Genomic DNA, 72,089 nt, shown 5'->3' with positions numbered 1-72,089 from the left:
ATAATGTTTTCTTGACTTCTTAGACCTTTGCATATAAATCAAATGTTTTTCTATCATAGGCCTGATCCTATGCTAGTTTTAGAAATCAATCCAATTGTTGGATTTGTGGCCAATTACCTGTGTCTAGTTCTGGGTTACCTTGGTAAATTTCTCTACTACAAGGCTCTAACTTGTTGGCCCTGAGAAAATTTACTTTAAAAAAAAAAGTCATATTCAGGTCATTATGATATTACTAGATGGGATCCCCTCACTGGACCAATTAATAATGCCTTCTCTGACTCTGGCCATAAATTTGAGCTTTCTTCTATTACTCAAGCTAATTCAGAGCACAAGCAGTTTCAGCAAAAGAGGAAAAAATCTCCCACAATTATGGGAGGCATTTATATAGGTAACACCAGGCTATGGTAATTTAGGTTTAAAGTCTCCTCTGTGTGGGAAACAATTAAATCATACTAAGGATAACCAGTCTAGTAGCACTAGAAAATTGGGCTATGTGCCTTATAGATGGTGCAAATATATAATTTCCCTGGAAGATAAAGATTCTACAGAGTATACTAAGTCAGATGACCTGAGATATGCTGGGCTACATCTAATGGAAGTTCTTAAGTCTTACTCTTGACTTTACTAATACTGCTGGCTATGTTATTTGTATTTCACCTGTTTTACAAAATTGCTGTTTCTTACACTGCCAAATGTGTGACTGAGGCCTCTGATAGAATAATATATAGTTCCCTATGAGATCGATGATAGTAGCAGTGTAACTCTAGATATGGGAAGAAGCAACAAGAGGGAATATTTTCCTGGACCAAGAAGATAGTATGACAGGTGTTCCAGAGAATTTTGGATACTGTTTTATGGCCTAGTCCAGTAACAGCACATTGAGTGGCCTGTCAACAAAATCTTTGCCAAACCTCAGAATGGACATTCTCAACACCATGGGATAAAATGGTCATGAAATGCCCCCCTCAAAATCATGGTCAAGTTTATGAGCAAAAAGGGGCTCTGCCAACTAAAAACTGGTACTTGCCATCTATGTCTACAAAGATTAAATAATGGCCACTGCAACTGCTGACTTTCAACACCCCTGAAAGGAGTTCAAGGTGAAAATCAGGAATGAGGCACTCCGTACTCTGGGAAAAACTGGCAAAACAGACTTTCAGATAGTTAGATCTTTCCGGGAGAAGATTTTATGAGTTCCAATTCTTGCATCTTCTCATACCTAGAGAAACTCTGACGTCATTAATGGTGACATCTGCTTTGGCTGTTAAGGAAAATTTTACAATTAAAAGTCAAAATAGAGTAGCTATGGTCCAGACATCCTGAGAAATAACTAGGTGACACTATGGGTGTAATTTCAGATTAGACATATTGCTAAACATGAGTTTTCTGAGTCGTGTCAGACTTAGATGACACCATTCTCAAAACAATGTCTGCTGGAAGCTAGTAACTTCTACCTTACTTTTTATAAAACTAGGCAACTGGCTACCTGGCTACAAGCCTCCCCAAAGTGCCGGGTCCAGACTGGGTTTCAGACCTATTATTCTAAAAAGAAATTAGATTTATTTTGCCTATTAAAATTCCAGTTATCCCTCCTCCAGCTATTTCTAATTGGGTCTGTTACCAACACAATGGCAGACCAAGGGATTGAGATTTTAATCATACAGGGCTCAGATCTAGGACTTGGAACTCAGGAATACTTCCAATTCAGTGTCTATTCACCAAGCTGAGGCAGTCCTATGCCCCATTTTGACAGGAAGTTATCACAGTCATAGTTGCCCAGTTCCCTAAATTAAAACTGAGCAGGACTCTGTGGGGCTCTGGAATACAGATCTGCTGTGTGTTCTCCATTTCTTCTCTGTAGGATATAGGCTTCATTCAGCCTCCTTGACCTTCCCTGAGTTCCAAAGGGTGGATTCAAACGATTGCTAATCAGGGAAGGGAGAAAATACAGAAACAGAGGAGAAACAATCAAATGGTGGTACAGTCTTGAGACAAGGTCCTGGTTCCTATTCAAAGAAATATGCATAACAATGTCTGAGTTCTTCTACAGAACTGGAGCCCCCACCCAGGTGGAGGATGGTAACATCAGACTAAACACAAGATTCCTGGAGCACAGCTCTGTTGCTTCACCACCAACGAATCAAAAAAAAAAAAAAAAAAAAGCACAAACCCTGCAACCCTCACCCCAAATGTTGCCTCCTGTTTCTGGGGACCAGTGATGACCATCCTGTTAGGTCTCCTGTTGGCTCCTGTCTATTTCATCTCTGAGAGGAGCCAACAGTTTCAAACTAAAGTGCTATATTACAAGGGTGAATGCTAGTTTCAGTTAAGGCAAAAAATATCTTGACTTAGATCAGGTAGAGAGAGACTTCTGCTCTGCTAGGCAGGCCTACGCCCATGCACAGCAGAAAGAAGTTACAGAAGAAAGAGACCTCCACCCCAATTCCCAAGAAGTATCTTGAGTATGAAGTCTCTCAGAGGGGAGTTGTTAGGGGAAGCACACTGACTGAAACCACCCACCCTGGCCAGGCACCATAGTAACCATTTGCATGAGCTGTTTTATGTCAGGAGGTCCTGGTAAGGAACAGGGAACTAATAAGCCTCCACCAACCAAAAGAGTTCAGGAATGGTCAAAAGGAGACACCACCTGCCCGACCACCTCCCAGAATCCTCTCTGGCATCCATCTTGGCTGAACAAGGCGTGAACCGCCAGGAAGGACTCTTACTCAGACGGATTGGCTAAGGACAACCCAGAAACTAATCGCATCACCATAAAATCCGAGACTGCGAGCCATGTGACAGAGCAGTTCTCCTGGGTTCCCTTACTCTACCGCCCGCGCGCCCTTTCCCAATAAAATCTCTTGCTTTGTCAGCAAATGTGTCTCCTCGGGCAATTCATTTCCGAGTGTTAGACAGGAGCCCAATTTCGGGCCCTGGAAGGGTTCCCCCTTCCTGCAACAATGTGATGGGACCGATGCCTTGATCTTAGTTTTCTGAATGTTGAGCTTTAAGTCAACTTTTTCACTCTCCTCTTTCACTTTCATCAAGAGGTCCTTTAGTTCTTCTTCACTTTCTGCCATAAGGTTGGTGTCATCTGCATATCTGAGGTTATTGATATTTCTCCCGGCAATCTTGGTTCCAGCTTGTGCTCCCTCCAGTCCAGTGTTTCTCATGATGTAAGCTAAAAATAGAACTACCATATGACCTATCAATCCCACGCTTTTGCATACATCTAGGAAAAAACAATTTTAAAAGGTACATGCACCACAATGTTCATTACAGCACTATTTATAACAGTCAGGACATGGAAGCTATCTAAATGCCCATCGATAGAGGAATGGATAAAGAAGTTGTGGTACAAATATACAATGGAACGTTACTCAACCATGCTGTGCTTATTTGCTCATTCCTGTCTGACTCTTTTCAACCCCATTGACTGTAGCCCACCAGGCTCCACTGTTCAGGGGATTCTCCAGGCAAGAATACCGGGGTGAGTTGTCTCGCCTTCCTCCAGGGGATCTTCCCAACCTAGGGATTGAATCCAGGTCTTCTGCATTGCAGAGAGATTCTTTACTTTCTGAGCCACCAGGGAAGCCCTACTCAGTCATAAAAAGAACAAAATAATGCCATTTGAATCAACATGGATGGACCTAGAGATTGTCATACTGAGTAAAGAAAGTCAGACAAAGACAAATATCATATGATATCACTTATATGTGGGATTTTTAAAAAGATTTTGAAGGGAACAAAAAAAAAGTGTATAAATGAACTTATTTATAAACCAGAAGTAGAGTCATGGATGTAGAAAATAAATTTATGTTTACCAGGGAATAAGAAGGGGCAAGGATAAATTGGGAGATTGGGATTGACATGTATACACTACCATATATAAACTAGATAGCTAATAAGGACCTGTTGTATAGCACAGGGAACTACTCAACACTCTGTTATGGCCTATATGGTAAAATAATCTAAACAAAAAAAGTGGATATATGTATATGCATAACAGATTCACTTTTCCATATACCTGAAACCAACAGAACATTGTAAATTGACAATGTACCAATATATTTTAAAATGTCAAAACAACACACACACACAAAAGCAATGCTTGATGAATATCTTCAGTTTGATTTTCCTTCCATTATGACTGTAACTTGTATTCTCTGAATAAAATAAAATATTGCTGGCAAACATATGTGGTGGCCATTAATTAAAAACATAAATTTTAGCAAGTATTTTAAAATTCATTTATGATAACAATAACACATGCTAAATTTTGTTTTGTATGCAATCTTGAACCCTCATGACAAGCCAATAACATAAAGATTATTTTAATTTCCATTTTATAGACAAACATTGCGGCCTAGAAGTCCATCTCTCTTTCCTGAAGTTACAGGTCTGTGAGGTGATAGAACAAGGATTTGGATTCATCTAGACTGAATCCAAAGCTAATGCTCTTAATCATTATATTCTACTCCCCATTTCCAAGCTAGAATAAAACCAGTTCATGACCACTTCATCAATTCCTAATGTTTCCTGTGTTTTAGTTCACATTGCAGATGTTTAAATAAAGTGGATTAGAGGCATTTGTTATGGATTAGAGATAAGGAAGACATATGAAACTGTTTTGAAACCTTCCTTCTTATATTTCTTATATTTCTCAGCAGAACAATCTTGAGGATGGGTTTACTCTGGGAACTTCAGAGAATTGCTATTTGGTCTGAATTTGCTATTTGTTTGTTTTTGAAAGACATATTAAACTTTATAATATATTTGAGACATAACTGAGATAGAAAACAAGCACAGGAAACATATCAGGAATTCTACTTCTTCCTGAGAGAAATGAAAGTATATTTAGAATTGAGAGTTTCTCCTTTAGGTGGATCACTTTTGAGGGCAGATGACTATTCACAATTATACACTCTGTTTATAATAATGTCATCTTCCAAAAATCATTTAAAATTACACCATTTCCCCTATTTAATTTGGCTGCAAGTACTTTTGAACCACATAAAAACTTCCTAGTTTTCTTTCCCTGTATAACATCTTATTCTACTGTCTAAACTTTATTTTTTTATCTGCATGTGAGCTATTTTCTTCTCTTTTATATCTCTTACATTTGTTCATCCATTAAATCATCTGAAGTATAAATAACCACAAACCCCTGTATAGTAAGTGTATGTGTCTGTGCCTGTTTGTGTACTGGCATGAGGGATATTTAGACTAGATGAGCTTGTAACAAAATCATGACACTTCTATTCTCTTTTATACATATGGGCCTCCTGATGCATCACATGAATCTTTCGAGCCACCAGTTTAGACACTGAACTTTGCAATGTTCCAAAAAGTACAAATACATGATAATTTAAAAAAAAAAAAATTCATGTTATTTTTACTCTGTTGGTGATGTGCAGGGAACCCTGGTGTCCTGCAGTCCATGGGGTTGGAAAGAGTCGCACACAACTGAGCGACTTAACTGAACTGAACTGATTGAAAAATAAACTTTGACAGGGGATCATGATTAGAATTGGCAAGTTTGGTCCCTGTAAGAATGAGAAACCTTGGTATTCATCTTGCCTGTGAACTAATAAATAAATAAATAAATAAATAAATAAAGCAAAGCATACTTTGATTTTATTTATGCCATTCCCACAAGAGTCAAACATTGTCATATATGATGATTTGTACAGATTCACTAAAACCATGACTCAATAATCAATCCAGGTCCACAATTCATCTTTTGCTTTCTGAGGTAATTCTGACATGCCATAACTTTCTCATGGCATTTTTCACTTCTGTATTTCTCAGTGTGTAGATGAGTGGATTGAGCAAGGGTGTTCCAATCATGTAAAATACTTCCACCATTTTGTCCATGGGGAATGTGGTTGGGGGCTGGATATATATGTAAACATACACGGACCAAACGATAAGACAACTACAATGACATGGGAAGTGCAAGTGGAGAGGGCCTTTTTCCTCCCTTCTGCAGTGTGGTTCCACAGAGAATGCTAGATAACAATACAAGAGATCATCAGAATTATAAAACTGCTTGAACAAAGTGCCCCACTGTTAATCACCACCAGTAAGTTCATGACATAAATATCCATGCAGGCAAGTTTCAACAGTGGCTGCATATCACAGCAATAGTGATCAATCAAATTGGATTCACAGAAGGGCAATTTCAAGGCCAGAATAATCTGAGCCATAGAATGTGTAAAAGACCCTATCCATGCAAGAACAATCAGGATGATGCAGACTTGCCAGCTCATGATGGTTGCATAATTCAAGGGTTTACAGATGCCCATGTCTTTGCCACGAGGACAAAGACAAAGGTCTCCATGTATCCAAATAAATGCAGCGCAAAGGCTTGAGTCTGGCACTCATTGTAAGATATGCTTTTCTTTGCAGACAGGGCATCCACGGTTAATCTTGGGGCTACTGAAGTTGAAGAGCAGGTATCAACCAAAGACAAATAAAATAGGAAGAAGTACATGGGGCTCCCAAGTGTCCAGCTGAATTTTATGGTCATATGTTGGTCCTTTAATGGACCGGAACCTGGTGGTCCGGAGTCGACAATGAGAAAGTGAAAGAAGGAAAGAGGCTAATATTCCCTGGGAAAGAAAGAAAGAAAGGAAGGAAGGAAGGAAGGAAGGAAGGAAGGAAAGGAGGAAGGGAGGGAGGGAGGGAGGGAGGAAAGAAGAGAAAGGAAAGAAAGAAGGAAGGAAAGATAGGAAGAAAGAAAGGAAGGAAAGGAAGGAAAAAGGAATTAAATGGAATTCATAATACTCATTCAACCTGTTTATCAAATGCATTTGAAAATAATAATATAAGAAATTGAAAATAACAAAAAAGTAAATAATTCTTCAGATACCATGAATATTAATTTGAGTTATTTCACAAGAGTGAATAACTTTTTCAGCTGAAGATTTTCTTCAGTTTCTATCAAGGACATATCAGAATTAATGTTTCCTATTGCAGAAGTAGAGAAACAGTTTACCTCATTTACTCAATATACTGTCACATCTTCAACAAAATGTCCAGTGATAAAATACTCTTCTAGTCAATATTGTTTTGAGTAATGATTGTCTAAAAGTTTCAAAATGTCTTTCATAATAAAACCTGAAGATTCTTGAGAATCTCTTGGACAGCAAAGAGATCAGACCAGTCAATCCTAAAAGAAATCAGTCCTGAATATTCATTGGAAGGACTGATGCTGAAGCTGAAGGTCCAATACTTTGGCCACCTGATGAGAAGAACTGGCTCATTGAAAAGACCCTGATGCTGGGAAAGATTAAAAGGAGGAGAAGAGGATAACAGAGGATGAGACACTTGAATGGCATCACAGACTCAAAGAACATGAGTTTGCGTAAACTCTGGGAGATAGAGAAGGACAGGGAAGCTTGGTGTGCTGCAGTATCTGCAGTTGTAAAGAGTCAGATATAACTTAGTGACTGAACTACAAGAGAGCACACATAAAAATATATGCACAAACACACACTGCATTACACACATAGACACATATGACAGTAGACTGAGTGGAGAGGAAAAAAAAAGCATAAAATTTTAGCAATGAGTAACAGCCAGTTGATCCAGTCTATCATTAAATTTATTTTAATCTGTTGCCTTGACTAAGTTTAATTTTTACTTTACTTCTTAAACCTTTCAGTTGTCTACAATTTTAAAGTTTTTCAATTTTAAGTTGTTTTTTTTTTTCTTTTTTTTAGTATTTTAAAATCTTAATTGAATTGATCACAATATTGCTTCTGTTTTTTGTTTTGATTTTCCTGGATGCAAGGCTTGTGTAATCTTAGCTCCTGACCAGGAATTGAACCCACACTCCCTGCATTGGAAGGCAAAATCTTAACCACTGGACCACCAGGAAAGTCCCCAGATGTTGACAATCTTAAATTCAGCTCCTATTTTTTTTTTAATTTTAGTATTTAAATTATACTGTGTTGTTCAAAGTTAAATTTGAACTCAGGGATTCATTGTGTCTAAAATGAAGGAAAATTTTCAAAAATGAACATATGCCACATTCAGAACTTTTTAAATATATTTCAGGCTTATGGTTAAGTACTAGGAATTTATAAAGTGAACCCAGAAAGCTATAAGTAATGCCTGTAACTTTTCAGTAGAATTCTTGTAATGTATATTTTTAATGGCCTATACTGTCACCTCAAGTAAGGGGAGATAAAAATAAAGAGAGCGTTTTTCCATATCCAGCTGTACGTGAATCACTGAGCAATTTGTCTTGTATGCCTTCATAGTCTCCAAACAAGCAGCGTAACAAACTATATATGCCCAACTGGCACAGTATATTTAAAACTCACATGCCAGACAAAAGCATAACTTCAAGTATCAATAGATTTCATGTATTAATCTTAGAAAAACACAGTAAAATAATTAATGGGCAAAAGAATCCATTTCAACAAAGACTCTTCTTGCTAAATACAACTAAACATAGGTAAAGATGCTTCATTTCATTCACAGTTAAATACATTCAAATTAAATATCAAATTAGGTAACATTTTAGCCCATTTTTGAATAAAGCAATCTTTGTGATGTAGTCTGTTAATATATAGTGCTGACAAGTTGTGGGTTGTAGTCAGTCTACACATTTTTGGTAGGAGGTTAAGCAGGCTCTTGAGAAACCTATATGCAGGTCAGGAAGCAACAGTTAGAACTGGACATGGAACAAGAGACTGGTTCCAAATAGGAAAAGGAGTACATCAAGGCTGTATATTGTCACCCTGATTATTTAACTTAAATGCAGAGTACATCATGAAAAATGCCTGGCTGGATGAAGCACAAACTGGATTCAAGATTGCCAGGAGAAACACCAATAACCTCAGATATGCAGATGATACCACCCATATGGCATAAAGCAAAGAGGAACCAAAGAACGTCTTGATTAAATTAAAACAGGAGAATGAAAAAGCTGACTTAAAACTCAACATTCAAAAAACAAAGATTATGCCATCTGGTCCCATCACTTCATGGGAAATAGATGAGGAAATAATGGAAACAGTGAGAGACTTTATTTTTGGGGCTCCAAAATCACTGCAGATGGTGACTACAGCCATGAAATTAAAAGATGCTTGCTCCTTGGAAGAATAGCTATGACCAACCTAGACAGCATATTAAAAAGCAGAGACATTACTTTACCAATACGAAGATCCATATAGTCAAAGATCTGGTTTTTCAAGTAGTCATATATGGATGTGAGAATTGAACCATAAAGAAAGCTGTGTGCCGAAGAATTGATGCTTTTGAACTGTGGTGGTGGAGAAGACTCTTGAGAGTCCCTTGGACTGCAAGGAGATCCAACCAGTCCATCCTAAAGGATATCAGACCTGGGTGTTCATTGGAAGTACAGATGCTGAAGCTGAAACTCCAATAATCTGACCACCTTATGCGAAGAACTGACTCATTGGAAAAACCCTGATGCTCTGAAAGACTGAAGGCAGGAGGAGACGGGGACGACAGAGGATGAGACGGTTGGATGGCATCACTGACTGAATGGACATGAGTTTGAGTAAACTCCGGGAGTTGGTGATGGACAGGAAGGCCTGGCGTGCTGCGATTCATGCGGTCACAAAGAGTTGGACACGACTGAGCGACTGAACTGAACTAAACATAAGATACTATAAAACTTAGAAAATATTGGCAGAATACTGTCTAACATAAATTAGAGCAAAATAGTTTTCAATCCATCTCCCTAGAGTAAAGGAAATTTTAAAAAAAAGAATAAAGAACAGTACCTAATTAAATTCAAAACTTTTTCATGGTGAAAGAAACCATAAACAAAACAAAACAACAAAAAGCCCATAGAATGGGAGAAAATATTTGCAAATGACACAGCTAAAAAGGGATTAGATCCCCAGACTTACAAAAACCTCATGCAGCTCAATTAAAAAAAAGAAAAAAAAAAAAAACTCAAAAAATGAGCAGCTCTAAATAGACATTTCATCAATGTAAACACACAGATGCCAGGAGGCACATGACAAAATGCTCATATTGCTAAGTATTACAGAAATGCAAATTAAAACTACAGTGAAACATCAACTCACACCTGTCAGAATGACCATCATCATAAAAATCTACAACGTAAATACTGGGGAGGGTTTGGAGAAAAGAGAACACCCCAACACTGTTGAAGGGAATGTAAATTTATACAACCAGTATGGAAAACAATATGGATTTTTCTTAAAAAAAAAAAAAAAAACTAAAAATAAAGCTACCATATGATCTAGCAATCCTACTCCTGGCTATATATCTGGAGGAAACATGGTTCATAAGGATACATGCACTCCAGTGTTCATCGCAGTGCTGTTTACAATAGCCAATACAAAGAAGCGATTAAGCGTCCATCAATAGATGAATGGATAAGGAAGATACAGTACCTATATATAATGGAAGTTTTCTCTCTGACGTGAACTCACAGGGTAACTACATCACAAATATTACTGTGAGGGAATTACACCATCCTTGTTATTTAGACAATAGTCAGCCTACTTAGAAAGCCAGGTTCAGATAGAGAAGGGGCGCTCACATCTTTTGGCTGCAAGTGCAGGGAATACAATTCCCTACTCAAGAATGAGTGTTTCCCAACATGTCCCTAGAGAATACTTGCTTCTAAGACAAAGTCTTTCCATCAAAGCAGATAATTAGTTCCAGGGAGAGAAAATTGCAGCTATAGACCAGGTCCTAGAACCTATATGGCAAACTTGGTAAATAGACACATATGCAATTGAAAATGTCTTTCCTTGTTGCTTTGATTTCCAGAGAAAGTTTTGTCAAGAGTGGAGGGACCCATTTGAATATGTTTCCACCACACATTCTGCCTCCTAGCTCTTGGATCAGACCATTCATGGAAGATCATTTTGCCTTGGTATTCTAAGTGAATTTATTCTAAATTCAAGTCCCAGACTTTCTGTGAAATCTTTTTCAGTCTTTAGGCTATAAGAAAAGATTTAGACCTATACAAAGATTTACTTACCTTCTATTGACTTGATATTAAATTATCTGAATAGCCTCTTTCTGAGCATGTCACCTTTCCTATTGAAAGTTTCTCATCCAAAGAGGAGGTCAATTGTAAAATGGAATTAGTTCTGAACAACCTCAAATATCATTAATATCATCTAAGACCAGAAGGTAAGTTTTTCAATAGTCCTGTTGTTTAGTAAAGATTGCTTTTCATATATAGTAATTGTTATATTTTAATACTTTTCAAATACAATGATAAATCCACTTTCTTCAAAAGATATTTAATAAATGTCATAAACTCAATTTGACAGAAGAAAATACTAATCTCCCTGAGATTAAGAAATTTGTTAAGACCCTTTTCTCTAACATCAGATATACTTATTTTGTCACTGGACAATTATTTTAATAATTAAGACTACTCATGAGTATGAAAACAAAACTTAAATGAATTTCACACACAAAAAGATATCAATGTGAATATTAGATGATATGAACCATCACTTATTTAGTTCACACACAAATATGAAGAACTTCCTGGGAGCAAATGCTGAACATAATATGGATCTCTGTGACTTCTTTAAAAGTAAAATTGGAGATAATTCTTCCTCAGTCCATTGTAAGGTCAAATGTACTGAGCCACAGTGGGATACAATCTTTTGAGAAAATTATATATACATATATTTATACACACACATATATGATATCTATCATATAAATATAATGTGATTTTTAAACTGCACTATTCTTTTAAAATATCACCTTCAGTTTAAAAGAAATAAAAAGAAATAAAATTCTGTATATGTCTCACTTTCAGAGTGTTATAGGCTAAATAATGATCATCTAATGCTGTCCATGGGCTTCCCTAGTGGCTCATATGGTAAAGAATCTCCCTGCAATATGGGAGACCTGGGTTCTTTCTCTGGGTAGGGAAGATCCCCTAGAAGAGGGCATGACAACCCACTCCAGTACTCTTGCCTGGAAAATCCCCATGGACAGAGGAGCCTGGGGGACTACAGTCCAGGGGTCACAAAGAGTCAGACAGGACTGAGCGACTAAGCACAGAGCACAACAAAAGGCTGTCCACATCCTAAAATCCTCAGAACTTGCAAGTGAGTTCTGCTCCATATCTTCTTTCTTTCTTTTTCTCTTCCTTTTCTTTCTTCTTCTCTCTCTCTCGAATTATGAAATGTGATCGATAGGTAGACAAGCAATTCTGTATAATCATCCTGTATGTTACTTTCTCCAAGAAATTAAAGACATTATCAGCTCTTTGCAGCATTTCTGTAAGCATTTTTCTAGTCACTGTGCCCCTCTGATGCCTCTAGGAGCAAACTTCATTGCTGTGTTCAAAACTTTTTCTTCTAACCGAGACTAGGTTATGAGAGTATAAAACTTAACTTTACTGCTTTTGAAATTTGTTTTAATAAAATTTTAGAGTACATTCCCTTATGCCTGGCTAATTTGGCTCAGGGCTTTGTTTCAAAAGAATTTTTAAGTGATTGTAACAGTAGTTCTGTTTTTATTGCTGAAGAATAGTCCATAAAATATATTGATATGATAATATGTTTATTCATACTATGACTAATGGACTTTGCCTATTTCCTCTTCCCTATTGGAGTATTATTGATTTACAGTGCTATAATAATTTTAGATGCATAACATAGTGATTCATTATTTTTTTCAATTATACACTATTCAAACTCAGTGGGTAAAGAACCTGCCTGCAATGCAGGAGATGTCTGAGATATGGGTTTGACTCCTGGGTGGGGAAGATCCCCTGGAGGAGGGATGCCAACCCAATCCCATGGACAGAGGAGCCTGGTCGGCTACAGTCCATGGGTTTGCAAGGAGTTGGACACGACTGAAGTGACTGAGCACAGAGCAGCACACAAAGGATAATAGCTATAACTTATGGTGCTATACAACAGTATCCTTGTTGTTTATCTATTTTATACAGATTATTTTGTAGACTTTAAACTCCTAAATTGTCCCTCCTCCTTTCCTCTATATATAAAGTCTGCAAATAACAATTGTTGCAGAGAATTAGAGAAAAGGGAAATCTTGTGAATCGTGGGTGGGAATGTAAATTGGTATAGCCAATTACATACTTTAATTTTTTGTGCTTCAAAATCACTTCAGATGATGATTGCAGCCATGAAATTAAAAGATGCTTACTCCTTGGAACAAAAGTTATGACCAACCTAGACAGCATTTTAAAAAGCAGAGACATTACTTTGCCAACAAAGGTCTGTCTAGTCAAGGCTATGGTATTTCCAGTAGTCATGTATGAGAGTGATGTGAGATGTTGGACTATAAGAGAGATGTGAGAGTTGGACTATAAAGAAAGCTGAGTGCAGAAGAATTGATGCTTTTGAACTGTGATGTTGGAGAAGACTCTTTAGAATCCCTTAGACTGCAAGGAGATCCAACCAGTCCATCCTGACGGAGATCAGTCCTGGATGTTCATTGGAAGGACTGATGTTGAAGCTGAAACACCAATACTTTGGCCACCTGATGCGAAGAGCTGACTCATTGGAAAAGACCCTGATGCTGGGAAAGATTGAGGGCAGGAGAAGAAGGGGACAGCAGTGGAAGAGATGGTTGGATGGCATCACCAACTCAATGAACATGAGTTTGGGTAGACTCCAGGAGTTGGTGATGGACAGGGAGGCCTGGCCTGCTGGGATTCATGGGGTCGCAAAGAGTCGGACATGACTGAGCAACTGAACTGAACTGAACTGAACTGATTGAGTTACATACTGCATGGAGCTTTGTACACACACACACACACACACACACACACACACACACAAAAGCTAAATATAGAACCACCATATGATCCAGCAATTTCACTCTTGGTTATTTCATCTTTTTTATCTTTAATGGAAATGCTGCATGAACATTCTTAAACAAGAATGTGCTGCATTGCACATGAGCACTCATTGTGTGAGGTATGCCCTATCTCTGAATGTTCTGGATCAAAGGGCACTTGTTTCTTATCTTTTGCTAGGTGCCATCAAACAATTTTCCAAAATAGATGTATTAGTTTAAATTCCAACAATATTGCATGTGTGTTCTAATTATTGTCCATTCTTGCCAACATTTAATATTGTTATAATAGACATTTTAATATTTTCAGGTTGGTGGGTAAGTAGGGGTACTTCATTTTGGTGATGAATTCAATTCCACTTTACTAATGTGGTTGAATTCCTATAATTTAATTATTAATCATTTGACTTGTCTTACTTTTTTGTGAAGGGCCTATTCAGGTTTTTATTTTTTTTAACCTATATTTCTATTAGGTTGCTAATATTTTATTATGAAATATGTGTTTCATTATGTATTCTAAATAAAAGTCCTTTGATGTGTGCATCATGAATATTTTCTCCTAGACTGTGGCTGGTCTGTTCACTTGCTTGGTGATGTATTTAGGTGCACACATTTCCTTATGTTTAATGAATCAATGTTTATCAAACTGTTTCTTTACACAGTGAAGTGCCTCTAATGTCTTATTTAAGATCCACTTCTTACCTCCAAAATAATAAAGATATTCTCATATTTTATGTGCTACATTATCAAAAATATCATAATGTATTATATTTTATATTCTACTTCTATTTTCAATTTGGGGTTTTATTTTCTCTTTTTACATTGATTTTTAAATTTATTTCAAACTGAAAGTAAATTTTGATGGTGCATGATTACAAGCTAATTTTATATTTTTACTTACTGGTGCATATATACCCCAGGAATACTTATTGAAAAATTCACTCATTTTAACACTGCTCTGTGGTGCAAGAATATTCATAAAGTAAATATCAGTATATCTACAGTTCTGTTTCTAGACTTTCTGTATGCTTCTAGCTGTTTTATAATCAGAACTACCCTTAACTGATATCAAGTTGAGCAACTCCTAAAAAGTTACTCTTTATCTTGCAGAGTGTTTAAGATATTCTTTATCTTTACCTTTTAAAACAAACTTTAGAATTATTCTTGTATAGATTTAGTGTAGAAATACAATAGAATTGTAGATCTATTTGCAGAAAATGATAAATTTGCATCCTCAAGTCTTCCAAATCATAAACATGCTACATTATTATGTTTATTTAGATCTACTTCACTCTTTACAATATAAGATACATCATATTTTTATAAAGTTATTACATATATTTTTAAATTAATCTGGATGTGGGATTATTTTTCATGCTACTGTAAATGTCATTTGTAAAATGTGTATTGTTTTTCAATTATGATTCAATGCATTTTGGCAACTCTAAAAATATCTCTTAATAATTTTATAACTTATTTGTAGATTATTTTCAATTTTCAACATGCATATCATACAATTTCTAATTAAAAATTTTCTAGACATGTTGATCCAATGTTATTCCTTTTATTTTTTTCTTGTGTTTGGTTAACTAGCTGAAAACTTTAGTACAATTTTGAATAAACAGAAAAAGTGGGTATCCTTGACTTCCTCATCTAACAAGGAAAATATCAATACTTAACATTTCATGCTTAAAATGTTAAGCAAAGTTATTTCATGTATTTTTTTTTATTTTGTATGTGTCTGTTATATTTTGTTTTTTAGTGAGTGAATGTTGAATCTATCAAGCTAATTTTCCTCATTTTAACTCCTTTAATATTTCGATATGGTAAATTATATTTTTAAAAAATTTATAATCAAAATATGTGTTTTTTTCCTGAGAAAATTACTGGAAGCATTATATATTTACTTTTTATTAGTTGATCAGTTTAATGTGTCAATATTTTAAGTATATTTTAAAATAAAATTCTATGATTAAAATTCTAAGATTGTTCTGTAATTTTCTTTTGTTGTCCTTTACCTGTTAGTTTTTCCCATCAAGATTATATTTGTCTCTTAAAACAAAAAAGGTAACAGAGTCTTCTTATTCAATTCGGTGAATATTATGTAGAAAAGAAAAAGAGAGTGTGATAGGGAGATACACAAGGACAGTATATATATATATATATACTATAAGTTAATTGCTATTCAGTTCAGTTAAGTTGTCCAGTAGTGTTTGACTCTTTGAGACATGATGAGCTGCAGCACACCAGGCCTCCCTGTAAATCACCTCCCTGTAAATCGCCTTCTCAAACTCATGTCCATCTCATTAGTGATGCCATCCAACAATCTCATCCTCTGTTGTCCCCTTCTCCTCCCACCCTCAATCTTTCCCAGCATCAGGGTCTTTTCCAATGAGTCAGCTCTTCACATCACATGGCCAAAGTTTCTGAGTTTCAGCTTCAACATCAGTCCTTCCAATGAATATTCAGAACTGATTTCTTTAGGATGGACCGGTTGAATCTCCTTGCAGTCCAAGAGACTCTCAAGAGTCTTCTGCAACACCACAGTTCTAAAGCATCAATTATTCGGTGCTCTGCTTTCTTTATAGTCCAGGTCTCACATCCATACATGACTACTGGAAAAACCATAGCTTGTAGACGACATATATTGGGGGCTTGTTTTTGTATCCATTCAGCCAGTCTTTGTCTTTTGGTTGGGGTATTCAACCCACTTACATTTAAGGTAATTATTGATAAGTATGATCCCATTGCCATTTACTTTATTGTTTTGGGTTCGAGTTTATACACCCTTTCTGTGTTTCCTCTCTAGACAAGATCCTTTAGTATTTGTTGGAGAGCTGGTTTGGTGGTGCTGAATTCTCTCAGCTTTTCCTTGTCTGTAAAGCTTTTGATTTCTCTTTCATATTTGAATGAGATCCCTGCTGGGTACAGTAATCTGGGCTGTAGGCTATTTTCTTTCATCACTTTAAGTATGTCTTGCAGTTCTCTTCTGGTCTGAAGAGTTTCTATTGAAAGATCTGCTATTATCCTTATGGGAATCCCCTTATGTGTTATTTGTTGTTTTTCCCTTGCTGCTTTTAATATTTGTTCTTTGTGTTTGATCTTTGTTAATGTGATAAATATGTGTCTTGGGGTGTTTCGCCTTGGGTTTATCCTGTTTGGGACTCTGGGTTTCTTGGACTTGGGTGACTATTTTCCTCCCCGTTTTAGGAAAGTTTCAACTATTATCTCCTCAAGTATTTTCTCATGGTCTTTCTTTTTGTCTTCTTCTTCTGAGACTCCTATGATTCGAATGTTGGGGCATTTAACATTGTCCCAGAGGTCTCTGAGGTTGTCTTCATTTCTTTTAATTCTTTTTTTCTTTTTTCCTCTCTGTTTCATTATTTCTACCATTCTATATTCTACCTCACTAATCCTATCTTCTGCCTTATTATTCTACTGTTGGTTCCCTCCAGGGTGTTTTTTATCTCATTTATTGCATAATTCATTATATATTGACTCTTTTTTATTTCTTCTAGGTTCTTGTTAAACCTTTCTTGCATCTTCTCCATCTTTGTCTCCAGGCTATTTATCTGTAACTCCAATTTGTTTTAAAGATTTTGGATCATTTTCACTATCATTATTCAGAATTCTTTATCAGGTAGACTCTATTTCCTCCTCTTCTGTTTGGTTCGGTGAACATTTGTCCTGTTCCTTTACCTGCTGAGTATTTCTCTGCCTTTTCATCTTGTTTATGTTGCTGTGTTTAGGGGTGGCTTTTCCGTATTCTGGCACTTTGTGGTTCCTCTTTATTGTGGAGGTTCCTCACTGTGGGTGGGGTTGGATGTGTGGCTTGTCAAGGTTTCCTGGTTAGGGAAGCTTATGTCGCTGTTCTGGTGGGTGGAGCTGGATTTATTCTCTCTGGAGTGCAATGAAGTGTCTAGTAATGAGTTTTGAGATGTCAGTGGGTTTGGTGTAACTTTGGGCGGCCTGTATATTGAAGCTCAGGGCTATGTCCCTGTGTTGCTGGAGAATTTTTGTGGTATGTCTTGCTCTGGAACGTGTTGTCCCTTGGGTGGTGCTTGGTTTCAGTTTAGGTATGGAGGCGTTTGATGAGCTCCTATCGATTAATCTTCCCTGGAGTCAGGAGTTCTCTGGGGTTCTCAGGATTTGGACTTAAGCCTCCTGCCTCTGGTTTTCAGACTTGTTCTTACAGTAGCCTCAAGACTTCTCCATCTATACAGCACTGATGATAAAACACCTAGGTTAATGATGAAAAGTTTCTCCACATTGAGGGACACCCGGAGAGGTACACAGAGTTACATGGAGAAGAGAAGAGGGAGGAGGGAGATGGAGGTGACCAGGAGGAGAAGAGGGGGAATCAAAAGGGGAGAGAGCAAGCTAGGCAGTAATCACTTCCCTATGTGCTCTCCACAGTCTGGATCCCTCAGAGATGTTCACAGAGTTACAGAGAGAAGAGAAGAGGGAGGAAGGAGACAGAGGTGGCCAGGAGGATAAAAGGGGGAATCAAAAGGAGAGAGCCCGATCCAGCCAGTAATCAGTTCCCTAAGTGTTCTCCACAGCCCAGAACACACAAAGAGAGTCACAGAGTTGGGTAGAGAAGAGAAGGGGGAGGGAGGAGATAGAGGCAACCTGGTGGAGAAAAAGGAGAGTCCAAAGGGGGAGAGAACAATCCAGCCACTAATCTCATTCCCAAGTAAGAACGGATACTGAAGGTTGGGTTCTTAAAGGTACAAAATTGGTAACAAATACCAAAAAGCAAAGATTAAAAATCTAGAGTAGTGGTTAGATTCTAAAAAATACACTATTAAAGAAAAAAGCAAAGTCACAAAAATTACAAAATATATATTTTTGAAGTTTGCTTTAAAAATAGGGTCTTTTTTTTTTTGCAAAGTAATAGTAGGTTATAAAAATGAAAATTAAAGGAGTAATAGAGGACTTAAAATTTTTAAATTTTTTTTAAAATTAAAAAAACAATAATAGTAAAAATATATCTAGGACTTTCTCTGGTGTTGTTGTGGACCGCGTGGGGTGTCATTTTAATATAGTTCCTCGATCTGGCTTACACTTCTCAAGATCTATAGGCCCCTTCCTATGTAGTCTGTGCTAGCTGCAGTGTTTTAATCTATTGCACCTGTCACTTCTAAAGCGTTCCCCTACGATTATTTTAGCTTCTTCTATTTGCTGGTCTCTCCAGTGTCTAATTTCCGCCCTGACACAGGAGGCGGTGGTGGTCACCTTTTCAGGCTTACGTGTTCAGTCTCGCTGTGGGGAGGGGGGAGCACTGTAAATAAGTATCACTGGTGTGTGTGGGGAGCGCTCGCAGTGTGTTGGTCACACTGGCTCTGCCCCTGCTCACAGTGTGTGTGCTTTCATGGGCTACACTGCTCAGGCTCTAGGTTGCTCTGCTGGGAACTCTGAGGCGGGCCCTGGGTTGCCTGGACTTCCCAGGTCTAAGCTGCTCAGGTTCAGGTTCTCGGGCACTCCACAAAAGCTCAGACTTGGTTGGGCCTGCGTTTCGTGCCCTTCCCTGGTCCAAACAGCTCAGGTGACCTTGGCAGTCGCCCCTAGTTGGGGCTGCGACTTATCGCCTCCCCCATTCCTGCCGCCCTGGTTTCTGGGTGTATAACTGGCGCGCCTTCTCACGTGTGCTGTGTGTCTCTTCTGGGGAGTTGATCTCTGGCTGCGACCCTCCCGGCAGATGTCTACTGTCCAGAATCCCAAGAAGCCTTGGTTAGCAACAAACCCTGCTTGCAGTTTGGTACAGGGTGCCTCTCTGGGGCCATGATTGCCCCCTTCCAGCTCTGGCTGCCCTCGCCTGCGTGGCTCTGGCGGGGGGCAGGGGGAAGGGGGCGGTCTGGGGGCGGTCTGCAGCCGGCTAGCTCTGCTCAGTCCTTTGTTCTGTGAGCGGGCCTGGCGGTGTCTTAGGTTAGGGCTTTTACCAGGATAGTTGTCCCACAGTCTGGGTTGCTGTCTCAAGCTAGTTCCCTCAGATTGCCCTCGGGGCATTCAGGCCCGGTCCTTACCCTAAGCAATGCAGCCCGCTCCTCCCTGTCCAGCCCCTACTTGCTAGAGGGGGATGCGAGCATCTGGGCTGCTTCTCTGCTGTGAGTTGCCTTTAGGCACATAATCTGTGGGGTTTAATTATTTATTTATTTTTCCTCCCGGTTATGTTGCCCTCTGAGGTTCCAAGGCTTGCCACAGATTCACTGGTGAGAGTGTTTCCTGGTGTTTGAAAACTTCTCTCGTTTTTAAGACTCCCTTCCCAGGAGGGATCTCCGTCCCTAGCTCTTTTGTCTCTCTTTTTATCTTTTATATTTTTTCCTACCTCCTTTTGAAGACAATGGGCTGCCTTTCTGGGTGCCTGATGTCTTCTGCCAGCATTCAGAAGTTGTTGTGTGGAATTTGCTCAGCGGTCAAATGTTCTTTTGATAAATATGTGGGAGAGAAAGTGGTCTCCCCATCCTATTCCTCCACCATCTTAGGACCTCCCCTGTAAGCTTCTTTTAAATTCATGGTTGCAGTCACCATCTGCAGTGACTTTGGAGCCCCCGCTCCCCCCCCAAAAAAAAAGCCTGCCACTGTTTCCACTGTTTCCCCATCTATTTCCCATGAAGTGATGGGACCAGATGCCATAATCTTAGTTTTCTGAATACTGAGCTTTAAGCCAACTTTTTCACTCTCCTCTTTCAATTTCATCAAGAGGCTCTTTAGTTCTTCAATTTCTGCCATAAGGGTGGTGTCATCTGCCTATCTGAGGTTATTTATATTTCTCTCAGCAATCTTGATTCCAACTTAAGCTTCATCCAGCCCAGTTTCTCATGATGTACTCTGCATATAAGTTAAATAAGCAGGGTGACAATATACAGCCTTGATGTTCTCCTTTTACTATTTGGAACCAGTCTGTTGTTTCATGTCCAGTTCTAATTGTTGCTTTCTGACCTGCATATAGATTTCTCAAAAGGCAGGTCAAGTGGTCTGGTATTCCCATCTTTTTCAGAATTTTCCAAAGTTGTGGTGATCCACACAGTCAAAGGCTTTGGCATAAACAAGAAAGCAAAAATAGATGCTTTTCTGGAACTCTCTTGTTTTTTTGATGATCCAGCAGATGTTAGCAATTTATTTTCTGGTTCCTCTGCCTTTTATAGAAGCATTTTGAACATCTGGTAATTCACAGTTCACACATTGTTGAAGCCTGGCTTGGAGAATTTTGAGCATTACTTTACTAGCATGTGAGATGAGTGCTATTGTGTGGTAGTTCGAGCATTATTTGGGAGTGCCTTTCTTTGGGATTGGAATGAAAACTGACCTTTTCCAGTCCTGTGGACACTGCTGAGTTTTCCCAATTTGCTGGCATATTGAGTGCAGCACTTTTACAGCATCATCTTTCAGGATCTGAAACAGCTCAGCTGGAATTCCACCACCTCCACTAGCTTTGTTCATAGTGATGCTTCCTAGGACTCAGTTGACTTCACATTCCAGGATGCCTGGCTCTAGGTGAGTGATCATTCCATCGTGATACTCTGAGTTGTGAAAATCTTCTTTGTACATTCTTTGGTGTATTCTTGCCACCTCTTCTTAGTATCTTCTGCTTCTGTTAAGTCCATACAATTTATTTCCTTTTTTGAGCCCATCTTTGCATGGAATTCTCCCTTGATTTCTCTAATTTTCTGGAAGAGATCCCTAGTCTTTCCCCTTCTATTGTTTTCCTCTATTTCTTTACACTGATTATTGAGGAAGGCTTTTTTATCTCTCCTTGCTATTCTTTGGAACTCTGCATTCAAATGGGCATATCTTTCTTTTTCTCCTTTGCTTTTCACTTCTCTTCTTTTCATGGCCATTTGTAAGGTCTCCTCAGACAGTCATTTTGCTTTTCTGCATCTCTTTTTCATGGGGATGGTCTTGATCCCTGTCTCCAGTACAGTGTCTCAGAGCTCTGTCCATAGTTCATCAGGCACTCTGTCTATCAGATCTAATCCCTTGAATCTACTTGTCACTTCCACTGTCAAATCACAAGGAATTTGATTTAGGTCATACCTGAATGGTCTAGCAGTTTTCCTTGCTTTCTTCAATTTAAGTCTGTATTTCACAATACGGAGTTCATGATCTTAGCCACAGTCAGCTCCTGGTCTTGCTTTTGTTGACTGTATAGAGCTTCTCCATCTTTGGCTGCAAAGAATATAATCAATATGATTTCAGTGTTGACCATCTGGTGATGTCCATGTGTAGAGTCTTGTGTTGTTGGAGTGGCCTTTCTGTATTCTGGATGTCTGTGGTTCCTTTTTATTGTGGAGGTTTTTCCCAGTGGGTGGGGTTAGATGATTGGCTTGTCAAGGTTTCTCGGTTAGGGAAGCTTGTGTCAGTGTTCTGGTGCGTGGAACTGGATTTCTTCTCTCTGAAGTACAATGGAGTGTCCAGTAGTGAGTTTTGAGATGGGTCTCTGTGTTTGGTGTGACTTTGGGCAGCCTGTATGTTGATGCTCAGGGCTATGTTCCTGCATTGCTGGAGAAGTTGTGTGGTATGTCTTTCTCTGGAGCTTATTGATTCTTGGGTGGTGGTTGGTTTCAGTGTAGGTATGGAGGCTTTTGGATGATCTCTTTTTACTTAATGTTCCCTGTAGTCAGGAGTTCTCTGGTGTTCTCAGGTTTTGGGCTTAAGTCTCCTGCCTCTGGATTTCAGTCTTATTCTTCCAGGAGTCTCAAGACTTCTCCAACTATACAGCACTGATAATAAAACTTCTAGGTTAATGGTGAAAAGATTCTCCACCATGAGGGACACCCAGAGAGGTTCACAGAGTTACATGAAGAAGAGGAGATAGAGGAGAGAGATAGAGATGAGCAAGAGGAGGAAAAGGGGGACTCAAGAGGAGAGAGACAGATCTACGCAGTACTCTGTCCCCTAAGTGTTTTCTGAAGCTCAGAATACCCACAGAGATTCACAGAATTGGATTGAGAAGAGAAGGGGGAGGGAGGAAATAGAGGTGATCTGCGGGAGAAAAAGGAGAGTCAAAAGGGGGAGAGAGTAATCATCACACTTCTGAGTAAAACTGGGTATTGAATATTGGATTCTTAAATGTCCAAAATTGATACCAAATACTGAAAAACAAAGATTAAAAATCTAGAGTAGAGGTTAGACTCTTAAAAATACAATATTAAAAACAAAAAAATTTAAGAAATATATATGAAGTTTGCTTTAAAAATAGGGTCTTTTTTTGCAAGATTATAGTGAAATGAAAATGAAAATTAAGGCATAATAGAGGAGTAATAGAGGACTTTAAAAGAAAATAAAAGAAAAACAGAAAAAAGAAAAAAAATTAATTTAAAAAATAGTAAAAATATATGAAAATGAAAATGAAAATTAAGGAGTAATAGAGGAGTAATATTGGAGAAGGAAATGGCAACCCACTCCAGTGCAGTGTTCTTGCTTGGAAAATCCCAGGGACAGGGGAGCCTGGTGGGCTGCCATCTACGGGTCGCACAGGGTTGGACACGACCAAAGCGACTAGCAGCAGCAGCAGCAAAGGAGTAATAGAGGACTTTAAAAGAAAATAAAAGAAAATGAAAATTAAGGATTAATAGAGGAGAAATGGGGAATTTTAAAAGAAAATAAAAGAGAAAAAAAAGAAAAAAAATTTAATTAAAAAATAGAAGTAAAAATATATCTAGGGACTTTTCTGGAGCTGTTCGGGCAGTGTGGGTTCGGTTCAGTTTCAGATAGCTCCTTGTTCTAGCTTACACTTCTCGATATCTATAGGCCCCTTCTGGTGTAGTCGGTGTTACCTACAGGGATTTTAATCCGTTGCTCCTGTCACTTCTGAAGCGGTTCCCTTTGTCTATTTGGCTTCTGTTTGCCGGTCTCTTCAGTGTCTAATTTCCACCCTGACACAGGCGGGCGGAGGTGGTCTCTTGTTTAGGTTCGCTTGTTCAGTCGTGCTGTGGGGAGGGAGGGGCGCTGCAGACAAATGTCACTGACCTGGGTGGGGAGCACTCACATCGTTCCGGCCACACTGGGTTTGCCCCAGCTCACAGAGCATGTGCTTTCCCCTTCTACACTGCTCAGGCTCCAGGCTGCTCTCCAGGGAGTGGGCCCTGAGTTGCACGCGGTTCCAGTTTTCAGGTACTCCACAAAAGTGCAGACTCGGTTGGACCTGCGTTTTGTGCCTTCCCCACCCGCAGCTCAGGCAGCCAGGAGCTTGACAAGTGCACTCTCCCCGGGTGCGGTGCGCCTTCTCCACTCCGCGGTCCCAGCCTGTGTCTGCACGCACAGGTTGGGTGCTCCTTGTGTCTGTTCTGAGGGAGCTGTGACCCTCCCAGCGGATGTCAACCATCCAGAATCTCAGGAAGTCTTTGGTTAGAAACTGGAAGCCTGTTTGCAGTTTGGTAGGGAATGCTTCTCTGGGGCTGAGTTTTCCCTTTTCCCCTCCCCCCTGCCTCCTGCCTCTGGTGGGGGATGCGCTGGTCCGCAGCCGGCTAGCTCTTCTCTGGAATCGCTCAGTCCTTCCTTTGTTCTACGAATGGGACAGGAGTGTGTTAGGTTAGTGCTTTTTGCAGGTTAATTTTCTCTCTCTCTCTCTTGCTATTCCACAGTTTCAGTTGCTATCTCTCGTTAGCTCCCTCAGATTGCCCTCAGGGCATTTGGGTCCAGCCGTTACCCTAAGCAGTGCTGCTCGCTCCTCTCTGTTCAGCCCCCACTTGCTGGTGGCAGATACGAGCATCTAGGGTACTTTTCTGCTGGGAGTTGCTTTTAGGCTTGTAATCTGTGGGTTTTATTTATTTTTCCTCCCAGTTAGGTTGCCCTCTGAGATTCAAAAACTTCCCCCAGACCCACCAGTGAGAGGGTTTCCTGGTGTTTGGAAACTTCCTCTATTACGACTCCCTTCCCGGGGCGGGTCTCCATCCCTAGCTCTTTTGTCTCTCTTTTTATCTTTTATATTTTGTCCTACCTCCTTTTGAAGACAATGGGCTGCTTTTCTGGGCATGTGATGTCCTCTGGTAGCAATCAGAAGTTGTTTCATGGAGTTTGCTCAGCGTTCAAATGTTCTTTTGATGAATTTGTAGGGGAGAAAGTGGTCTCCCCATCCTATTCCTCCACCATCTTAGCTCCTCCCTTTGTGTTGGAAGAAGGTGTTTGCTATGACCAGTGTGCTCTCTTGGCAGAACTCTATTATCCTTTGCCCTGCTTCATTCTGTACTCCTGGGTCAATTACTGTATGCCAAGCAATTACTGTACGCCAACCAATTACTCCCGTAATGGCTATTACAGGTGTGCTTATTCACTCAGTTGCGTCTGACTCTTTGTGACCCCAGAGACTGTAGCCCACCAGGACCCTTTGTCCACAGTATTCTCTAGGCAAGAATACTTGAGTGGGTTGCAATGCCCTCCTTCAGGGATTGTTCCTCACCCAGGGATTGGACCCATTTCTTCCACCTTGCAGCCTGACAATAAAGTTGTCTATTTGAGCCACCAGAGAATCTGTTAGGGGAAGAGACCCTAAAGCTCCTGTGATTTTGTAGTATCTGTTTATGTGAAGAAAAAAGTGTTCAAACCCTTACTTCACATACTTTTTCTGGCCCAGGAAAATAAAATTGTTGTGTCTAGCTTACTTCTTTGTGGACTGTGTATATTGGGTTGGCCAAAAAGTTTGTTCTGGTTTTTCTGTAACATGTTATGGAAAAACTGGAATGAACTTTTATGTCCAGCCCAACATTATTAGGAAATTGTAAGTTTGCATTCACTAATTAGCTGCTATTTAGTTAAATATATATATATATATATATATATTAAAAATATTGCTTACTACCCCCAAAACTACCCCTCAACCTGGACCCAACACTGACAGTCACAGATACTAAAAGCAAAGTCTGGCAAATGTAGCAAAATGATGCAAAGTGGGGATACTGAGAGCTAGTTATTACATTTACACTTTTTCAGTTCAGAATTGATAGTATGTTGGCATAAAGCAGAGCTGGTTGTAGTGTTGGAGATACAATAAAATGGGACTACTAATGTGAATGATGACACTTTAAAATTAAATTATATAATTTTTAATTAAAAATATGTTGCAAAGATATTTCATAGTTTTCATCACACCTCACTGTACATTGTTAGTAGAAATGCAAAATGTTGCAGCTGCTGTGGGAAATGGTATAGAGATTCTTTATTAAGTTGACAATTGAATTGTACATGATCCAGAAATCCTGCTTATGGGTATTATCCTAAAAATTTGAGGTCAGGCTTTCAAAAATATGTTAGCATTCCACCCTTCACTGTAGAACCATTCACAATAGCCAGGGTGTAGAAACAACTGAAATGTCTATGGGCAGATAGTTGGATAAAAATGTGGTGCATATGTAAACAATGTAATACAATCTGACATTTAAAAAGGTGGAAATTGTGTAATATGTGACTACATGGATGAAACGAGGACATTATGCTAAATGAAAATGTCAGTCATAGAAAGGCAAATACTGCAGGATTTCACTTATATGATATACCAGAATCAAGGATTGGAATAATAGTTACCAGAGGTTAGAGGAGAGGGAAGCAGGGATTTACAAATTAATGGTCAAGAGGTTTCAGTTTAGCAAGTCACACACAGTTGTACTGTACAAAATTATATGTGTAGTCAACAATACTGTTCAGTTCAGTTCAGTTCAGTCACTCAGTCGTGTCCAACTCTTTGTGACCCCATGAATTGCAGCACGCCAGGACTCCCTGTCCATCACAAACTCCCGGAGTTTTCTCAAACACATGTCCATAGAGCCGGTGATGCCATCCAGCCATCTCATCCTCTGTCATCCCCTTCTCCTCCTGCCCACAATCCCTCCAGCATCAGGATCTTTTCCAATAAGTCAACTCTTCACATGAGGTGGCCAAAGTACTAGAGTTTCAGCTTCAGCATCAGTCCTTCCAATGAACACCCAGGACTGACCTGCTTTAGGATGGACTGATTGGATCTCCTTGCAGTCCAAGGGACTCTCAAGAGTCTTCTCCAACACCACAGTTCAAAAGCATCAATTCTTTGGTGCTCAGCTTTCTTCATAGTCCAACTCTCACATCCATACCTGACCACTGGAAAAACCATAGCCTTGACTAGATGGTCTTTTGTTGGCAAAGTAATGTCTCTGCTTTTTAATATGCTGTCTAGGTTGGTCATAACTGTCCTTCCAAGGAGTAAGTGTCTTTTAATTTCATGGCTGCAATCACCATCTGCAGTGATTTTGGAGCCCCAAAAAATAAAATCTGACACTGTTTCCACTGTTTCCCCATCTATTTCCCATGAAGTGATGGGACCAGATGCCATGGTCTCAGTTTTCTGAATGTTGAGCTTTAAGCCAATTTTTTTCACTCTCCTCTTTCACTTTCATCAAGAGGCTTTTTAACTCTTCTTCACTTTCTGCCATAAGGGTGGTGTCATCTGCATAGCTGAGATTATTGATATTTCTCCCAGCAATCTTGATTCTAGCTTGTGCTTCATCTAGCACAGCGTTTCTCATGATGTACTCTTCGTATAAGTTAAATAATCAGGGTGACAATATATAGCCTTGAAGTACTCCTTTTCCTATTTGGAACCAGTCTGTTGTTCCATGTCCAATTCTAACTGTTGCTTCCTGACCTGTACTGTACTGTACACTTAAAATATCTTAAGAGGGTAGATCTTATATTGTGTTCTTACCACAGTAAAATAAAATTTAAGAAAGAATTAATGGTACTTTATTATGACTAAAATTTAAATTTTACTTGGATTCCATCCAGTTTGTTTTTTCCCACTAATACACTCTTTTCTTTCTGAGATGTAATCTGGGGTACCATATTGAATTAGTTTTCACACCTCCTCAGTATCCTCTGGTCTGAAAGACTCTTGCACTTCTTTCTTGTTTTGTTCTTGACTTTGACAATTCTAAGTAATATTGATGAGGTATCCTGAAGAATGTTTTCAGATATGGGTTTACCTAATGATTCTTTCACATTAAACTGGGATTGTAGATTTTTGGTATGGTTTTATCACAGAGGTGAAGCTTTTCTCGTGAAATCATATCAGGGGTGAATTATACCCACATTACGTCATTGGAGAAGACCACCTTTATCTTTTGCTTAATGCAGAGCTGGCCAAGTTTCTCTACTCTAAACTTGAAAACTGGATTTGAAATGTAGTTAATAACAATTATTTCCATATTTTTTCATATTTCAAAGTCTATATTTCATGTTTATTTGATGAATACCTATTATTTCAAAAGTTCAATGTCAAAACAGTAATTAATGGGATAGATGTGGTGGTGTAATTATCTTTAATGACTTAGAAGAAAACGCATCTACTAAAATGACACAAGAAACAGTGTTTTGACTAATTACATGGTTTGTGGTCCACTGAGTAATACTCAGTGGCTGACTTTATTTTTCTGGGCTCAAAAATCACTGCAGATGGTGATTTCAGCCATGAAATTAAAAGATGCTCACTCCTTGGAAGGAAAGTTATGACCAACCTAGACAACATATTAAAAAGTAGAGACATTACTTTGCCAACAAAGGTCCATCTAGTCAAGGCTATGGTTTTTCCAGTGGTCATGTATGGATGTGAGAGCTGGACTATAAAGAAAGCTGAGCACCAAAGAATTGATGCTTTTGACCTGTGGTGTTGGAGAAGACTCTTGAGAGTCCCTTGGACTGCAAGGAGATCCAGCCAGTCCATCCTGAGGGAGATCAGTCCTGGGTGTTCATTGGAAGGACTGATGTTGAAGCTGAAACTCCAATACTTTGCCTACCTGAGGCAAAGAGCTGACTCATTTGAAAAGGCCCTGATGCTGGGAAAGACTGAGGGCAGGAGGAGAAGGGGACGACAGAGGATGTGATGGTTGGACGGCATCACTGACTCAATGGACATGGGTTTGGGTGGACTCTGGGAGTTGGTTAAGGACAGGGAGGCTTGGTGTGCTGCGATTCATGGTGTCACAAAGAGTTGGACACGACTGAGCAACTGAACTGAACTGAACTGAGTAATACTCCAATTACAGTTCTGTGTACTTCATATCTTCATGGTCATGGGGAGGGGGGTGGATATAAGACCCAGGGTTTGGCAGAATTTAGACTGTGAATTCAGCTTTTTAATTTTTCTTTGTATTTTTTGATACCTCTAAAGTCCCTAGAAATAAAATGCCATTTTTTGGCATGATCATTGAAATATATTACCATTTTTTGCTAGCCTAAAGTTTTGTTGTTGTTGTTGTTGTTGTGGTTTAATATCTTAAAGAATGTTTGAATACTGAGAAGAAATATGCCTGAGATTCATTAATCCTAAAAAGAAATTCTCAGTAAATTAATCAAGAACATCTGGTTTAAGGTCAGTTTATATTTTTTTTTGGGCTTCCCTGGTGGCTCAGATGGTAAAGCGTCTGCCCACAATGCGGGACACCCGGGTTCGGTCCCTGGGTTGGGAAGGTCCCCTGGAGAAGGAAATGGCAACCCATTCCAGTATTCTTGCCTGGAGAATCCCATGGACAGAGGACCCTGACAGGCTACAGTCTATGGGGTCACAAAGAGTCAGACACGACTGAGCGACTTCACTTATGTTACTTTCTGTATCTTTCAAATGACGTGGAAAAGATGGAGCTACAGCTCATGTAGATTATTCCACAAACTACAGAGGATCCCTTTCTATGATCAGAGACATTTCAATTTGCACTAATATGGCACGAAGTGTTTTTGACAATTAAGATTTGTATTACTGAAACTGGCAGCAATGAGCAATAGGGAAATTGCAAAAATACACCGAATTTTGTAATTCCATAAAGCTAGTTCCAATTTGAGTACAAAACTACCATTAATCCACTGATTTTCTCCAAAATTATTTAAAATTGCTAAGGTTGAACACCAAATCAATTTTTCAGTCTCTTTTGTTATTGATGTGAGTATTGCATCAATAAACTAAAACAGTGATTCCAGTCTTCCTAATATACCAAGGTGTTGCTAATATTTTCAAATGTTAAAGGAAATCCATTTATTAAAACAGTCTGAACAATAATGGATATTTACAATGTATCTGCCCAGTCCCACTTGCTATTGGAAAAAAAATATTCTGATGACACATTATTTATATCTAGGGTTGTTTGTAGTGACTATTAAGCAGAATTTCGTGGAGCTGAGTCTGTAGCCTGATACTTGATCCAGACAAAACTAAGATGAAACGAACCGTCCATCTAATTTTACTGAAGTTTTATGTCTGTGTCTCATGGCCATTCATTTTAAGGCTTTGCAGCTCTTGCTTCTCCATCTTGTCCAAGTTTGCCTCATCTTAGCAGAGGTTTACTCATTGGTAGAGAAAATATGTAATTTTCATTGTCTTTGAATGAATTTTGCATAAAATTATTGTTGGTAAATATATCTTTCTGTTTCTCATATTTAACCATATATTGGTGGCTGAGACGGTAAAGAGTCTGTCTGCAGTAAATCTGGGTTTGATCTCTGAGTTGGGAAGATCCCTTGGAGAAGGGAATGGCAATCCACTCCAGTATTCTTACCTGGAGAATCACATGGGCAGAGAAACCCGGTGGGCTACAATCCGTGGTTTTGCAAAGAGTCAGACATGAGAGAGCAATTAACACTCATTTATAATTTTATATATATATCACAAAGGTTTAGCTGCTAAGTCATACTGGAGTGGGTTGTCATCTCCTTCTCCAGGGGATCTTCCTGACCTAGGGATTGAACTCAGGCCTCCTGCATTGCAGGTGGTCTCCTGCATTGCAGGTGGATTATTTACTGACTCAGCCACCAGAGAGGCCCACAGCAATACTGGGGTGGGTTGCCATTTCCTTCTCCAGGGAATCTTCCCCACTCAGGAATCGAATCTGTGCCTCCTACACTGAAGGTGGATTCTTACCATCAAGCCACTGTGGAAGCCTTTTATATTAAAATAGATGATCTAAAATCATATTTACAAATAATTAATATAAATTAATTAGCTTCAATTAATGAACGAATCAATGTTAAGCAAAATGTCAATATAAAAAACCCAAAAATTACCCCAGGAGGCAGTATAACCTTAATGGAGGTTTTGATGGAAGGTACATGATTATTTCATGAATAAGATTCTATAAATAATTTAAGCACCAGATAGAAGGCATGAACTAGTTACAACTTAAGATTTATGCCAATTCACAAACTTTATGGGTGCTTAATTCTTTAATATGACTAGAATAAAAAAATTATACTAAGATTTATATGGCACCTTTTACATATCATGTGATCTCCTTGATCTTTAGTGTAACTGTTCAAACCATAACAAATTACTCTGCTTCATTTTGGTGTCTCAAAATTTTGAGATTTACAATCTCTTTTGTGTTCCAAATTTATATTTTAGTTGTATATTAAAAATACTAAGTAAGAGTTAAATTTTAAATGATAGCATGAATAGTCTGTATTTTAGTGGTTCTCATAAGTTATCATGCATCAGAAATCATCTGAAGGGTTGGATAAATCACAAATTGTGGGCTCCATTCCAGAGTTTTTTTTATTCAGGAAGTTGGAGATGGGGCTTTAGAATTTTCATCCCTAACATATTCTTAGGTGTCCCTGCTGCTGCTGGTTTGAGGACCATACCTGGTGAATAGATACAAACTCCCCAGAGACATATGAAGCTTCTGCCTTCTCTGTTTCTCTTTTCTATTCATTTCTATTTTTCAGGAATAATGTTTGGTCCTTTGTTCAACAGGAATCATTCTTCTATCAGAAGGAAATCAGAGTATCATACCCACATTTATTCTCCTGCGTTTTTCAGAATATCCAGAACTCCAGGTCCCATTTTTCCTTATTTTCTTGTCTACCTACAGGATCACTGTGGTAGGGAATTTAGGCATGATCATAATCATCAAGATCAGTTCAAAACTCCACATGATCATGTACTTTTTTCTTAGTCACTTCTCCTTTGTCGATTTCTGTTTTTCTACTGTAGTTACACCCAAACTGTTGCAGAATTTGATTGTGGAGGACAGAACCATTTCTTTCTCTGGTTGCACTGTGCAATTTTGTTTTGCTCACCTATTTGGTGTAGCAGAAACGTTCGTGTTAGCAGCAATGGCCTATGACCACTTTGTGGCAGTCTGCAGCCCCTTGCTCTATGCCCCTGCGATGTCTCCGAAGCGCTGTGTTCTCTTGGTGGCTGGCTCTTACTCATGGGGTGTAGTGTGCTCCATGACACTCACATACTTTCTTCTTGCATTATCCTATTGCAAGTCTAGCACCATAAATAATTTTATCTGTGACCACTCTGTAATTGTTTCTGTCTCCTGCTCAGATCCCTATGTCAGTCAGATGTTATGTTCTATTATTGCCATATTCAATGAGGTGAGCAGCCTGGTGATTATTCTGATGTCCTATATATTCCTTTTTATCACTGTTATGAGGATGCCCTCTACAAGTGCACGCTGGAAAACCTTCTCCACCTGTGCTTCCCACCTGACACCCATCAGCATCTTCCATGGAACCATCCATTTCCTTTACTGCATTCCTAATCCAAAAACTTCTTGGCTCACAGTTAAAGTGACTTCTGTGTTTTACACAATAGTGATTCCTATGCTGAACCCCTTGATCTACAGTTTGAGGAACAAAGAAGTAAAAAATACATTCACAAAATTAGTTTTCACAAAATCACTTTGTCATGCCACCTAATATTCTTAGATTCATTATTCTATTTCTGATAAAAGCTGATTTACTATACTACAGATTGTTCCATTCTTGTAGTGAAATTGATGACTCAAATCTTTTAATAAATAAACTTTTAGTTAATATACCTATGGCAGGACAACTTTTTATTGAGAGTTGATTATTGATTGTTTCATACATCAGTGCTTAGTAAAATAGCTGTAAACCACATGTAAACCAAAACAAACAGACTGTTTTTTGTAATATTTGTAAATTGATTTTTAGTGAATTCAAATTTATTAAAAGTTTATGGGTATAGGATGAAATAAGCTATTTTTTTTTCTGCCTTAGCTAGTTGGCATGAACATCATAAGAAAGATGACTAAGGAGAAAGTTCAAGTTTCATGCAAAGAAGGCATAAAATGGTTTATGACTCTCTTTTCAAAACACAAGTCTGGGAAAATTAAAGACAGACGGGCAACGTGGACTCCAAGAACTAATCAACTGAACACACAATAGCAATAAAACATGAATAACCAACCAACAACACAATTATGCTAATCATACAAAGACCAAATGTTGTCTTAAACTACGATGTTTAGGTACATATGACAGAAATCTAGAAAAGAAGACACCTGGAGTCAGCAGGGAGAAGAGAGCTTGATGAAATGTATTAGGTTTTGTTCCCACCTTGGCCCCTGGTAACCCTGTTTCTTTATTATTTTTTAGGGTTCAAACTTGTACTTTATGAAAACAATTAGGTACCATCAGTTAGAGTTTACAGCCCATGAAAAGCAATTTTACTTCATATGTTTTGCTATTGATAATAAAAATATCAACAATAGTAAGAGTAATTGTTAAACAAAGCTTTTCAGTGACTATTATTAATTAATTATTTTATTTTATTTTATTATTGGAGTACAATTGCTTTACAAATTCTTTACCATATATAGTATAATTTTATATGTGTGTTTCCAAAGAAAGGGCTTCCCTTGTGGCTCAGCTGGTAAAGAACCTGCCTGCAATGCTGGAGACCTGGGTTGATCCCTGCATTGGGAAAATCCCCTGGAGATGGGAAAGGCTACCCACTCCAATATTCTGGCCTGGAGAATTCCAAAGAGGCCTCAAATAGTTGGACATGGCTGAGCAACTTTCCCTTCCAAAGAAAAACTGATTCTCAGTTCATCAGATATGTGCATGTCAAACTTAAGTCCCTAGACTAGTAATCATACTCCAGAGCTGGCTTAAGCAGAGCTGGTTTCAGCATATTGTAGCTTATAATGAATCATTTGCTAATCATTGCATAATAAATGGTGGAAGTCAATTTCTATTCATGGAATGTATAGCCTGCTGACCAGGAAGCAAAATTAAAATATCATTCTACTTTCCCCATGTTCATATCCTTATTTTATTACAAAAACTTTTCCAGTAATCAAGGCAATAGGATATTAGACTAATAGGATACCAAAATGGACTCAAGTGTCTCTGGTCATTTAAATTTCAAAAATATCCGCTATTATAATTCAATAGAGAAATAATTTTCAATAAACAAGGCTGAGATAATTGAGTATCCGCATGGAGGAATAAGCTTTTATTTTTACTTAATAGCATACACAACTGTTAACATGAATGAAATGAAATGAATCGCTCCTATTGTTCAGTCACTAATTTATGTCCAATTCTTTGCCACCCCATGGACTGCAGCTCACCAGGCTTCTCTAGCCTTCACCGTCTCCCAGAGTTTGCTCAAACTCATGTCCATTGAGTCAGTGATGCTATTCAAACATCTCATCCTCTGTTGCCCCCTTCACCTGTCTTCAACGTTTCCCAGCATCAGGGTCTTTTCCAATGAGTTGGCTCTTCTTATCTGATGGCCAAAGTATTGGAGCTTTGGCTTCAACATCAGTCCTTCCAATGACTATTCATAGTTGATCTCCTTTGGGATTGACTAGTTTGATTCCCTTGCTGTCCAAGGGACTCTCAAGAGTCTTCTCTAGTACCACAATTCAAAAGTAACAGTTCTTCATCACTCAGCCTTCTTTATGGCCCAACCCTCACACCTGAATGTGACTACTGAAAACACCATAACTTTGACTATACAGACCTTTGTCAGCAAATTTATGTCTGTACTTTTTAATACACTCTCTAAGTTTGCCATGGCTTTCCTTCCAAGAAGTCATAAATGAATGAATCATAGATGTAGACATAAAAATTAAAACTAAAAAATTTAGCATAAAACAAAATATCTATTAATCTCAAAAATATACAAGCAACTCCTGCAGCTCAATTCCAGAAAAATAAATGACCCAATCAAAAAATGGGCCAAAGAACTAAACAGACATTTCTCCAAGGAAGACATACAGATGGCTAACAAACACATGAAAAGATGCTCAACATCACTCATTATTAGAGAAATGCAAATCAAAACCACAATGAGGTACCATTACACGCCAGTTAGGATGGCTGCTATCCAAAAGTCTGCAAGCAATAAATGCTGGAGAGGGTGTGGAGAAAAGGGAACCCTCTTACACTGTTGGTGGGAATGCAAATTAGTACAGCCACTATGGAGAACAGTGTGGAGATTTCTTAAAAAACTGGAAATAGAACTGCCATATGACCCAGCAATCCCACTTCTGGGCATACACACTGAGGAAACCAGATCTGAAAGAGACACGTGCACCCCAATGTTTATCGCAGCACTGTTTATAATAGCCAGGACATGGAAGCAACCTAGATGCCCATCAGCAGACGAATGGATAAGGAATCTGTGGTACATATACACCATGGAATATTACTCAGCTGTTAAAAGGAATTCATTTGAACCAGTCCTAATGAGATGGATGAAACTGGAGCCCCTTATACAGAGTGAAGTAAGCCAGAAAGATAAAGAACATTACAGCATACTAACACATATATATGGAATTTAGAAAGATGGTAACGATAACCCTATATGCAAAACAGAAAAAGAGACACAGAAATACAGAACAGACTTTTGAACTCTGTGGGAGAATGTGAGGGTGGGATATTTCAAAAGAACAGCATGTATACTATCTATGGTGAAACAGATCACCAGCCCAGGTGGGATGCATGAGACAAGTGCTCGGGCCTGGTGCACTGGGAAGACCCAGAGGAATCGGGTGGAGAGGGAGGTGGGAGGGGGGATCAGGATGGGGAATACGTGTAAATCTATGGCTGATTCATATCAATGTATGACAAAACCCACTGAAATGTTGTGAAGTAATTAGCCTCCAACTAATAAAAAAATAAAAATAAATAAAAATAAAAATAAAAAAAAATTTTTTTTAAATTAAAAAAAAAATCTTTCAAAACTTAGGGTAAGAATTTTTTGAATGAACATAAAAATGATGGATCTTTAAAAAACAATAAAAGGAATTTAATTACCATTAAAATATTTGATAAAAGTTTCTTAAGCATAAATGACACCTTTAATAAAATGAAAATATAAGCTACAGATTGTGAGTAAATATTTGCAAAACTTATATTTGATAAATTATTTGTATGTAAAACATACAGAGAAGTCTTCATAGTCAAAACAAGAAGAAAAGAAAAACTACTTAAAGGTTTGATGAACTATCTGAGCACACATTTGACAAAACAAAGCACACAAACCATCTATAAACACATGAATAAATACTAAGCATCATTAGTCATCAGTGACATTCTTATTAAAGTTACAACTTATACCACAAGGAGAAACTACTGTACCCTATTTAGAGTAGCTAAAATGAATAAGAGTTTCAAATCTTGGTGAAAATGTGGAACAAGTTGAACGCTTATGCATTTCAAAAAAAGAATATAAGGTTAAATAACTTTGAAAATAGTTTAGCAGTATCTTATAAAGTTATGCAAACACTTCCCAGACTATTATGCTACAGAAACTGTGATAGCAGCTTAAGTCTCTAAGCTGGTGGCAATTTGTTGTGCAGCACGGAAAACTAATATCCAACAAGGTTGCTAACTCTGGGTGACTAGAGTGTAGATATTGGCTCCAAAGCTAGTCCAGAGTACAGAGGTGTCAGCAATGGGGGGAAGATGCATTGTGGACCTCAAGCCTATCTCAGTGAAAGAATAGCCATAATGACTTGTGGGATTTTGGATCAACATCAAGCTATGTACAATAATTCTGTGCCTGGTGGGAAACAGCCTCTGGTGTGTTATGGCTTCCTGGTAGAGTCTGGAGCCTAGGGAAAACATTTCTTGTTGTTGTTTAGTCACTAAGTTATGTCCAAATCTTTTGCAAATACATGGATAGCAGCCCACCAGGCTCCTCTGTCCCGTGTATTTCCCAGGCAAGAATACTGGAGTGAGTAGCCATTTCCTTCTCCGGGGTTTCTCCCCGACCCCAGGGATAGAACCTACATCTCCTGCATTGCAGGCAACTTCTTTTTTATCCCTGAGCCAAAAGTCAGTGAATATAATTGTGTGATATTTCAGTGTAGTGAAATCAGTGGATTGATTGACACTCAGAGGTTTTAGAGACTTAAACATTCACCATTCATCACCAAGATGCATTCACCATTTTTAAGAGATTATGTTATTTAATTGTATTACTATAAGCTTGGAAGTATGTATAGCTCATATTTAGAAGGAAACACAATTTAGTTTCAATAAAGAACATCATTGTTTCTGCAGACTATAGTATTCATTTAGGTTAGGCAATAAAACCAGAGACCAAGTTATGTTGTTCATACATCTCAAAACACAGGGCACTTCACATACAGAATGGGACAGAAAAATCATACAGTAAATATATATAATAGCAGTCATTAATATCTCTGAAAGATTAGCTTATTTATCTTTCATTTTGGGTTTTACTGTAGTCACCATGTTTTCTTATTCAGTTCATGTTTTTTTCCTATAATTATTTCTTAAAGAAATCCATGAAAGAGTCTATTGAGTCACTATCTCCAGTGATTTAGAAGAAATTGCCTTCTTGCAAATTGCCACATAGAAAAGCATTCAAGCTAATTTCTGGATGTGGGATATAAAAAGAAATAGCTCAAGAAAGGCTCTCTGGGGTCTAAATCCCTAGGTCATGGAAGCATACATAAGCCCTACATTTTGTTCATAGGACTCAGATTCAGCTTCCAAATCTCTCTCTCTTTCTCTCTCCCTCTGTCTCTTCCTTTCTCTGAGTTTTTCTGGATATTAAGAAAGAATTATATTCCAGTCCCATTAAATTTTTGTGGGCTCCTGCTACATTGACCAACTCCTTAATATTTTACATGATATTTGAATTCAGAGTGGGAGCTCCCCTGGAGACAATTAGTAGTAGAAACAGGATCTTCAGGTGAGTTGGTTTCAGGTGGGATTTTCTATCATGTTTCTTTTCTCTCCTTTGGGGAACTCTGAGATCCTGAAACCTCTAAAGCAGTGGACACTGTTTGTCAGTCTTTGTGTGGTGATGTCTCCTGAGTCCATTTTCCTGAAGACTGAGCTTTGATCTCCTCCCCCTTCACTGGGGTATCATCCTGATTTTTGCTCTGAGGATATCCACATTGTGCTTAGCAGAATAATCACAATGAAATTTTTAAAAATATTATAATGCCTGATAATTCCTCAACACCTCAAAATTGAGTTAAAAGAAGGTAAGAATCATATGTATACAATAATAATGAACACCATAATATACAATTCCATTTTTCTGACAGTAATGTCCACCAGCATGTCAAGGGTGTAGGAAATATGGTTGAAGTAAAAAGGAAAAGTGTCCTTATGATAGCAATTTGCATGAAATGTTTTTTATATTGTTCAAGTGCTGCATCAATATGTAAGAAAAAGAGGAAATTACAAGCATTATATTCTGAGAATACTGACTTAATTAAAGAAGGTTGAAAATTGAAGAATATAGTTAGGATAAGGCTTTATGTAAAACTGAGCAGAGAAATTTAGACTTGATAAATTAGTTAATAAGGAGAAATTAAAGTTTTTAAGAGTCAGAAACTGTCATAACAGATACAGTAATCAAGAAAAGAAGAAATTAATTTTCTCACAGTGCAGGGTAGCACCACTACAGGGAAGTTGGCTGAGCCTAGGTGATCCATGAGATTAAAATTGGATGATTAGTAAGAGTCAGATAATAAAGAGAAAACAAAGGGTAAACAGAGACAATTTATTGAAGGACAGTGATTGATGAATTAACATGAACAGGGCCAAGAGGAAATTCAGAAAAAAACAAAAAAAAAGTTGAGCTATTCTTCGACATCACAAATTGTTTCTGCAGTTTTGTTACTGCCAACTTTGGACCTTGACCTGTTTCTTAGATTGTTTAAAATAATATGTGTTTAAAAATAATACCAATTATTCAGAGTATTAATAATTAAAAGAGATGAAGGTGGGAAAACCTATCTATTTTGAACTCCACAACTGTCAGACTTTGTGCTAATTATATTAATGTCATTTTCTAACTTAATACTTATACATCTATAAAATATATATTATCATGTCACTATTACTGATAAAGAAATTGAGACTCATAAAATCTGAGTGATTCACTAAAGATCATACAGTAAATGCCAAAGCTTGCAACTGAATTTAAATCTATGTTTCCAACTCCTTGCTTCTTTCATTGAGCTAGTCTGTCTGTCACTAACTCTTCTCCACTCCCCACCCATTCCCTTTTCTGCATATAGGAAATATATTTTTTGAGTGTCAAAAGTACCACAAAGCTATTCAAGAAATAATGAATTATTTCTCCCTTCACATGGTCAGACAAAACTAAAATTGCATCCGTGTTTATGAGAGTTGAACTAATAGTCCCTTTATTAATCTGAATATTTCAGATGTGTGCTTGTTATTGGTTAATTTATTTTAAAATATTTGCTAAATAAATATACTTCTGTTGCTATAAACTGCTTACCAGTACAAGATGCTTTTGCTTTCTCAAAATAATGTATACAAATAATTGTATAACTCAAAGCAAGATTATCACCTGTTTTTTATTTTATTTTATTTTATTTTATTTTATTTTTTCACCTGTGGTTTTAATCAAACTCAATATTCCTGTCACCAGAAGTTTTGTGGGTCATAATGTAACCTTGTGTTTATTACTGTATTTTCTGATTTTCTTGAGAAACAGTATAGAATATGGAAGAGTTGAGCAAAATATATTTTAAGTTACTCTATAATTCAGATATTCTATAAGCATTTAATACTATAATATTCCTAATAAATGTATTGGATTGAAAATATTGATAGCAAGTTAAGAGATATTGATCAAAGAATTTAAAAGACTATACTGAGAGCATCAGTGGCACTATGTGAGACAAATGATAAACAGTGAGATAGGAAAGAAAACAAAAGTGAGGGTGCCACAAATTATAATACAACTCCATTACTTTACTGGGTTGCTGCATTGAACACAAAGCCAATAATCTTAGCATCAGACTGGAATCACTGGAAAACTTGAAGATAGAGCTTTATTTCTCTCAATGTCCATTTATGTTTTTCAAAATGTGAAAATTCTTGTGGTGACTCATGACCTCTGCCTTTTCGATGATCTTCAGTTTGAACATAATGATAGAAGTACAACTGCCTCTAAAAACATTACTCCTCCTGCTTTTTAAAATAAATTTGAGTGCTATGTTTTCATTTATTGCTATGTTACTCCCATTAAATGGCACAGACCTTCAGAATGATGGAACTGTGAAAAACATATTTTTCTATGACACTATAGAAAATATTTCTCTCTGACTCTAAACTAAATTCAATTTCTGTCACTCATGGTCACTTCAAATCTAACTCATCACCAGCAGGCTGTGTTAATTCAAACAAGTTTCTTAGCTCATATATGCTTCCATTTCCTTTTGTAAAACATGAGACTGCTTGTTTTGAAATTCATGTCTTATTTAGTGGTCAAAACTAATGTAGCAATATTTTAACACAATGTCTGACACACAATAAATATCATATCCATGGACTGTCATCATTATCATTGTTATCATTTTATTATCACTATTTTAGATTTTCTCCAACAACAATTATGTGGTTTGCTGAAGGAAATGAGACTGCCAGAGCCACGTTCACCCTTGGGCGTCTTGGGTGTCTCAGAATATCCCGACCTCCAGGTTCCCTTGTTCCTGATTTTCCTCACCGTCTATGCCGTCACCGTGGTGGGGAACCTGGGCATGATCACCATCATCAGGATCAGTCCCAAACTCCACATCCCCATGTGCTTTTTTCTCAGTCACTTGTCATTTGTTGATTTCTTCTATTCCACCACAGTTACACCCAAACTCTTGGAGAATTTGGTTGTGGAAGACAGAACCATCTCTTTCATGGGATGCATCATGCAATTCTTCTCGGCTTGTATGTTTTCAGTGGCAGAGGCATTCATGTTGACAGCGATGGCCTATCACCAATTTGTGGCCATTTGTAAGCCTCCACTCTACACAGTGGTCATGTCCCCAAAGCTCTGTGCATCGTTAGTGGCCTGTCCCTACATGTGGGGTGTAGTCTCTTCCCTGACACTCACCTATTTTCTCCAGACATTATCCTTCTGTGGGTCTAACATCATAAATAATTTCCTCTGTGAGCACTCTGTCATTGTCTCCGTCTCCTGCTCTGATCCCTTCATCAGCCAAGTGCTCTGTTTTGCCATCGCCATATTCAATTACCAGCAGCCTGGTAATTATCCTCACTACTTATATTTCCATTTTTGTCACTATCATAAACATGCCCTCTCCTGGGATTCACCAAAAACCTTCTCTACTTGTGCCTCCCATCTGACTGCCATCACCACATTCCATGGGACTGTCCTGTTCCTTTATTGTGTACCCAGCTCCAAAAACTCATGGCTCATGGTCAAAGTAGGTTCTGTATTTTATACAGTGGTGAGTCCCATGCTGAACCCTCTGATCTATAGCCTCAGGAACAAAGATGTGAAAGAGAGTGTCAGGAAATTAATTAATCACTTAATACAATTTGGTTGAAGATCTGTATGTCCCAAAGAAATTTTATCTATTACATAGTGTTGATTAAATCTTCTTGTAGACATGATGACTCAAATTATGTAGTCAATTCATTAGATCATAAACGTAAAGTCATAAATTGGCTTTTTGATCTTTTAGTTTCTGTTCAGTTCAATGTCAAATAAAATAACTGTATATCGTGTGTAAAATGATGTGTGTTGTGGGTGTATGAAAAGTGAAAATGTGGGTTGTTCAGTCACGTCTGACTCTATGCCACCCCATGGACTATAGCCTGCCAGGTTCCTCTGTCCATGGAACTCTTCAGAAAAGAATAATGGAGTGGGTAGCCATTGCCTTCTCCAGGGGATCTTCCTGACCCAGGGTTTGAACCTGGGTTTTGTAAGGTACAGTTCCGGCGAGGCAGAAAAGGAAAGACGACCTCAACAGAAGTAGGTTACCTTTATTCAGGCAAGGAGGGGCGACAGTCGGCCTAATGACCAGGCTGAGCGCCGAAAGGGATCAGGGAGGCTTCATACTTATAGGGAGGTTTGTGGAAGCAATAAGGGAAACATCAATCAAGTGGGATATTTTGAGTATTCTTTTGTTGAGATGACACTTGTAGTTGGGCAGGGGGTGATAAGTCTTCTGGGCGGGTGTAGGGGGTGGTAGGTTTCTGGACAGGGGGTTATAAGTCCCAGATAGATGCAGCTGGCCTGGAGCATCAGGATGGAACTAAAGCTATGCTTTGTTTTCTCCGAAGTTAGATGATTCAGCAAGGGGCCTTTGAGACTGTTGTTCTCTTTTCTAGGCCCAAAAGACTCCTTCATTTCAGACCCTGAAATCATAAGAAAAAGGGAAAAAGGGCGCCGTATCTCTCTGGCTACTTCCTGCTGGATAGGGGCGACGGTTTTGGGTCTGGAATGGAGGATCGTCCTAGGGCCCACAGTCTCCTTTTTCTGAGCTTGAGGTGAGGCTCTCGAGAAGAAGAATGGTCTTGACCTGATCTCGAGAGATGGCCCGAATCCGTTCTTGGAGAAACCTTTGAAAGAGATTAAAGAGACAGGGTCCAAATAAGAGGAATAGAATGATAAGTACCAATGGTCCCAGGAAAGGGAGCAACCAAGGGAGTATCTGTTGGAACAGGTTTTGGGAAATGTAAAGGTTTTGTAACTCTTTCCTGCGGCGTTCAATTCTGTCTCTAAGTTTTTTGACTCGGCCCTGGACTATGCCTGTTTTATTAACAAAATAGCAGCAGTCCTCTCCTAGGAAAAGGCAGGTCCCCCCCTTTTCTGCGGTGAGAAGGTCTAGGGCTCTCCTATTTTGTAGGGCCACAGAAGCTAATGAGTTAATTTGTTTTTGGATTGAAACGAAGGACTCTATTACCTGCTCCATGTCTTCATTAAGTTCTTGGGACAGCTTGTAATAGAAATGGGTAGAGGTCGAGATGCCTCCAATCCTGGTGCCTAGGGCTGCTGCTATGCCAGTCTCAATCAGGAGGGGGGCTATGACAGCTCGTCTTTTTCTGTGGGAAAGTTTTTTTGGGGGGTAAACTATTTGTTCTATCTCTTTCTCTTTGAGGAATGTTAGGCCTGGGGTCAGGAAGACCAAGATGCAGGGTCTAGGGGGGTCTAAGGGGAGGCATGAATATGCATAGGTCCCACAGAGAATGAAGATTCCTGGATTGGTGCAATTATTTGTGCTGTTCCACAGAACCCAAGTGGAGCAGAAGGAGGGAGGCGAGTTTGTAAGACCAGTGTAGTTGGGACTAGAGTAGTTAATACAGGTTAGGTTTGAAGAGGCTGAGAGTAGGACATTGTCAGAGACTGGCCCAATGAGTGGTGTAGTTTTCTGTTGGGAAGGGGAGGTATAGTTGTCCTGTGACAGCCAGGTTGAGGGTAAGGGAATTGCTATGTGTGGTGAGGGAGACAGTGACATGCATATCTAGCACTGGGATGTGTGTTGTGTGTACTGGAAGAATTGGAAGGAAGAGTTGAGAAGGCGGGTAAGGTGTTGGTTGCCAGAGGGAGGTTTTAGGAGAGGCCGTAATTGGGAAAGGAGGTCTAGGCGTTTGTAAGGCTCAGGGGTCGCCTGTAACTGGGAAATTATGTTCTTTATAACTTGTTCTTGTTTTTTTTCCCGATTTTGATCTAGTACCCCACCTCCGTCTGAGTACCCCCAGTGAGTAATGGGATAAAAACATATGTTTTTTCCATTTGGCTTATGGCAGGTACTCACGAAACTCCCTCTCTTTTGTACTTTGACAGTGAGTAGGGATTTGGACTTCCCACCCCCGAGGTTCATGGTGCATGGTTTTGGAGCTGTATTATAACATGAGGAATGTACGTAGGAATAAATGTCTGAGCAGGGGCAGGGAGTAGCCAGAAGGCTGGGGAGTGCAGCAAGGATAAGGAGCAGAGGAGCCATGGGGCTGTTGGTTAGGCAGTACAGAGAAAATAGCACCCAAGGAGTAGAACACAGCTAACAACGTAGGCGATACCCACGGAAAGACGAAGGATAGGTGGCCAGTCCTGAGGGGAGACAGTTACTAGGCCTATAGCAAGGATTAAGATTAGGAGTGCAGTTATGGTTAGAGAGACAGGGAGAGGCCAGTCAGGGTGAGGAGCAGAAGGCCCCAAGTTGGTGGTTGTTTGAATCTGAGGAGGAACAGTGCTCATTAGGATGTAGAATGATGTAGAGAATGAGAGTAAAGAAATCAATTTCTTCTGGAGTCAGGTTGTAGAAGGTTCTCTGGAGCCACAGTTGAGACACCAGTGTAGTCAGGTCTTTCAAGGAGGTTCCTGTCGGGGCGCTGATCCAGAGGTCTTGTAGTAGTTGGGTCAGGAACAGTTGTAGGTTGAAGAGAGTCCAGGTCATTCAATGTCCTCTCCGATGGTTGACAGGGGTTGTCGCCGGGTGAATTTTAAGGAGGTGGGTCCTGTGAGGGAGACCTGATAGGTGTCATTTAAGGAGGACAGCGCAGGATTAGAGGTGACCCGTTTTAGACGAGAGAGGTGTACCCAGGAGGTGACCTTTTCGAGTTTAGCTGCAGTTGGGGTAAGGAGGATGACTTTGAATGGTCCCTGCCACTTTGGGGTTAGGTCACCCTGGGGATTATCAGACAGATAGACCATGTCCCCAATTTGTATAGGGGGCAGAGAGGCTTGGGGGTCAGGGGCAGGCAGATTGTGGTTGACGTATCTCCAGAGGTCATTGCGGAGTTGCGCCAGCAGAGGGGAGTGTAGGAAGCTTGGTATGGGAGGAGGTTCGGGGGGGAGTCCAGGAGGGAGCATGGGCCTTCCATACATCACCTCAAAGGGGCTCAGCCCCAGGGGCTTTCTGGGCAAAGCCCGTATTCTGAGGAGAACAGTTGGTAAAAGTTTAGTCCAATCCAGATGTACCTCGAGGGTTAATTTGGTAAGGGTTTCTTTGATTATTCTATTCATCCTTTCTACCTTTTCTGAGGACTGGGGACGGTATGGAATGTGAAATTTCCAGGGTATCTGTAAGAATTGGACAAGTTGTTGGGTGACCTTGGATGTAAATTCTGGGCCATTATCAGACTGTAGGGATGAAGGCAGCCCAAACCTGGGGATAATTTCTGTGAGGAGAATTTGGGCCACTGTGTGGGCTCTTTTGTTTGTAGTGGGAAATGCTCCTACCCATCCCGAAAATGTGTCTATAAGGACTAGTAGGTATCTGACTCTCTGGACCCGGGCCATATGAGTAAAGTCTATCTGCCAATCTTGTGCTGGGAGGCTGCCTCGCATTTGATGGGTTGGAAAGGATGTCGGTTTAAGGTTGGAATTGGGGTTAGTACGTTGACATGTTTGACAGGAGCGGGTAAGGTTATCTAAATATTGTTGGTCAGCATTGGATATGGGGAAGTGGTTACGGAGGAACTGTTGGAGTGTCTTGGATGAGGGATGAAAAAGTGAGTGTAGATAAGAGAGGATTTTTCTGGTGGTGGGAGGGTCGGGTGGAGTCAAAGATAAGATGACAGGGGACTGGAGGGAAGGATGGGACAGTGCTATCTCCTTTGCCTTCTGGTCTGCAGCATTGTTGTAGGCTGATATGAGACTTCCCTTTTGATGTCCCCTACAGTGGAGGACAGCGGCTTTGTTTGGTAAGAGTGCTGCCTCTAGAAGTTTGTGAATCAGGTCTGAATTAATAATAGGGGATCCCTTTTGGGCTAGGAAACCTCTTTCTCTCCATATTAGGATGTTTGAGTGAAGTATGTTATAGGCATATTTGGAGTCTGTGTGGATGTTAACCCTTAGATTTTTAGCCAGAGTTAAAGCTCTGGTGAGAGCTATCAGTTCTGCCTGTTGGGAGGTGGTGTGAGGTGGCAGTGGTGAAGCTTCAGTTGTCTGTGTTTTATGATTGTGACGAAGGTCCCCCTGGATGATGGCATATCCTGCTGCAAACGGTGGGGATTTTTGAGAGCTGCCATCAACGAACCAGTGTGGGGTGTCTGGGTCTAGGATGGGCTGATCTGTTACATGTTGGAAGGGGTTTTGGGTAAGATCTACTGTTAGGCTGCAGCTATGCAGGAGGGGGTCTGTTGTAGAGGACATAGGTAATAAGCTGGCGGGGTCAAGGGGAGAGCAGGGGGAGAATGAGAGCTGAGGGTCGAGGAGAAAGGCATGTAGGACCTGTACCCTGGAAGGGGGAAGGGAGAGGAAAGCCCCATGTGACAGCAAGTCTCGGAAGGTGTGTGGAGAACAGACTGTTAAAGGGGCACGTCTAGAGAGTTTATTTGCTTCGGGTACGAGGGCTGCGATAGCAACCATGGCCTGTATGCAGGGAGGCCACCCCTTGGTCACCATGTCCAGTTGTTTTGATAGATAGGCTGTGGGAGCCCAGCTGTCTCCAGCCCGCTGACATAGAAGCCCCAGGGCCTGTCCTTGGTTGGAATGTGCAAAGAGAAAGAATGGTCTGGTGTGATCTGGCAGGTGGAGAGTTGGCACTCGGAGGAGGCTCTGGGTGAGTTGGTGAAGAGGATTGGCCAGCGAGGAACGATTAAAGAGGGGCTCATCTAGACATCATTTAGTTGCCTCATAGAGTGGCTTTGCAATGAGGGAGAAGTTGGGGATCAAGATACGGAAAAAATTTAGGAGGCCGAGGATAGACAGGAGTTCTCTTTTTGTTTTTGGAAGTGGACAGTTAATTAAGGCCTGGATTCTATCTGGGGGAATAGTTTTTTGTTGATGGGATATGGAAAGTCCCAGGTAGGTGACTTTTGTTTGGACTATTTGGGCCTTAGATTGGGATACCTGATAACCCCAGGATCCCAAGGCCTCAAGGAGTTTGGCAGTATGTTGGAGGCAGAGTTTTCGGGTTGAGCTATAAAGGAGGAGGTCATCTATGTATTGGAGGAGATGACTCGGGGCTAGGTTGAGAGTCTGTAGGTCTTTTTGTAAAGCCTGTCTAAAAAAGTGAGGACTGTCTCTGAACTCCTGGGGGAGAACTGTCTATGTTAGCTGTTGGGAAATGAGTCTCGGGGTCTTGCCAGGTGAAGGCGAAAAGAGGTTGGGAGAGGGGGTGGAGGGGGATGGTGAAAAAAGCGTCTTTGAGATCTAATACTGTGAAGTGGGTTGCAGTCGGGGGTATGGTGGACAGAAGGGTGTAAGGGTTAGGGACTACTGGGAATGTCGGCATAATAGCCTCATTGATTTTTCTCAGGTCCTGGACCAATCTCTAAGAGTTTGGTCCCTTTTTTACTGCCAGAATAGGGGTGTTGTGTGGTGAATGGGTAGGAATTAGGATAGAGGCTTGAAGAAGACGGTCTATGATAGGCTTAAGTCCCTTGTGGACCTCTGGGGTGAGAGAATACTGTTGTTGGGTGATTATAGTCGAGGGGTCTTTTAGGGTAATGTGGACTGGGGGATGATGTTTGGCTATTGAGGGGTGATCAGTGTCCCAGACTTGGGGGTCTAAGGCAGGTAGATCCAAGGGAAGGTCAGGGGTGAGGGATAGGGACTGTCCAGGTGACATTTGCATGCAGAATATAGAGACTGTATCGAGGGAGGATATGGTAATAAAGACCCCCAATTTGGATAACAAATCTCTCCCTAGAAGTGCCATTGGGCACTGAGGCATTATAAGGAATGAGTGTATAAGGGTTGATTTTCTAAATTGACAGAGTAATGGAGGGCTGATTTTTGGCCTTAGGGGAACTCCAGAGACCCCCTTGATTGTGATTTCTGAGTCTTGAGTTGGGCCAGAGTAGGAAGTTAAGAGAGAGAAAGTGGCTCCAGTGTTTATTATAAAAGAGGTCTTTTTTCCGGCCACTACCCCATCTACCCTAAGTTCCGAGCTCGTGTTCAAGACACAGGCCGGGGGGCTGGAACCCGGGCCCCATCATTGGAACAATTCTTGTAGAGTTGGGCTGGGGTTCTGGGGAGAAGTGGGGATCTCCTCAGATGCGCCAGGGCGTCCCTGTGGACATTTCACTCTCCAGGTTTGGGAGGTGGGGACCTCCCCAGGGGTGCCAGGGCACTCTCAGGGACAGTCTATCTTCCAGTGTCTCCATTGGCCATAGGTTGGGCATGCTTTTGTCGGGGGCCGCGGGTTTGGGCATGCCTTTGCCCAGTGTCCTGACTGGTTGCATCGGAAGCAGGGTCTGGGGGGAGTCTTAAGACCCGTTCTGGGATGACTTGGGCCAGGCTGATTTCTTTCTTTAATTGCTGCTGCCAAAAGGGCATATTTAGCTTTTCTCTCACGTTCTTTTTCTCTCTTAGCCTCCTCCTCTCTATTATTGAACACCTTGAAGGCTACTTCTAGAAGGTCTCTCTGGGGGGTCTCAGGGCCCTTTTCTAGTTGGCGAAGCTTGCGTCTGATGTCAGGGGCAGATTGGCTGATGAACTGAACATGAAGGTACAGTAACCCAGCAGGGGTAGTGATATCTAGGTTGGTATACTTTTGGACTGCCTCTGCGAGGCATGCCAAGAATAAGGCTGGATTTTTGTCTGCCCCTTGGGTGACTTCCCTGACTCTATCATAATTGACATGGATATGAGTATTTTTCTGCATTCCTTCTAGAATGCAGGTGATCATATGATTGAGTCTCCTGATACCTGGGTCACCGGGCTGGTAAGTCCAGTGGGGATCTAACTGAGGCACAGCCTCATCAGCAACTGGGCTGTCCTGGTCTTGGTTATGTAAATGATCAGCATGGGCTTTTGTCGCTTGCCAGATACGGTCTTTTTCATCTGGGGTGAGAGTGGCATTTAGGATATAATATACGTCACTCCATGTGAGGTTATAGGCCTGGGAGAGTCTCAGGAATTCTTTTCTGTATCTGGTAGGATTTTCAGAAAATGATCCTAACTTTTTTTCTATCTGGCTCATATCTGACAATGAAAATGGCACATGGACTCGGGTGGGGCCCTCTGGTCCTGCGACCTCTCTTAGGGGAAATATGTGCTGGGTACGTGACCGTGTGGCAGGGGGGGAAGGAAGAGGGGAGGGGGAGTTGGGGAGATGGGGTAGCCGGGCTGAGGGGGAGTCAGGAGAGGTTTCAGTGCCAGTAGGTGAGTTGGATGAAGGGGAAGGAGAGGGGCGGCGGGGTGGCGAGTAGGGAGGGGGTTCGTCCGCGGGGTCGAACTCTGGGGGTGCAGAAGGTTGCGGTCTGCGGTTAGTTGAGGAAGAAGAGCCCTTTTGCTTGGGAGGCAAGGTGCATAGAAGGACCTCGTGGGTGGAGCAGCCCTGGCATAGGGAGGGCCTGCTCCGAAGGGCCCAAAAGGCTTGGGCATAGGGGATCTCCCACCACTTGCCATTCCGTTTAAGGAAGTCAGTGAGATTTTGGAGAATGTTAAAGTCAAATGTGCCGACCTCAGGCCAGCGATCTTGATTGTCTAATTGATATTGAGGCCAAATCTGTGTACAGAGTTGCTTTAAGCGGTTAGCTTTGAGTTCAGTGAGTGAGAGTGGTTTGAGATTTTTGAGAACACAGGCCAGAGGGGAATCTTTTGGGACAGAGTGGCCAGACCCCATAATTAAAAGGCAAGCAGAGGCTCCTATTGAGTCGTCACCCGCAGTCGCAATAGGAGTTATGAGAAGAGAGCTCTGTGTCGAGGTGGAGCGTCCCCCACCGTCGCCCACAGAGTGGTCCTGGGCCGGGGGTCCCTGGGACCCAGAGAGGACTGAATTCTAGGGCGCCTCTAGAACTCCGTCCGGATCGGATCTTACCTTAATCTAGGGGCCGGCTGGAGTGGAGTGTTGCATGTAGAGCGGTCGAATGGCAAGAGGTCCCTATTCTGGAGGTCGTCAGAGAGAGAGAGAAAAGGGGGTAAAGCCGAGGCCTGGGGGTATGCAAATCATCAATAAAGTCTTAGCACAAGACTTGCACCGCTCACGAAGGCACTAGGCGTCCCTGAGGGGAACTTAAGAGCCCTGGCAGAGAAGTGAGCTCGGAGGATGTTTGCGCTCCCAGACTCCGGGGAAAAGGGGAAAACAGTGAGAGGGAGGGAGAGTGAGAGAGAGTGAGATGAGTGCCTCGCCCCCTCCCGGGTTTCGGCACCAAAAATGTAAGGTACAGTTCCGGCGAGGCAGAAAAGGAAAGACTACCTCAACAGAAGTAGGTTACTTTTATTCAGGCAAGGAGGGGCGACAGTCGGCCTAATGACCAGGCTGAGCGCCGAAAGGGATCAGGGAGGCTTCATACTTATAGGGAGGTTTGTGGAAGCAATAAGGGAAACATCAATCAAGTGGGATATTTTGAGTATTCTTTTGTTGAGATGACACTTGTAGTTGGGCAGGGGGTGATAAGTCTTCTGGGTGGGTGTAGGGGGTGGTAGGTTTCTGGACAGGGGGTGATAAGTCCCAGATAGATGCAGCTGGCCTGGAGCATCAGGATGGAACTAAAGTTATGCTTTGTTTTCTCCGAAGTTAGATGATTCAGCAAGGGGCCTTTGAGACTGTTGTTCTCTTTTCTAGGCCCAAAAGACTCCTTCAGGTTTCCTGCATTTCAGGGAGATTCTTTACCTTCTGAGCCACCATGGAAGCACTGTGGGTGAATATTGTCCCCCAAATATCCATGTCACCCAGAACTCAGAATGTCACCTTGTTTGAAAATAAGATCTTTGCAGATGTAATTAATGTGAGCGTCAAGATGAGCTTAAGGTGAACCCAAAATTCAATGAGTGTCTTTATAAGAGACAGAAAAAGATACACAGAGACACACAGGGAAGGAGGGTATGTGAATTCCGCTTCTCTCTCTTTCCTCCTAAACCACACACAATTCTTTAAAAAAGTAAAAAAGCTCATTTTTAGTATTGTTGGTACATAACTGCTTCCTGGCTGTTTGTAAACCTGCACTTACACAGCTGTTGTGCCCCAGAAGCTGTGTTCCATCCTCCTGGCTGATGCTACAGCTGAGCATAGACTATTTCTTGCACTCATCCTTTCAGTTGTATTGACTACTGTGAGTCCATCATAGTTAACATGGTTGATATGAATATTCTGCTGCCCTTTTGGATCTTGTTTTACTTTAGCCAATTCAATGAATTAAGAAAACTCAAGAGTCATCATCTCCTAGCTTTCACTTCTGTCACTATTTTAAAGATACGTCCCACCTGTGGGCATCACAGAGTCCTGTCTACCTGTGCCTTCCACACATCATCATCCTTTCTCTCTATAGCATGTGCATGCTGTGTGCTAAGTCACTTCACTAGTGTCTGACTCTTTGAGACCCTGAACTGTAGCTGCCAGGCTCATCTGCCCATAGGATTCTCTATACAAGAATATTGGAGTGGGTCGCCTTGCAATCCTCCAGGGGATCTTCTGGATGCAGGGATTGAACCCGAGTCGCTTAGGTCTCCTGCAGGTACCTTACCACTAGCGCCTCCTGGGAAGCCCCTCTATGGTATGCTCAGTTCCAAATTCTCATAAATAATTGTTCAAGTACAGTCTCTTTTATACTATGTTAGTCCTGACACTGAACTCATTGACATACAGTATACATACAGATATACTCACTGATATAATACTTGAAATACAAAAACATAAAACACCTTGTAAAGAAGTTAATAGACTCCAAAATATCTTAGCGCTCAATCCAGCATTAATAAATACATTTCCATGAAATCATGTATGTGCCTATTCAACTATCACCTTCCAAGAAAGTTCCTTTCTGAAAACCTAATATAATGAGATAATCACTCCTTATTCCCTTAACCTGATTTATATTTTTTCCTAGAAATAGATGATATGTTTAATATATGCAACAATTTATTTGTCTCTTATTTCCTTCTCCCTGCATACACTCCAAGAGAGCAGACATTTCTGGTATTATTATTGTATCTTATATCTCTAATGCCTAAAAAATTACCTATAGACATGTTTGGCCTTCAATGAATACTTGACAGATGAATAAAAGATGAAAAGAAATGAAAAATTTTGACTAAATTCATAATAATTAGTACTGTGCTCACCTAGGTAAGGGAGCTTACCTGCTGGCTCAGATAGTAAAGAATCCTCCTGCAATGCAGAAGACCCAGGTTCAATCCCTGGGTTGGGAAGATCCCTTGGAGAAGGAAATGGCAACTCACTCCAGTACGCTTGTCTGGAGAATCCCATGGACAGAGTAGCCTGGCTACAGTCCATGGGGTCACAAAGAGATGGACACGACTAAGTGACTAGCACTTCACCTAGGTGATGTCTCTTTAATGAATATAGTTGTCACATGAAATTTAAAAAGGTAAAATAACATGTATAATACACTCAAAGATAAAAAATAACCATACTTATATAAATGCTTCTATTGCTGAGTACTGTACCTTGGAATATATATATATATATTTGTCTAATTTTAAGTATTTAGTTGTAGTTGCATATTCTATAAACATTTGACTCTTGCAGTTTTCAGAACCACAGAAATGACACTTCCATTATCAAAAGTGTCTCATAATTAGGCCTTGAATGTAGTTTATTAAAACTGATCATGTTCAATTTAGGGATCTTGCCCTTTCTAAGCAAATACAGATTTCAGAACATCTGAAGAGTCTATTCAGTAATGTAGTTAACAGTTTAGGTATTATTAGTTCATTTGAATTACTTGGATGCAGAAATTCAAACTTGTAGAGTGCTAGATATAATTGATAAATAATATCCCTGATTAGGTGGATTCTGGTCCACCACAATCAGAGAAATTTGTTTATAACTTGGATTAAAAGTCAGAATGATACTGGATCATTACACGTATTTCTAGCTAAACTGCTTTGGGGTACCTACCGAGTGATAATTGTGCTCATTGGAAAGCTTGAAAATAGTGCTACTCATATTCCTGAAGTATAGCACCTCAAAAATATTTGGGTTCCAGAAAAATCATGTATGATTCACAAGAAAAAGTGTCTGAAATATGTAAATACCCTGTAGAAAGTCTGTGAAAATCTCCCTTTAAGCAATTATACTGACTTGTTATGCTAATATTTCAATTAAAATTTCTTATAAAAGTTGATCTCTCTTAAGGTAATGAACAAACTATGAAATCAGAATAGGTAAATATTAAAAATCAAAATAAATGCACCATGTTAGAATTAAAGTATGTTCTATTGAAGCACATGGAAACATTAAAAAGAAACCTCAGAATGAGAGGAAAAAATTAAATATATTTAAGAAGCTGAAGGTCAATATCTACAATCAGTATCTACTAAATATCAATATTATAACATCTATGACAAAATAATTAGGAAAATACAGTAAAGAGGTGATAAAACTGAGAAAATATGTAAAACAAATCATCTTCGGTTTTTCCTTATGCATCCAATAAGTATTTTTTTTTTTCTGTGTATGTCATCACATGAAAAATCATAGCAAATCACTGCTCTGGAGAAACTCAAATACATATGCACAAAAAGATGTGCAAAAACATTCAGCTGCATATAGATTGCAATAACAAAAAATAGAAATAGCCTTAATGGACATTTAAAAAATGGTATAGTCACACAATTAAATACGGTATAAATTAAAATTATTGCATTAGAAAAATATACCAGTTAGCACAAATATCCTTCAGTCTTATTTATATTCAAAAGTATAGTGAATAGTATATATCTTGATTCACATAGGTAAAAAATAAACAATATCATGGGAGTGAAAATGACCAAATTATAGATGAAGTTAATCACCAAAGAATAAGAGAGGAATGAACTGCCATCCTAAAGGAGATCAGTTCTGGGTGTTCATTGGAAGGACTGATGTTGAAGCTGAAACTCGAATACTTTGCCCACCTGATGTGAAGAGCGGACTCATTTGAAAAGACCCTGATGCTGGGAAAGATTGAGGGCAGGAGGAGAAGGGGACGACAGAGGATGAGATCATTGGATGGCATCACTGACTCGATTGACATGGGCTTGGGTGAACTCCAGGAGCTGGTGATGGACAGGGAGGCCCTGGCGTGCTGTGGTTCATGGGGTCGCCAAGAGTCGGACACGACTGAGCAAATGAACTGAACTGCCAGGAGGTTATGAAAGGATCTTTCGTCTGTGATGTAGTGTTCTAGGAAAAATAAGTAAGCAAATGTTGTATTATTATTATTATTATTATTATTATTATTATTATTATTATTTAGATCGACCTCTCAGTGCTTCAACGGGAAAGAAAAGTCACAATTGAAAATTTCAGTGTTCTTTATTTCTTCCCCAAGGGAGATCATTAAAAGTATCAAAATATCTTTTTCTAGGAAGCAATTACCTTTTGATGTTAAGAGTTTGGAGTGGATAAAACAACCTGTCTTCATATTTAGTTTTCTTGTTTAGACCATGTGACATAAATCTCTGGTGTAAATCCAAAACCATTTAGACATTTCACATGTGAAAGATTTAGAAGTACTGTGAATGGTAAATGGTGCTTATCCAGTGATATATTGGTAAAGAAATAAGCAGGCTCTAGAAAATTAAAAGATGAAACTGCTCTTTAACTGACCTTACTATTTAGTATTCTGAAATGTTTAACTCACTGAAAAAATTAAAGTCATAGCCAAAAGGCAGAGTCACCTTGATTTACAACATAATTATAATGATATTTTGGTTCCAGAAGAGAAGCAGCTTCTTTCCAAAGAAAACATACACATAGCCAAAAGATACACGAAAACATGTTCAAAATCACTGATAATTAGGGAAATATAAATTAAACCAAAATGAAATATCACCTAACACCTTTTGGAGAAGAAAGTGGCAAAACACTCCAGTACTCTTGCCTGGAAAATCCCATGGACAGAGGAGCCTCGTAGGCTGTAGTCCATGGGATCGTGAAGAGTCAGACATGACTGAGTGACTTACTTCACCTTCACTTTTCACTTTCATGCATTGGAGAAGGAAATGGCAACCCACTCCAGTGTTCTTGCTTGGAGAATCCCAGGAATTAAGGAGCCTGGGGGGCTGCCGTCTATGGGGTCACTCAGAGTCGGACACAACTGAAGCAACTCAGCAGCAGCAATACCTTTCTAAGAATGGCTATTATCCAAAAACTAAACCAAAAGACAAAAAAAAAAAAAAAAAGAGAGAGAGGAGAGAAAATGCTAGCAAGAATTTGCTACTAGCGTACTAGCGAAGAGAAAACAGAATCTTGGTCCACTGTTGGTGACTGTATAGAAAAAGATGCATAATAATTAACATAGAACTACCGTATGATCTGGTAATCTCACTTTTGAGTACACATCCAAAGGAAATGAAATCAATTTATCTTGAAGAGATATCTGCCCCCCTACATTCATTGCAGTATTATTCACAATAGCCAAGATATGGAAACCATACAAGTATCATAAGTGTCCATTGACAAATGAAAGGATTAAGAATTTTATGAGTATGTATAATAATATATAATATTATTCAGGTATAGAAAAGAAGGAAATCCTGCCATTTGCAACAACATGGATGAATCTTGAGGGCAACATGCTAAATAAACTAAGACAAAGAAAGACAAATGCCATGTCATCTCACTTATATGTGGAATCAGAAAGAATGAGCTCATAGAAGCAGAGTTTAATGGTGGTTTGCAAGGGTTAGGGAGTGAGGGAAGCAGGGAGATATTGGTCTAAGGGTGCAACTTCCAGTTATAAAACAATAAGTTCACCAGTCCAGGTTTGATGCATGATACAAGGTGCTTGGGGCTGGTACACTGGGATGACCCTGAGGGATGGGATGGGGAGGGAGGTGGGAGGGAGGTTCAAGATGGGGAATGCGTATGCACCCATGGCTGATTCATGTCAATGTATGGCAAAAACCACTACAATATTGTAAAATAATTAGCCTCCAATTAAAATAAATAAATAAAGTTTTACAGAAGAAAAAAGAAGACAATAAGTTCTGAAGATCTAATGTACAGCATGGTGACTATAGTTAAAAAATACTCTAGTGTATACTTGAAAGTTTCTGAAGAGTTTATCTTAATGCTCTCACCACACACACACTTGTAACTACATGAGATGACAGATATGTTAACTAACTTTATTGTAATGTTTCCCAATACATGTGTGTATCGAATCATCCCATTGTACACATTAAAATTGTATAGTGTTATAAGTTAATAAAGCTATAAAATAGTATGCCTCAATAAAGGTGGGAAATAGAAGAAAGTAGCAAATTTCATCTCTTTATTAAATGGAGAAGATGATACAAACAGAAGACAAAATTTTCAAATAAGTGCATAAACAGTAGAGGACTATAAGAGCAGCAAAGTCCTGAGGGGCAGGGGTGGTTATTTCCCCATAACGAGTATCATTGTCCAATACTTAGTGTAACTTAGTGGAAGAAGAAGATAGATAAATACACGCATGACAGTGTAAGCATATAAATACACAAATACATACATATGCATACATGCAAAGACATACATACTTAAAAAGTCTTCTCAGGACAAAATTAGAGAATAACTGCGAAAGACTGAATAATACCCCCCAAAGTCACTCAGGCTCTAAACTCTGGAATCTGTGAGTGGACCTTCTATTACAAGGGGACTTTACGGCTGTGATAAGGACTTTGAGATAGGAAGATGATCTGAATACTAAATATAAGTGTCTTTATAAGAGGCAGGCTGGGGAGATTTGTTACAGTGGAGATGAAAATGTGACAATGGACCAGAGACTGGAGTGAGGCTGCTGCAAGTCAGGGAGTGCCAGCAGCCTCCAGAAGCAGGAAGAAAAGAAGGGTGAATGGTTCCTGGCATCTCCAGAAGGAAAGAGCTGTGAGCACTCCTTGTCTCAAGCCCCAGAAGACTCATTTTGCACTTCTTGCCTACAAGGTAATAATTATGAATTGTTATAGACCACTAAGTTTGCGGCAAATTTTTAACAGAAACAATAGGAATATTGAACCTTTTAAAGATGCATGTTCAGAGGCTAAAAAATATGACCACAACTTACTATATTGATTAATCTCTTAGCCAAAGATATGGGGCAAGAATATCACAAGAAAAGCAGAAATCCAGGACATTAGTATTTTTCAAAGCAGCTGTGTATTACTTAGACTGACCTCTCTCTAGGAAAATCATGGGGAAAAGTAGTCATGGTATGGATGCCTCTGGAGCTTTCTCTTAATCCTACAAGGGTAATGTTATAGGCTGTAGTTATACTATACTAGAGGAGAGCAATCTAGTTATTCTGGATGCAGTTACACTAGAGGAGGGTAAATTACGCTGTTTCAGAAAATTGACAGAGGTAAACCTAAATTCCTCTCTTGTCAATCAAAACTGACAAAATTTTATTGAAATGTAAGATAAAGACCTATTTGAATATTATTCAAAAATCACCTAGACCATTTTTCACAAGCTGGTTTACAAAAAAAGGGGTAAAGTTTCACAGAACTGGCAAATATTTGTGTGAGCTATATGGAAGATGCAATGTGCTTAATGTATTAGATATTTTATACAAACAGATGAAGGAAGAGGTCAACAGTGAGTTCAACCACGAAGACAGAGAGACCAGGGTGGAAATCAAATATTAATGATTCCATCATCAGTTCAGTTCACTCGCTCAGTTGTGTCCAACTCTGCGACTGATGGACTGCAGCAAGTCAGCCTCCCCAGTACATCATAGGGGGTCACATCACACACAGGGTCAGTGCAGTTCAGTCTCGATCGTGTCCAACTATCTGCGACCCCATGAATCACAGCGCACCAGGCCTCCCTGTCCATCACCAACTCCCGGAGTCCACCCAAACCCATGTCCATTGAGCCAGTGATGCCATCCAACCATCTCATCCTCTGTCGTCCCCTTCTCCTCCTGCCCTCAATCTTTCCCAGCATCAGGGTCTTTTCCAATGAGTCAGCTCTTCGCATCAGGTAGGCAAAGTATTGGAGTTTCAGCTTCAGCATCAGTCCTTCCAATGAACACCCAGGACTGATCTCCTTTAGGATGGACTTGTTCGAACTCTTGGCAGTCCAAGGGACTCTCAATAGTTTTCTCCAACATCACAATTCAAAAGCATCAATTCTTCGGCACTCAGCTTTCTTTATAGTCCAACTCTCACATCCATACATGACCGCTGGAGAAACCATAGCCTTGACTAGACAGACCTTTGTTGGCAAAGTAATGTCTCTGATTTTAATATGCTGTCTAGGTTGGTCATAACTTTCCTTCCAAGGGGTAAGCATCTTTTAATTTCATGGCTGCAATCACCATCTGCAGTGATTTTGGAGCCCCAAAACATAGTCTGACACTGTTTCCTCATCTATTTGCCATGAAGTGATGAGATCAGATGCCATGATCTTAGTTTTCTGAATGTTGAGCTTTAGCCAACTTTTTCACTCTCCTCTTTCACTTTCATCAAGAGGCTCTTTAGCTCTTCTTCACCTTCTGCCATAAGTGTAGTATCATCTGCATATCTGAGGTTATTGATATTTCTCCCGGCAATCTTAATTCCAGCTTGTGCTTCCTCCAGCCCAGCGTTTCTCATGATGTACTCTGCATAGAAGTTAAATAAGCCGAATGACAATATACAGCCTTGATGTACTCCTTTTCCTATTTGGAACCAGTCTGTTGTTCTATGTCCAGTTCTAACTGTTGCTTCCTGACCTGCATACAGGTTTCTCAAGAGGCAGGTCAAGTGGTCTGGTATTCTGATCTCTTTCAGAATTTTCCGAAGTTGTGGTGATCCACACAGTCAAAGGCTTTGGCATTGTCAAAAAAGCAGGAATAGATGTTTTTTCAGGAGCTTTCTTGCTTTTTCAATGATCCAGAGGATGCTGGCAAGTTGATCTCTTGTTCCTCTGCCTTTTCTAAAACCAGTTGGAACATCTGGAAGTTCATGGTTCATGTATTGCTGTCGCAGCTGAATGTAAATTGACTTGTGCCCTGTTTATTATAACTCAAACATGAAATATATCTCTGACAAGATGCTTTCTAGGAAAATAATTACGACACAGGGCATATCAGGTGTGAAAAAAGTTGGAAAATTATATCTGAATCTTTTAAATATTTTGATAAATGGTAAGTAAATCCAAGAAAGAATAGATATTAAACATATACTCAAGAATCAGACAAACCAAATTGCAAAGAAAACTATGTAAGAAAACTTCCAATTCTAGACATCATTATATATATATATATATATATATATATATATATATATATATATGTATATATATATAAAGACTCTTTTCCCTTAGCTTTAGTTTAGTGTCATTCATTCCAGGAGCATTTTAATTACATGGAAACAAAGCCTAGCAGCCAATTTCAAGTCACACTTTTCTGTGTAATTCCGAGACCTGCCATTTGCCTTAATGATCTGTTTTGATGCTTGTGAGGAAAATGTTGTTAGTGGTCCTCCAGGGCTTGAGTCCCCAGGGCTACAGGCTCAGATGTAAGAGCGTTGATCTCCCAGTTATACTCAGCCCACAGGGAAACAGGACAGTGGAGACCTGCTTCTCTGTTGCAGGTAAGTTTTTGACATTGTTTATGACACAGTAAAAATATTATTTTCTTGAAATGGTAACTGAGGTCTTCTTTTCCCTTTCCTTTTTGTGTTAAATCAGTGTAAATGCTAGCCAATTCTGAGCCCAATAATATTAAAGAAAGAAATTAGCAATCATGTTTCAAGACTGACAACTGTTTCACAAAGAAGAGAATAAACTTGCTACTGGGAAATGGACATGTATACATAATTATTTATGTGTAGTTTAAATTGCTATATAAACTTTTACAAAAATGAGAAGTAGTTAATTCTGAGAGAACTCCTACCTGATAAATCTTGAGACCCTTAAGAGACATGTATACAATGTCTAGGTTTGTAATAGAAGTTAATCCATAAGCTATAAATCCTGTTAAAGTGTACACTCCACTTAGAATTCCAAATGAGTCATTGTTCTCCTCAGCAGTGAAGCTGTCCCAGGAGAGAAGTATCCTTTACTGAACAGAACATGCCAAAATGGGATCGCTGTGCTCTCGTTTTAGATGTCTCTCTTATTTTTCCTCATACTTAGAAGACAAACATATTCTCTTCAAGGTTTTAATTGATTTGTGTATGCACACAAAATACAATAACAATATATGTTTTTCTTTGAAGCAAACATCTCACATTTTTCTTAGATACTTTTATTCACTTACACATTCATGTGCAATTATTTTCTATCAGTTATGTGCATACTGTGCTACTAGCTGTACTCACTTCAATGTGTTAAGTATTTCTGAGGAAAATACCAGCTGCAATGGATATGCAAAAACAGTTCAGAGACTCAGTTGGATTGGCAGATCCATCCACAGTAGTTATCCATATAAGGAATGTTGTAAATGGAAAAAGTTAGAACTAATAACTCCTTTCATTTTATTTTGTACATTATAGAAAGTCATAATATGATTTTCACTTATTTCTGTAAATCTCCTCTTTGTCAAGAAAAATTCCCTTCTCCCATCCTTTCTTTTCAAAGGCATCATAGTGATGACTGCAAGAAATCTGAGTCTGGAGACAACATTTGCCCTCTTGGGTTTCACAGATTACCCAGAGCTTCAGATTCCTCTCTTCCTCATGTTTCTGATCATGTACATTATCACCGTGGTAGGAAATCTGGGCATGATGATAATCATCAAAATTAACCCTAAGTTTCACACCCCCATGTACTTTTTCCTTAGTCATCTTTCTTTTGTTGATTTTTGTTACTCTTCCATTGTTACTCCCAAGCTGCTCGAGAACTTGGTCATGGCCGATAAGAGCATCTTCTACAGTAGCTGCATGCTGCAGTACTTCCTGTCCTGCACGGCTGTGGTGACTGAGTCCTTCTTGCTGGCAGTGATGGCCTATGACCGCTTCGTGGCCATCTGTAACCCTCTGCTTTACACAGTGGTCATGTCACAGAGGCTGTGTGCCCTGCTGGTGGCTGGGTCATATCTCTGGGGCATGTTTGGCCCATTGGTACTCCTTTGCTATGCCCTCCAATTAAACTTTTCTGGACATAAGTTGATCAACCACTTTTTCTGTGAATACACTGCTCTCATTGCTGTCTCAAACTCCAATACACACATCCCCCTCCTGCTGCTCTTTGGCTTCGCCACCTTCAATGAGGTGAGTACACTTCTGATCATCCTCACTTCCTATGTCTTTATTTTTGTCACTGTGCTAAACATCCGTTCTGCCAGTGGACGTCGCAAAGCTTTCTCCACCTGTGCATCTCACCTGACTGCCATTACCATCTTCCACGGGACCATCCTTTCTCTCTACTGTGTACCCAATTCCAAGAACTCTCGACAAACCGTCAAGGTGGCCTCTGTGTTCTATACAGTGGTCAACCCCATGCTGAACCCTCTGATCTACAGCCTGAGGAACAAAGATGTGAAGGATGCCTTCCGAAAATTAATAGACACAAAAGCTTCATTTCACTGAACCAATGTCCAAAGAAGTTTTCAATCTCCATTAACAATGGGAAAGAGCTTTCCAAGATGTGTAGCATATATTTACATAAGGATTTTACAGATGGCTAAGATATTAATCTATTAAACTGTTCCCCTTAAATATAAATTTTTGACAAAGGAACATTTTTTCTTTCTTCCTGCAGTACCTAAAATAGTACTTATCTCTGGGTAAGCCTATAATAAACATGTCTAAACATGAATGAATAAATGAACGAGTAATTTTGTGTCCTCTTAGGTACTTAGTATTAAGTACTGCTTATTATATAGCAATTAAACATGCCTGCTATCCTTCCACATAGAATAAATTTGACAAAAACAATGAAATTTGAAAGTTAGAAAATTTAACATATTGTTGATGTCATTCCACCTTTCTAATATTCTTCTAAAATGTTGTTTTATGTGGTTTAAATACAGTTAATCAAACAGAACTGCATATTTATATTACTCAGTTTATGACTAATGACTATGAAATAAATGTCAATAAATTTTTATATTTAAATCAATTATTTAAAACACCTGCCATGTCTATAAGTCTAACATAAACAAATATGCAATGCAGCTTTCCTGTGAATGTGTTTTCCAGACATATAAAGGGTCACTGCCAATGATGCTCTTTATAGATTTCGGTTTTGTGTTTTTGTCATGAGACTCCCTTTTTCAGTTCAGTTCAGTTCAGTTCAGTCACTCAGTCGTGTCTGACTCTTTGTGACCCCATGAAACGCAGCATGCCAGGCCTCCCTGTCCATCACCAACTCCCGGAGTCCACCCAAACCCATGTCCATTGAGTCGGTGATGCCATCCAACCATCTCATCCTCTGTCGTCCCCTTCTCCTCCTGCCCTCAATCTTTCCCAGCATCAGGGTATTTTCAAATAAGTCAGCTTCTCACATATTGGAGTTTCAGCTTCAACATCTGTCCTACCAGTGAACACCCAGGACTGATTTCCTTTAGGATGGACTAGTTGGATCTCCTTATAGTCCAAGGGACTCTCAAGAGTCTTATCCAACACCACAGTTCAAAAGCATCAATTCTTCAGCACTCAGCTTTCTTTACAGTCCAACTCTCACATCCATACATGACCACTGGAAAGACCATGGCTTTGACGAGACGGAACTTTGTTGACAAAGTAATATCTCTGCTTTTTAATATGCTGCCTAGCTTGGTCATAACTTCCCTACCAAGCAGTAAGCGTCTTTTACTTTCATGGTTGCAATCACCATCTGCAGTGATTTTGGAGCCCAGAAAAATAGTCAGCCACTGTTTCCCCATCTATTTGCCATGAAGTGATCAGACCGGATGCCGTGATCTTAGTTTTCTAAATGTTGAACTTTAAGCCAAGTTTTTCACTCTCCTCTTTCACTTTCATCAAGAGGCCCTTTAGTTCTTTTTCACTTTCTGCCATAAGGGTGGTGTCATCTGCATATCTGAGGTTATTGATATTTCTCCCGGCAATCTTGATTCCAGCTTGTGCTTCCTCCAGCCCAGTGTTTCTCATGATGCACTCTGCTTATAAGTTAAATAAGTAGGGTGACAATATACAGCCTTGACAATATATGCCTTCTTCAGATCATACTTTTTGTGAAAACAAGTTTAGGGTGTATTAAGAATTTCAAACTAATGACAATCTATTAATATTCAATTTCAAAACATCACTCTATTGGGTAAAACACATCTAATGTCATAATTTTCCATAACATAAATATATATGTATATATATAATTATATCTATATATCTATATTTATATTTATGTGTCAGAGAGAAATAAGAAGTCAAACCATAGGTTTGAAGCACAGTTTAGGCTTCTTGGAAAGCAATATTCCACAATGTTGTTGTGTTTTTGGTTTTGCAAAATTGATTTTGCTTTTCTAATTGAGGTAGTTCACAGGGTATTATGTGAATGGAAAAGAGGATTCTTTGCTTCTGGAAAAATGACAGAAAAGGAATAGTGAGAATGCCAGAGAGAAAGAAGATACAGAAACACTCTTCAAACTCAGGAACTTATCAGATGGGTCAATTTAGGGAAGGCCACATAAATTGTCGAGAATTTGGAAACCAATTACCTGTAACTAATTATATTCAAGGAATTCTTGAAGCATTTTGTATATCCAAAGACACAAACCACAGCCTATCCTTTGAGCACTGTTGGTTTAGGGTTTATTCATATAGTTAAAGAAGGAGCAGACGTGGGACAGATCCTTCAGGCAAACCCATTAGATGGTCTCTGCACTAAGCAGGAGGGATGCCATTCAGAACTCTGTAGTAGCTCTGTTCTCCCACACAGGGTCACATGGATGGCAGAAACCCAAATGCAGCATTCAGGCTCATCCTATCAGGGATGATTTTGTGCAAGCGAGAGCTGTCTTTGCCTCAGTCACCTTAATAGTAAAGGTAATAACTGTACTTACCTAACGTATTTTAATAAAAATCAAATATGTTATTAGTTGTATTCAGAACACGCAAAGTATGTGTAATCAGCTATTATTATTCTCAGGAAAGGAGGCTCAATATTCTTAGTCTTCTCTGATATTTGGCAAAACTCTGGTGTGACTTCAGACACTAAGCCCTCAAAGAAGAAGATTTTGTATGTGACAGGCAAAGTTTAGAAGTCCTATTATATTTCATAATGACAGCGTAGGTCCTGGTGAACAGAGCAATGTTTGAATGCAGCCTACGATGGTCTACAGTTCGTCACAACCTCTGGAGTGAATCATGTTTGATTATGTTAATAATAGCATGTACCCCACTTGAGATAGTTTTATCCCTCTTTTATCTCATAAAACTCATTTGAGTCCCAAGATGATGTTGCTTTCTTGATATTCTGCTGAGGGCGTACAGAGATCAATGATTGGTTTCAGAAGCTTAAGGAATATGGGCCCCAGAGACAGACACAAATAAAATCATAGAGTCTGTATCATTTTGACTCCTACCATCTTCAGAAACAAAAGAAGCAATGTCTATCCCATAAGTTGGTTGGTAGGATGACACTCTGATTTGGGGGGAGTTGGAGAGCAGTGGTACTGATTTATTTTTAAGCTTCTGTATTTAGTTCTCTCTTAGAGGGTATTTTAAGAAATGTCATGTTGCAGACACTCTTTTATGAAAGTATTTTTTGGAGGAAAAATCTCGAAGAGAAATTATAGCAATTTAATCTGCAAAACCAAATATTTTGTAATAGCTATTAGTGTAAGAGGAAAATGAGTGTGAACAAAGTGGGAAGAATGCTTGATTTCTCCTACCTTCGCACTTCCTCCTCTGTCACATTAACTCCCTCCAGGGAACCTGGGAAAGACCACAGGGAGATTCTCCGGACAGCCACTCAGAGGCCGAGAGTGGCAGTAAGGGGTCCTCAGAACTGGTTTTTTGTTGTTGTTGTGTTGTTGTTTAGTCACTCAGTTGTGTCTGACCCTTTTGAGACCCCATGGACTGTAGCCCTCCAAGCCCTTTTGTCTATGGGATTCCCCAGGCAAGAATACAGAAGCGGGTTGCCATTTCCTCCTCCAGGGGATTATCCTGGCCCAGAGATTAGACATGTGTCTCCATGTCTCCTGCATTGCAGGAAGATTCTTTACTGCTGAGGCACTAGTGAAGTCCCAGAACTGTTCATGGAAGAACAGAAACATGAGACCAACCTCTGAAGCGGACACGAGAAGAACAGAGGCGTCTCTCCACAGCAGGTTTCTTATCCCTGGTACAAATGACATTTTGAGTTTTAGTCCAGAGCCTCTTTCATCCAAGATAAACCAACTCATGCCTCTAAAGCATTTAAAATTACCAACGGTCAGGAGGGAGAGGAAATGAGCATGTTCTTATCCTCTGTTGGTATTTTCTATGTATGATATGCCTTATCTTTATCTTTAAAAAATCCCACCTTCCTTCTCCAATGCAACCCATAACAAGATTCTCCATTGCTTTTTCTTTGTAAAAAATTGTTATAAAATAGTTATGCTTCATTGATGTTGTAATGATTGGATATATGATGAAATTTATGTACATATATAATATTTTATCTGTGCAATCTGGCTTAGCATTTGTCACTTGCCACTTTTCATGGTCATTAATAAAGTCTTTAACAATTCATCAAAAAGCTGCACAATTTATATATATATATATATGAAAAACTATGGATATATAGTATAAATATGAAACTCTAGCATATATATATATATATATATATATATATGTTAGTCACTCAGTTGTGTACAACTCTTAGCAACTCCATGAACTGTAACCCCACAGGCTCTTCTGCTCACGGAATTCTCTAGGCAAGAATACTGGAGTGCGTAGCCATTCCCTTCTCCAGGGGATCTTCACAACTCAGGGATGGAACCTGGACCTCCCACATGCAGGCAGATTCTCTACCATCTGAGCCACCAGGGAAGTCCTGTATATAAACATATACCATAACTTTGATTATTTCTTTGAGATTTACACCGTATCTCTAAGTTTCACTTTCATAAATAATGGTGCAATGCAGCAGCAAGCATTTCTGTTAATTTCATATTCACACCTTTGTTGTCCCTGGTGACTCAGATGGTAAAGGGTCTGCCTACAATGCAGGAGACCCAGTTTAGATCTTGAGTGGGGAAGATCCCCTGGAGAAGGGAATGGAAACCCACTCCAGTATTCTTGCCTGAAGAATCCCATAGACAGAAAAGTCTCATCCATAGGGTGGCAAAGATTCAGACACAACTAAGCGACTAACACTTTCTCTTTCTTTGTTTAGAACTTCAAATAAATCTAAAGCAGTGAATTTGCATATTGAATTGTATAGTGTAATTAACAAAATCACTACACTAACTTTATAGAAAAGTATGCATTATCATGTCTTTTTTAAGAGAGGCGAAACTGAATCAAGGATGATGTAATGCAGAATAATTATTAATATTTTACTTCATACCCAGTAAATTAGGAACATGGAAAAGGAAAACTGCACTGCTGTGACAGACTCCACCCTCCTCGGATTCTCAGATGCCGCTGAGCTCAGAGTCTTCCTCTTCCTGCTGTTTCTTTCCACCTATGGAGCCACAATTTTGGGAAACCTGGGCATGATTGCCCTGATTCAGGTCAGCTCTCGACTCCACACCCCCATGTACTTTTTCCTCAGCCACTTGTCCTTTGTGGATTTCTGTTACTCCGTGACCATCATGCCGCAGATTCTAGCTAACATCTTAAATGAAGACAGAGCCTTTTCCTTCCTGGAATGTGCTGTGCAATTCTACCTGTTTTGCACATTTGTGGTAACTGAGGTCATTCTGCTGGCAGTGATGGCCTATGACTGCCTTGTGGCCATCTGTGACCCACCGCTCTACATGGCCACCATGTCCCAGAATCTCTGCGTGGAGCTGGTGTCCTGTTGCTATCTCAATGGTGTTATGTGTTCTCTGATTCACTTGTGTTTAGCTCTTCAGATCCCATCCTACAGATCAAATGTGATCAACCATTTCTTTTGTGATCTCCCCCCATCTTGTCTCTTACTTGTTCTGATGTCACTGTGAGTCAGTGGCGCTATACTCTGTGGCCATTTTTTGTGAGATCATCACCATCATGGTCATCCTCATGTCCTACTTGTTTATTCTTATCACCATCCTGAGGATGTGCTCTGCAGAGGGAAAGTGCAAAGCCTTTTCCACCTGTGCTTCCCACCTTGCAGCCATCATTGTCTTTCATGGAACAATCCTTTTCATTTATTGTCGGCCCCAATCTGGCAACAGCATGAATACTGACAAAGTGGCCACAGTGTTCTACACTGTAGTGATCCCTATGCTGAACCCCCTGATCTACAGTCTGAGGAACAAAGATGTGAAAGAAGCTCTCAGAAAACTAGTGAGCTCCAAAATATTTTCCCAGAGAATATTTTCCTAGCAGGACTCAGGGTTCCAAATTGGAGGCAGGTGAAAGGGTGATGATGTGCTGTAATGTTGGAAAGGGTAAACAGAAGTGGGTAGCTATGAATGAGTCTTTTTGACTCACTTTTCTTTGTACCTTGTATCCTGTCAATTTGAGTTGAGCATATATCAAAATTCTCAGCCTGCTTCCTTGCTCTTATTCAATCTAAAATTCTTTAAATGGTTCTGCGCAATGGACTGTTAAAACACACATTTAGTTTGCTGTAAAACTTTCATAAACTTATTAAAGAACTCATACTTTATTTCTCTATCCATTATGGAAACTATGATTTATTTCAAAATTGAATGGCTGTTATTTTGCAGTGAAGAGCATATGTTTGATTTTATGCACAAATGAGCATATTCTGAAATTCTGTTCCACTCCAGTAGCTTGTTTAATTCCTTTAGAGTTTTTTGATGGAATACACATTGTAAGCAGAACTATCTTTCAAATTACAGGAATTAGACCTTGTTCAGGATATTTCTGTCATACAGAAAATTATAATTTATAATTCTAACATCACAAGCTTATAATTCAGTGTTTCTTTGTTAGCTTCTTTTGAATTTTTTAGGTCATTAGGTAATATTTAGCTGAGAAATATATGAATTGAGAAGCAAGCAGGCAAGCAATAAGAAAAAACACTAGTTTTATTGCATATTTTGTCTGTGTCATTGTATGTGATTTTAGAAAAATCTACCATATATATATATATATATATCAAAACATCAAATTTATATCTTACATATATAAAAATTCCATTTATCAATTATACTTTAGTAAATCTAAAAGAAATTAAAAGCATAAGACAATGCACTTAAAAAAGAGAAACGTTTGCTGTGCAATCTAGATAACTTTTGCTATGATGTCATTATCCAACAGTTTTGGAGTCTCTGGGAATGATAATGGGGTTTGGTGAGAAGGTGACAGCTAAACTGTTGATTTACTTTCATATACAATGTTTCTAAATCTGTTATTGATTTTTCCTCATGTTTTCAAGAAATATAAATTGCATCAGGAAACAATAATTAGCTTTAATTGCTTGTTCTGTGCCTCCGAAGAAGAAGGCAAGGGATTCTCTCTAGGGCCTTGTGCTGCAGGGAGTGGAGGAGACATAAGGGTCTCAGCCTTCCCAGTAGATCAACAAGTCCTCTGGAGGGTAGAGTGGGGCTGCCTTTCCCACAGTCCCATGTAGAATATCTAATAGGTACCTTAGCTTCAGTTGTTTCTTCATGAGACAAATCACTTGAGGGAATTTTTGAGTCATGGAAAACATTACATATCAGGAACAGGAAGTGCATACTTCCCTGAAAGATATATAGAAGGGCCTGGCTTACTGAACTCCTTCATAGCAGTGCCCTGAGCAAGTGTTTCCTGGGAGTGTGAGGACACAGGGACCCTGAGACTCTTTGGTGCATGGCTCTCTGCTTCTGCCAATTCGAGGTAGAATTGTGCAAGGGAGGATAGACAGGTATTTAACCAAAATTGAATTCAAAAGAATGTACACCCAGGGCTGATATCCTTTTGGTAAGGTCACCTCTAAATAAGATTTTAAAGCATGGAAAAAAACAAGTGCTGACTCATAAGACCACACACAAAAACAAAGGGAAGAAATTGTAAGGATAAACATTTTAGATACCATGCTTACCAGGATTGATGGTAATACATATTACTTATATAATAGCATTTGGGAGATAAGGAAACATATATTTAATTGCATGTAAGTTAACTAGAAGGACATGGAAATTTACCAAAATCGAGTAAAGATGGTCAGTGGTTTATTCACTCCCCCTCACCTCCCAAGGGGACAGTAGACAATTCTGGAGGCATTTTCAGTGTCACAGTGCAGGAATCAAGGGTGAAGGTACTATCATCCAGTGGACAGAGGCCAGAGAAGCTGCTCTGCCTAGCACTGTGCACAGGATACCTCCCCATAAAAAGAATAATCCAGTCCAAAATGTCAATAGTGCCATGGTTGAAAAACTCTGAAAAAGATCACTGATAAAGAGTTCTATAATAGTGAGAATTGACTTGGAAAGATTGCCTTCTGACTGATCCTGAAATATCCTTGGATATCTGAAAATATAAAACCATCAAAGGTTCTTTCTGTTATATGGAATCTCTAGCCTCTAGTGCTAACATATCTAAAACTATCTGTTTCTATGGAGAAGGAAATGGCAACTCACCCCAATATTTTTGTTTGAAAAATCCCATGGACTGAGGAGTCTGGCAGGATACAGTCCATGGGGTCACAAGAGTTGGACACGATACAAGCAACTTAGCACATCTGGTTCTGACCTTATCAGAAATGTTAATCTGAGAAAGAAATATTCATTTTAAAGAAATATGATTAAGAGAATACCTGATATACATGACTTTACTAAAACGAGGACAGCTACAAGTGAACTGGGATGTGTTGATCATGATAGCTTTCAGAATTACTTGAACCGTTAATATCCAACACAATTGCTGATTGCTATCAGACATTCATTAAAACCTTCTGCACAGGAAAGGAAACAAACGGAATGAAGAAGCAACAGAAATAGAACAATATTTGCAATCTATATATTAAAATGTTAATTTCTAATATGCATATAAAGAACTCATACAACTCAGTAGCAAAAATGAACACAGCACAACAAAAATAAAAACTAATAGCCCAGTTAAAAAGTTATCTAAACACAAGATTTAGATTTTTTTCTGATATGCAAATGGCCAGTAAGTATATTAAAATGAGAAAAATATATTCAGTGTTACTAAGCATCAGGAAGAAGAAAATCAAAACCACAAAGAGATCAAATCACACTTGTCAGGATGACAATCATCAAAAAACAAAACTAAAAATAAGTGAGTGTTGGTAAACATATGGAAAATTGGAACCCTTTTATACTGTTTCTGGGATGTAAAATCATGCAGATGCTGTGAAATAGTATGGTAGTTTTTCACAGTATAAAAATAATTAAATATATGATCCAGTAATCCTGCTTCTGAATATTTATCCAAAATAAGTAAAATCATGATTCCAAAGAGATATTAGCATTCTTGTGTTCATTGCAGAACTATTCACAATAGCCAAGAAATGGAAATAACATAAATGGACCAAAAAGTGAATAAAGAAAGAGTGGCATGTAGATAAAATGGCATACAATTCACCCTTTTAAAAAGATGGAAATTTTGCAATGTAACCAGATGGATGACCATATGCTTAGTGAAATATATCAGCCACAGAAAGATAAATACTGTATGATTCCATTTATATGTTCATGGAATCATAAAGTGGAGTGATAGATGTCACAGGCAAGAGGAGGGAGCAATGGGAAGTTACCAATCAAAGGTCATAAAATTTCATTTAAGCTAGATGAATAAGTTCTAAAGATGTACTGCACAAAAATCACATCTGTAGTCAACAAAACTGTATTTTACACCTAAAATATCTTAATTGGGCAGGTCTTATGTGAAATGTTCTTACCACAATAAAATAAAAATTAAAAAGAAATATTAGTACAATATAATCACTAAAATCTAAATTTTACTTGGATTCCATCAGTTTTTCCCCATTAATTCTCTTTATTCTCTTGGACCCAATCCAGGTACTACACTGTATTGTCATCATGTCTCCCAAATGTCTGACCTGTCCTGTGTCAGGTTTTGAATATTATTTTATTTTATTTTTATTTTTCAGCTTCAATAATTTTAAGGAGTGCTAATGAGGTATCCTGTAGAATGCCTGCAAATATGGCTTTGCCTAATAATTTTCTCGTGTTAAGACCGAAGTAGAGGTTTTGGGGAAAGAGCATCACAAAGGTGAAGTTTCTCATCACATCATATCAGGGAATAAATGATGCCCACACGACCCTACTGGAGATGCTCACCTTTCTCTTTTACTTCAGATAGTGTTGGTCATGTTTACTAAACTTGAATGTGAGATTCGAAATGCAGTTAATATCAATCACATCTAATGTGTTCATGTTCCTTATTTACATTCTATAGTTCATGAGTTCTTCAATGAATTTGTGTTATTTCAATAATTCAGTAGACAAAAATAATTAATGGAATGGATGTGATGGTGCAATCGAACAGACATTTATTTTAAAGGGAACTCATCATTTTCCAAACTTAATATTTAACTTTGTAAATATCTCTGTTTTAAGCCTCAATGAATCATGGTGATATTAAAGGTGGATCTTCATACTTCTCCCATATGTTAGACTAAAAGTGTGGAGAAACAGGATTATGCCTGGCATATTGTATCATTTGATTAATATTTGATAATGATGACTTCTGTAGTTACATAATTTTGTTAACCGTAAAAACATATCAGAGTGATGAAGAGTCTGAGAGGAGTGACGTTAACCTACAAGTGTTCGTGTGAAATGCCCCCAACACTGCGGCAGGTTTTCCAGAACACAAGAAAGAATTACATCAGAGAATTGTGATTAGTTTTAATTATTTCAAGGTTTTAAGAGAATGAGACAACAGACAGTCTCTAGGGTTTATGCCCCAGGGTTGTGACTCTAGATATAAAACTATATCCATCAGTCCCAAACAAGAGAGATCCTGCTTTTACCCATCAGCAGGTATCTACAATAGACAGCTCGTGGGAAGCTGCTGTGTAACTCAGGAGTTCAGCCTGACACTCCGTGATGACCTAGGAGGTGCCATGGGAGGGAGGGGGGAGGTTCAAGGGGGAGGGCGTATATTATATATCCCCTGCAATTAAAAATAAAATTTGAAAAGATTCTAAAGAAAAATTAATATTATTCTCCATGTAGGGTATGTAGAAAAAAAGGTGTGTGGGGAAATTTACCATTTAGACATAGAGAGTCCTTGAGTAATACCGAGTCATTGTAAAAGCTAGCAATCTGAACTGTAAAGGAAGGGGACGTGCACTCAGCCTCCAGAGCTTTGTATTAGAGCTGGACCAGCTGAGCCCCTGAATTATAGCCCCATAAACAACAGGGCAAAGTAATGTCTCTGCTTT

General features: G+C 39.3%; 2 protein-coding genes and 3 pseudogenes across 2 annotated transcripts; 4 read left to right on the top strand and 1 right to left on the bottom strand.

The window, feature by feature from the left end:
- Window positions 1-5,736: 5,736 nt before the first annotated feature.
- LOC122706581 lies at window positions 5,737-6,532 on the bottom strand (annotated as a pseudogene).
- A 24,327-nt stretch (window positions 6,533-30,859) lies between these two features.
- On the top strand, window positions 30,860-32,481 carry LOC122706575 (olfactory receptor 5D13-like). Its single transcript, XM_043921846.1, has 2 exons — window positions 30,860-30,878; window positions 31,526-32,481. Exons 1-2 carry the CDS (start codon window positions 30,860-30,862, stop codon window positions 32,479-32,481), a joined length of 975 nt encoding a protein of 324 aa, XP_043777781.1.
- A 7,975-nt stretch (window positions 32,482-40,456) lies between these two features.
- LOC122706568 lies at window positions 40,457-41,405 on the top strand (annotated as a pseudogene).
- An 18,851-nt stretch (window positions 41,406-60,256) lies between these two features.
- On the top strand, window positions 60,257-61,195 carry LOC122705860 (olfactory receptor 5D14). Its single transcript, XM_043921124.1, has one exon. It carries the CDS (start codon window positions 60,257-60,259, stop codon window positions 61,193-61,195), a length of 939 nt encoding a protein of 312 aa, XP_043777059.1.
- A 4,943-nt stretch (window positions 61,196-66,138) lies between these two features.
- LOC122705849 lies at window positions 66,139-67,087 on the top strand (annotated as a pseudogene).
- Window positions 67,088-72,089: the final 5,002 nt, after the last annotated feature.

The sequence above is a fragment of the Cervus elaphus genome, chromosome 2, assembly GCF_910594005.1.
Source record: "Cervus elaphus chromosome 2, mCerEla1.1, whole genome shotgun sequence".
In the NCBI taxonomy this organism is placed as follows: Eukaryota; Metazoa; Chordata; class Mammalia; order Artiodactyla; family Cervidae; genus Cervus; species Cervus elaphus.
This window is presented reverse-complemented; position numbering and strand designations above follow the sequence as displayed.

Bases quoted from the DNA above. Each gene is read 5' to 3' on its own strand.
- LOC122705860 (XM_043921124.1), top strand. From the start codon at position 60,257: ATGACTGCAAGAAATCTGAGTCTGGAGACAACATTTGCCCTCTTGGGT.